This window comes from Chinchilla lanigera, unplaced genomic scaffold (assembly GCF_000276665.1).
Source record: "Chinchilla lanigera isolate Chin_1 unplaced genomic scaffold, ChiLan1.0 scaffold00135, whole genome shotgun sequence".
Classification (NCBI taxonomy): Eukaryota; Metazoa; Chordata; class Mammalia; order Rodentia; family Chinchillidae; genus Chinchilla; species Chinchilla lanigera.
In genome coordinates, this window is record NW_004955536.1 from 1,643,039 (window position 1) to 1,713,909 (window position 70,871).

Sequence of the window (70,871 nt, forward strand, 5' to 3'; positions counted from 1 at the left end):
CATTCTCACTTTCCTGAAAGCTACTTACACAGTCTCAAACTTATGACCTACAGTATGAATTGGTTTCCAAGAAACTGATGAGAGAAGACACAGGAGGTGGGTAGTGCTCACCAGATTCCTGGGGAGGAGGTCAGGCACCCTAGTCACAGTTGAGTGTTGTGGTCAGCCCTTCTTGAGGCTTCACTGGGGACCACTGCAAAAAGAATGGAGCCACAGGTCCCAGCTAGCTCAAGGTCCCCAGGTGCCCTCAACCCTGGGTCATGTGTCTTAAAGGGCCAGAGGCATCTAAGCCACTGCAGATTCTCAGGGGCAATGTTTCTGTTCACCCATGCAGGAGCCTTCACTGGGAATGGGCAGGGTCTCCCTTTCCAGGGAGCAAAAGGCGAAGCTGAGGTTGAGTTCTGTTTGCGGGGTCCTGAGGGCTGGGTTGGGGTCTGTTTATTGGTTGCTTTGCGATTCAGTGGTCCTACACTAGTGAAAAACCGATAAGGGGGGGGCGGTGTGGGAAGACTGCACTACTCTCTCTCTTGTGGAGACGGTAGGAAGGAGAATGAGTGGCACTGACCAGAATAGAGAGCATGGGCAGGAAGTCACTTGAGAACAGCTATGGGGACAGATGATGACAATAACTCTTATTTATCAAGTGTCAGTGGAGTAGCAGTCACTGTATGGTAAATGCTGTGTAGACTCACACTAGCTTTTTCCCTTTCTCTTATTCATTCTCTGCCCCCTTCTCCCCACCCCACACTGGGGATTAAACCCAGAGCCTTTTCACTGGGCTACATCCACAACTCTTTCTAAATTTTTTGTATTGAGACAGGTCTAAGCTGCTAAGTTGTCCAGCATGAGCTTGGACCTGCCATCCTCCTGCCTTAGCTTCTCAGGATGCTGGGGTTACAGGCATGTGCACTGTGCCTGGCTAGAGCTTATGTCCTTGATGAATAGGGACTGAAGGGTACGGGGCACCCTTCAATGGGACAGGCAGCAGCAGTGCTACAGCAGGTGTGGAATTAGTGTTAACTGCCCGGTTAGTGGAAGGAATGGCTGAGGGCACTTGAGAGCTGGCTTTGTGCAGGAAATCTGGTTCCTCTCCCTGCCTCCTCCCCTCCCCTCTCCAGGCCTCCTCCACACCACTCACCCTGACAGCCCCTTGCATGTCCAGCCCTCCCACCCCAAATCAGTGTCCCTGTCCTCTGTCATAATCCTCCAGGTTCTGCTCTTCACCAACAGACAGCTCAGCCCAGATGAATGCTGGCCTGCTAATCTGCCTTTTGGCTCCTGCGTTCTATCCCGTGAGTGATTTGCAGCTCTCAGGGGAGCAGCAGCCCTGGGGACCCTGGGGGAGTACCTGGGCAGCTGGGTCTCAGCACTACTCGGAAACCATTGGGAGCAGCAGTTTGGTCTTCTTATGTCTCTACTGCTGACCCGGCCATGGAAAAACTATAAGCTGTGAATCATGAGAATCTAAATTTGCTGCTTATATGTGCCATGACTTGGCAGTTGTCCTTTATGTTATGTTTATGAATCTCCTTTCTCAGCGTATCATTGCCTAGGTTCACTGTGGGCATTAGAGAGTGTGGCCCCAGGAGATCCCAACTCAGAGCTAGTGTTGGCTGTGCCTCTGCCTGCAGCCTCCTGCCTGGAGCCCCCGGGCAGGGAGCAAGACTCAGCTCTGGAGCTGGGCCCTGGGCACAAATGCTGGACCTGCCCCCTATTAGATGTATGACCTTGAGAAGGTTGCTTTTCTGGGTCCCGAGTTTCTTATCTGTACGGGACAGTATTAATTCCTGCCTCACTGAGTTGCTATGAGGGTTGAGTGAGATATCTCAAGCATGTGCTTGGGCTGGCACCCTGCCCGGGTGAAAGGATGGTCAGAGCCTGCAAGGCTCGGCTGAGCGAGGACTTGCTCAGAGTCAGCTCCATTCTTCCTGAATGCTGGCCGAGTCACTGTTTCAGTCAGAGCACTAAGGGAGGGGTCTGGGAGCAAGCTGTTCAACCAGGCAGATTCCCTACAGCTCCAGAGGGCAATGTCTGAGTTGTCCCTGGCTTTAAAGATCCCACAGAGATCATCTTAGGAGCCAAACAGCCATCTGAGGCCTGGAGAGCTTCAAAGAGAAACCTCCAGAGCAGATGCCAAGCACCTGGGGTGGGTGAGTGCAGTTTGGAAAACAGAAGAAAACAAAGAAGGAAGCTCATGTCTCTCTAGCCTCTGCTGTGCCCTAGAACATGCATGGCACACTTTTGTACCAGTCGTCTCTGCTAATTCCTATAACCACCTGGCTGAGTTATCATGGAGGTGGCCACTGGTGACTCACTGAGACCACCTGGACTAGAAGTGGGGGGACAGACACCTGTCATATAGGAGCAATGACCAGCAAGGCCTCCAGTCCCAGTGCTACCCCATGCATTTCTCAGTTACCAGGGAAAAGATATAGGGCTGCCAGCCACCTCCTCTGTATTTCCCTGGAACTCTTCTGAACCGCATTTCTAATGTCAGCTTGAAAGGATTTTCAACTTTCCTCGAGTGGTTTCTCTTTTTCTTTCAATGAGGGTGCTGTGATCTAAAACCCCAAACAGGCAGAACCTTCAGTGAGAGGGGGCTCGCAGGAGGCGGAGCTCTTCTTAGCAGGAGCTGCCTTGCTCAATGTGGCTTTTTTGTGCCTGGGCTTTGGCTCCAGGCTGGGCTTCTGTGTGCCTGTGTACCGTGGAAGTTCTGTTACTACCAGGGACAGACAATCAGTTGCTGCCTGGCTGAGGGGACTGTGTGTGGTCACAGTTAGCTTCTGGGGTGTCAGGGCCATGGGATAAAGGGGCTCAGCAGGCTGGTCTGTCCCTCACTGATTTCCTGTGGGGGCAGTGGCCCTTGAACAAGAGGATTTCACGGGGCAGGGCCACCCTGATCTGTTTGTACATATTTTGCCCTGAATAAGCCCAGGCCTGTGTGACAAATGCAGCATAAGAGAGGCCTGAGGAGGAAGGAGGGGCAGGAAGAAGCCTTCCAGAGTTGAGTGTGCCTTTTACCGTCCCATCTCCACTTGGCCAGGCCTCTTGGTTACCAACTAGGAAGCTGGCCAAGCCTAGGGCAAAAGGCCTTTCCTTTGCTTATCCACTCCTTGATTCTTCCTTTCTTCCTATTCTCCTTCCTCTCCTCTCCTATCCCCCTTGACATTGTGCAGGAGTTATGAGCAAACACATGAACCATTTCCTTGCTCTTGAGGAATTTCCAGTCTAAGAAAAAGGATAAGACAAACACACACACAAAACACTGCAAGACCACCAGTCTGCACGGCAGACAGCAAACTGTCATGTGCATTCAGAGAAGGAACCCTAGGAAGGAGGGGCAGGAAAAACTGAGCAGACCCTGGAGAGACAGGTGAGGATGTTTCTGATGACGGAGGTAACATAATCAGTCTTTCAGGAGAGAGAGACAGCTGTAGAGAGGAGAGCAGGGTGGGAGGAATTCTGCAGTTAATAGAGGGGCTGGGACAGATCCCCTATGGGGTGGGCAGCAGGGTCAGCCATGGAGAGCTTCACCTTCTGCACTGCAGTGTCTCTGCCACACGGTGCTCGGGATCTGCGTGAGTGAGGTGGGGGAGCCCTCAGTAAATGCTCACTGAAGTTGTCCTTGTTTTCTCATCAATAAATTCAGAGAAATGTGTAAAGAAGCAGCTGTGGAGAGCTCTAAGTGTATAGTATTATTGGATCAGCCTGAACCCAGACCTCCTCCCGGTGGGCCTTGCCAGGGCTCAGATACAACAGAGGTCCAACCAAATTCTTTGACTTGGATGCCATGATAAATATGGCTGTAGCTGGAAGACTAGGTTGAGGATAGCACTCCCCTTACTGGATCCTGGGAGGGTTTGTGCCCCACTGGGTCATGCTGTCTGGCTCCCATGGAATGACAGCTTTCCTTGGAAGGTTGTGGTGGCCCAGCCTCCCATTCACAGGTCGGAGAAAGGGCATTAATCTTCTTGACATGGCAGTGGTGGGGGAGGGGAGTTTGGGGCTGGAGTGCCCCAGACCAGGACATCCTGGTGAGCAGAGAGGTCCTCCTCGAATGTACCCCTGTGAATAAGCTTTCATTCAAAAACTCAGGGCAGAAAAAGTCAGTTTAAAGAAAACCAAATAGCATTTTTAAAAGGAAATATCTCTCGCTTCATTTTATCATTTAGGGGTATTGGGCAGAGATCAATGGGACTCTGTGCCCATAGATGAACTCGGGAGCATTTTCTGAGAAAGGACATCCATCTTCCAGGCACCGGGATGCAGAGAGGGCAGGCCTGGGGAAGTCTGAGCTTGTGAGCACAACATCACAGATGCAGCCAGAGGCCTCTGCAAGCTGCTGGCAAGCTGGTAGGGCTCCACTTCACCCTTCCTGTGTCCTGATGGGTCTGGATGGTCCCATCCATGTCATTCCTGTCTGGGCCGCAGGGTTCTGAAGGTCTAGGGTGGGCTAGTCCAGGAGAGCCAGGGCCAGAGAGGCCTACTAGGGTCTGAACTCAGGGCTGTCTTCCTGGACTCCTCTCCTGCCCTGGCTTAGATCCCTGTCTGCTGAAATGGGAGCAGCAAGGTTAGCAGTGAGGAGAGGTATCCAGGAACCTGCAGCACAGATTCAAGAGAAAGGGCAAATGCTATCACACGTGGTGTGTGAGCCCTTGCTGTTTCATGTGCTGCCACATTTTTCCTGCCCCTTACCAGCTACAGCATTTACCTTGCTGGAGCTACCCTGTGTCCTCTGTTCTGGCCGCCCCAATGCAGCCACTTCACTTCCTAAGCCACTGGCCGTATCTGGCTGTCAGTCCCATGACACTGGTGCCTGTTTGTCCCTTGTGCAGTACGTCTTGGCTCCCTGGGAGCAGAACTTCCCTGTGCATATCACTTCATCAGAGAGACTACTCCTGGCCTAAGCCCCGCCCGGATAATCATCCTGTTTGACTTCTTTCCACGTGGCTCCTCATTTTCTTACATCTTGTTCATGTGCGTCTGTTTTTCCAGCCCACCCCTCCTAGGAAGTGAATGCCAAGAGATAAGTAAGCCACTCTTGCCTGCCTGGCTTGAGGGAGGTGGCAAGTGATGAAGGAATGGGTCCTCTTTGCCTCTAGCACCATAGCTGGTATGTGTCTGCGTATGGGCAGAAAGAGCATGGGTGGCACAGAGGTAGGCAGGGGAGTCAGGGCAGGTTCTGAACTAGGGGTTAAGTTTCTTAATACCTCTGCCCAGTGACCTTGGACCCGTGTATGAGCACCCTTTTGTTGGATGACAATCTCTTGGTCACCTCTAGCTCTCCATCCTGGGTGCTGGGGGTGTGAGGTAAAACCTGGGACTCTCCCAGGGCAGGCTGCCGTGGTTGGGCCTGGAGACCTGCTTTGGCAGCCAGTGCTCAGCAGCAGAGGCGGTGCCCCGCTTAGCCTGCGGCTGCAGGGCTCTTCAGGGAGGCACTGAAGCGGGCATCGTTAGTGAGGAGAGGGAAAGGAAACAAAGAGGACCTTTCCCAATTATTAATAAGGCACTAGCCCCATCCATCTTAATGAGACAGGGGGAAAAAAACCAGGGCCAGGCAGCTAGCACACAATAGGGTACAATAGAGACCTTGCTTTCTTTTTTAAAAGGAGGAAAGAAAGAGACAGACCGAAAGAAGAAAAAGCCTCGCAGATTGGAACACAGTCCCAGTGTCCACCTCTGTGCCCCTTGTGTTGGGAGTCATCCACTGAGCAGCCACAGCTGTCTACAGAGTGCACAGGGTGCCCTGTCCTCTGCCCTGGCCAGTGGGAGTGAAAAGCAGTGAGAGCTTTTGTTTCCTGGGTGCAGTGTGGCCCAGCTCGCATGTGAAGGTCCCTTGCCAAGTGACACAGCGCCCCACGGGTTAAATGGCGGCTCAAAAGGATCTGTCAGCCTTTTGACTCAGCAGGCCTCCCACTCCCCTCAGAGGCTGCCTTGTAAATCAGAGGTTTTCTGAGCCCAGCACCTCAGTTCCTGTACTCATTAGCTGGGGGTGGTGACGGGCCAGGGGTTTCCCTCCTGGACTTGCTGAGAAGATTGTACTGGGCTTGCATGTGCAGAAAACTCATCAAAGTGTCTAACCAAAGTGGGCTTCAGCAGCTCCTGCCGGAGCCAGGGTCTTGGGCTGCTTCAGTTGGAGGGCAGGTGAATGGGGTCTCCTCCCAGAGCTGGGCATCTCTGTGTGCCTGATTCCCTAGGCCCTGCACAGAATAGCTGAATGGATGACTGTTTTGATCCCCAGGGCCTGAATTCAGTCACTTTATGAAGACAACACACTGACCCAGGTGTGGCCACCTGCTGAAAGGTGTGGTTGCTCTTCCTTTTGGGGAATGTGCTCCAGTCATCCCCATGTAGCAGGTTCCTCCTGCCACAGTGTCCAAGCAGGCCCACCGTGCTACTCTGCTTCTGGCTGGTGGCCCCACCTACACAGATCTGGGAAGGGGAAGGGAGGTGGTGCATGTGTTCTGAGATTCTCTAACCAGAGTTCCAAGAGATGGGCAAGCATATTCGGCTGGAAGGGCTGCAGAAAGGAAGCTGGTCTTCTTGGCCATCTCTGCTTAGCTTGGGACTTCCAAGTGAAGTAGGGGAAGTGGAAGAAAGAGGTGCTATTGGTGAGGTTGGTGACAACCACACAAGATGTCACAGGTACTGTCTGCAGTGGTACCTGGACCAGGCACAGAGGCTCTATGGAGAAAGAGGATTGGTAATTTCATGTCAAGGCCCCTGGAAAAGTGCAGGCTGCATCGTAATCAGAACACAGGCTCCTGCCAGGGATTGCTTATTTCTGCCCTGGCCCTGTTAGCGTTTCAGGATCCTTGCAAGCGTGCTGGATCCTGCCTCTGGTCCAGGCACGCTTCTGGATGTCTGTACCACCAAGCTCCTGCCTCCCCTCTGACTGGATGACACCTGGCTCGCTGGTTTTTCCTGGGCAAGTGCTTCTCGCCTCTGCAGGGACTCAGATACTCTCCATGGCATCCAAGGCAGACTTCCCAATCGCTGATCTCTTCTGTCCTGGGTAGGGTCCAGCTCAAATGAGCATGTTTAGTGTGGCAAGTTCTCACAGGATGAATACCTACAGCCCGGAACAAGTGTCTGCCAAGTGTGCTCTTGGTATGACAGTTATATGACCTTCCAAGTCTCCTGTCTTGGCATGGCCACTGATAGGTGGATTCCCTTAGGCAATCTTTGTTCCCTTCTGAGGAGGGCCAGGAGGGTGGAGGGCCTGAGTAGATGGTGTTGGGGGGAGCCTGGGCGTTGGTGACCATTGCAACCTACTGGAAGCCCTCGAGCAAGCTATGTAAGTCTTTGAGCCTGTTTTGACCCCCAGTACCCCTGGCCCAGAAATGGAGCAGGTAGAAGAGGCACTGAGTCTCTCCTAAGGACCGTGGTTCACCGCACAGATGCTGGGGAGGCAGACAGAAGAGTAGATGGGGTGGTAAGAGGTGTAAGGAGCAGAAGGCAAGGGGTATGTGAATGGGCAAGGGAGCAAGTGAGACAAAGCAAGCTAGAGAGCGCAGATCAAGTATGAACCTTGCACATAGTAGGGGCTCATTAAATATTTGTTGATTGATCGTTGGCCTGAGAGTCCTTGCTCTTGTTTACTCCTGTGTGGTCTGGAAGAAAGATGGAGAATATGACTCCACACGCATCCCAGACTGGACAATAGGGGCAATTATCCAGAAAATGTGAGCCATCACTCACTCCCCCCACCAAGTCTTTTGCAATAATCACCTGACATTTCAAATGAAGTAGGATTTTTAAGAACCCATGTAATTGAGACTAATATCAGAGACTCACATTGTTCTTTCTGGCAGAGGGGATGCTGATGTGGTTCTATTAATCCATCTTTTCTTTAAAATTAATATTTGTACTTTTGCCTTTTGCAGAAGTGATATACAATTATTATAGAAATTTCAGAAAATGAAGAAAAGCAAAATGTAAATACCCAGAGATGATAAACTAAGTATACATAGTTCCACAATTTTTCTTTCATTCCTTCCCTTCTTCTTTTTTGCCTTTTGTCCTTCTTTTTCCAAAATTGAAATTATACATATCTATATATATACATGTATATATATATAGATATGTATATATATACATATATGTATATATATACAGAGGAGAGAGAGAGAGAGAGAGAGTTTGCTAAAAAAGTATATATCAGGAAAAGAAAAACTTGCATAAATATTTTAATAGTAAATTTATTGAGACGTCATGAGAGTAATACAAGTTACCTTTGGTAAAAAAGGTGCTCAAAGTGGTTGCCATTAGCTTCCAGACCTTTGTTAGTATGATGAATGACTGAAATGTGCATACAGTTTTTGGTGAACTCTATTTATGTATTTATATATTTGCAACCTAGAGTCTCCATATTACATTTATCCACTCATTCATTTGTGCCTCATCACTCAACAAGCTATTACTTGAGGGCTTATCTAGTGCCAGAGCAATATTTATGGGATGTGACAATGAAACTGATGAAAACAAAACACACAAAACATAGCACACATGCTTCCCAGGCTGGGCTTGAACTTACAGTCCTCCTGCTCAGCCTCCCAGGGTGTAGGGATTTTAGGCATGTGCCACCATGCTTGACTCGATACCACTTTTAACTCTTGAGTCTGAACTGGAAGGGCAGTGGTCTTTATAAAGATGCTCTGTTTTCAATGTCACATCTTCGGGTGCTTGAAATGACTTTCTCAGGATGCACAAACATCTAGTGAAATTATCATACCAGCAAGACTGGTGATGCAATGTCTGACAAGAAAAATGCAGGACTAGGATCATAGCTCAGGGTTAGAGTACTGTCTTAGCAGGTGCAAGGCATTGGATTTGATCTCCAGAACCATCACCAAGGAGGAGTGGTGGTAAAAGCTCACAGTCAAGTCTTGGGTCTTCCCTGGGGTGACCTGACCATGCTATGGCAGAGAAGAGAATGAGCCAGGGTAGACCAGCTCTCCGGAGGGAGCTGCCCAGCGTCGTCCACTCCTCATGGCCCACACCAGGCTCTCTTGTCTCTTGGGTTGACATCTGGGCTTGGACGACGAGCAGTTCCCATTGGAATGGCTCTAGCTTTGGTATCTGCTTTGCTGTGCTCACATTGATCTCTGGCAAAGGTCACATTGGTCACTGGCCTTTGCCCTGGGCTCATCAGGGGTCGAAGTTCTGTCTTTGTGGGGTGGTAGAGGAAGCTTGGTCAGAGATTAAAGGGACAGAGAGCCATGTGGCCTTGGCCTTTCCCATGCTAAGAACACAGATGCAGGGAAGTGAAGAGGGTACAAAGTGGTGCTCAGTCCCTCCAGCTGGAAAGTACTCTTGATTCGGTACTTCCTCGTGGCAGCAGGTGCTCAGAGCTGCCATCTTCATTGCACTTTCCCTCCCTGCAGCTGTGCTGGTTTCCCTGAGTAAAGTCTAAACAGCCATGCTTGTTGCGGGCCCATGCTGGCAGCAGGCCTCCGCTTACACTGGAAGTCTGCCCTCCTTACCTGGGCACTGCCGTGGCTCTGCCTGTGGATGTCTTGGGCGGCTGGTGCCACCCCCAAGGCTCTGTCCTGGCTTAGCCTGATGCCTTGGTGGCCACCAGCAAAATCCTCAGGAAGCCCAGAATAAGGATTTTGTCAGGCTGCTTTGCTCCACTGCAAAGGGACTAAAATCAGTTATTTGGCAAAAATAAGCTCACTTGCCACTATTGTTCATAAGGGGCAGAGCTGAATGGCTGGGGGACTAATGCATTCTATTATGCCCATAGTGGCCTCCGAGTGCTACCATGGGGAGGGGGGCATTCCTTAGCTTCCCTCCCCCAGTGATCTGCACTCCACATCTGGGTTTCTTCCCCCTCAGAATAGCCCCAGCACCCTGAGTGGGGAGAGGAGCATGGAGCAAGACTGAGAGCCTAGTGAGGGAGGCAGCTGCGGAGGCCTGGGCAGAGCAGGAGGAGGCCTGGGGCGGCTCGGGCCTTACCTGTACTCTGGCTCTTTAGGGCATAGTCACCAGTCATGGAATGTGGGTTTGCATCCCCTCTCCTCCCTTAGTGACTTGTTTCCTACGAGGAACATTCGTCCTCCACAAGACACAGGATTGGGGGACTTGTTTTGTGCAGTCTGCAGATGTGTGGTTCTGGGGTCACGTCCCTCCAGACTGGGAACAATAGGATGATGGACACGTGAACGGTCAGAGGGAGCAGACATGGAGACAAGTCTGCGCCTGCACATCTGTCGTGGGGCCTCCAGACACAAAGCCGGGCTGCGAGGATCTCTGTTCAGTTCCCCTGTGTCTGGGCCTTGTGCAGCTGGGGCTCCTTCAGGACCTCCCTCACCTGGGAGAGCTTGGCCAAGGGAGAAAGCAGGGTGTGGTCCATGGAAGCTTGGAAGCTTGGAAGCATGAGTTCCCTGGCCCTGGGGGCGCTGAGCTCACTCTTTAGCAAGCTTGCTCCAGAGCTCCTTTTCTGGACAGCAGCCCTGTCCCCACCCCCCACTTTGATCTACTGCAAAAGTATTTATCCTTTTCTTTTATCTTCCTCTTTCTCTTTTTTCTTTTCCTCTTTCTCCTTCTTCCTCTTCCTTTTTGTTCTTCAGTACTGGGGATTGAGCCCAAGGTCATTGCATGAAGACACATCCTTAGACCTTTTTTGTGGGGAGCAGGGGACAACCTCTCACTAAGTTACTAATCTGCTTAGACTGGGCTCAAACTTTTTGACCCTTCTGCCTCAGCCTCCTAGTTGCTGGGATTTCAGACATACACCACTATGTCTAGCCAACAAGGTATTAACTCTTTCTGATAATAGTTAGCCAGCTTTGGGGAAGACATGTCAGACATGCTTGTTTGAGAAATTTTGGATGAGGTAGGAAGATCGACGAAATGATTCAGGCTTGTGTGTGTGTGTGTGTGTATGTGTGTGTGTGTGTGTGTGTGTGTGTGAGAGAGAGAGAGAGAGAGAGAGAGAGAGAGAGAGAGAGAGAGTCTCCCATTCTCCATTTTGACAGAATTAACATCTCTACCTGTAAAGCCACGATGGGGTGGTAAGGTTCCTGGTGGGCTTGCTCTAGGGTCATGTCCCTCAGTGTCTGCTGGTTTCTCTGGGTGGTTGGAAGGTAGATGAATCTGCCAGGATGAAGCCCACTGACCTGACCAATTGCCACAGCTTTCCCTCGGAGAGACAAAATACCTGAACAGTCAGCGAAGAAAGACAAAAGGCCACTTTGGCTCATGGTTACAGAGGTTTCACTCCATAGCTGCCTGGCACTGTTGCCCTGAGTCTGTGCTCAGGCAGATCACATGGAGGGAGTGTGTGGGGTGCAAAGCTGCTCACCTCATGGCAGCCCAGAAGTGAAGACAGGGAGAAAGAAGAGGCAGGGGCTGGGATCCCATATCCCTTTCGAGGGCACACCCTCAAAGACCCAACTTCCTTCTCCTGGGCCTCATCTCCTCAAGGTTCGTACACTGTCCAGCAGTGGCAAGACCAAGCCTGAGCACATGGCTTTCAGGGGACACATCAAATCCCAACTGCCGGTGACATCTGCTTAGTCCTGCCCTCCCACTTCCACTGTCCTAAACCTCTGCTTGCCACATTGCTTCCCGCGTTAGCTTTGGTGTGTATCCTTCCTCCACACCTGCAGGCTTGAGGGGCTAGGGAAGACATCTTGTACATCTTCTCCTCCCCACACAGCTCTGCACAGGACCAGGAGCACAGTGTGCAGATCAGTACACACCTATGGACTCGCTGCTGGAGCCCAAGAGAACACCTCAGAGTGCCAGCCACAGACAAAGCTTATGACAGAGGGAAAGAGAGGATGGAATTAAGCTCCAAGCTGAAACCCCTGTTAATTGGAAATTTCTTTGGAGTGGAAATGGAAATAAAACCCCAAAGCTGGGAATCTGGATGAATTAAAACCTTGCAGGATGTAGGGCATTTCATCCTCTGAGAGAACATTTATTCTCCTGTCAAGATGACAATGATAATGGCAATAAAAGAAAGCATAAGTGATGGTGTGAGGATTATACAGCAATTTAGAGTGTAGCCAGTTATATATTTATAGGCCCAAATAGCTGGAAAATGCTTCACACCGGAGGAGTTAATGCAGAACTTGGAAACCACTCCAAGACTGAATGGCTCTATTTGGGAAATTGTTATTTATGGAGCTTTATGTTGTGTATTAAGCAATTCGGTGGTCTAGACTACAGTTAAAGATGAAGAACAAAAGGTTTTGATGGACAAATTATATTTTTCAGGGTGGGGGAATCTTCTTGCAACACTGTAAGCGTTAGGTAGACTTGGTAAAAGTTTGTGTAGTGACAGATACTAAATACAGTAGAATGTGAGACTGCTGGGAGATTGCAGCAGCCCCAGATACATAGCTGCATGTGCTCCTGCATGGAGAAGAGAGTGAGGCTCCAGGACCCCCAGGGGACTCTGTAAAGAGGAAGAGAGATGGTGTGGGATTGCATATTGCTGTGCCCGGTAACATTTAGAACCACAGTGTTACCCAGTGACCCGAGTGAAACAGAGGAAGATTTACAAACTTCCAAGCACATGGAAGAATTCCCCAAGATGATGTTTCTTAGTCTTAAATATGTTTAGGATTCACTTCAGAACCTCATTCAGATGGGAATTCTGATTGAGGTAGTCTGGGTATAGAGTGGTGAGAGTCTTTATCTGGAGCAAGGTCTCAGAGATACTGATGCTGCTGGTCTGAGAATCACACTTTGAGTAGCAAAGTCCTAATAGTGAATAAAAACTTTGGGTTTCCTGACCCAAAGAATGGGTTCTGACTATTGTGAGAGTCCCCAAATTAAAGACCTGTACCATTTAGGTTGGTTTTTCAGCAGCCTGAAAGAGAAATCTAAAATGATATTGGGATTAAATATTAGCCCACATGAGATTGTAAGTCTCACCTAGCAAGAATTTGGGGGTAGGCAGCTCAAGGATGGTTCAGTAATTCCTTATGACTTAGGCTGTTTCTATTTTTTTATTCCATTACCCTCGTGGGCTGGCATTTAAACTCATGCTTATGGCTCATGGTCGTAAGAGAGTTGTTATAACTCTTGGTATCACATCTGATTTCCAGGCAGGAAAAAGACAATAGATTCACATGCATGGCCTCTAAGGCTGTCTGTTTTAAAAGGCTTTTCCACTGACCAACTGTGATCACTTCTCACTGATCAGAGTTGGGTCATAAAACCAACCTCAAGAAAGTAGCCCTTTCTATGAGTGCAATATCTATGGTATATCTGCTACACAGCAGGCACTGGAAATACAAAGATAAAAAGGAATTTTTGCAAGGCCTTCACACACATGAGAAAGAAAAAGAGTGAAGAACAGGGCTCTGGCAATAGTGGAGGGTGAGAGTACACAGTCTGACTTCTCAGGCTTGAGAGGCAGTACTGCCTCGGGGTGGGGGGGACAGTGTAGGAGTTCAGGAGCCTGGAGTGACACCTCCGTCCTAGCTGTCCTGTGCTGGGTTCAGTGGGCATTCACCATCAGCCTGCAAAGGTAGCATTATCTGTATACAAAAGCTTTTATGGTTTAGATCTAAAATGTCTCCCCTCAAAAATCTCCTTTTAAGAGGTGGAGCCTGGTGGGAGAAGGCAGGTCCTTGGAATGTGACCCAGAGGGGGACAGTCTCATCTCCAGCTCCTCCCTTCCTTCTGTGCTTCCTGGTTGCCATGATATAAGCAGTTTTTCCCTGCCAGGCCCTTTCATGCTGTCTCCACCTTGGAGCACCTAACCGTGGACCGAACCCATAGAAACTGTGAACCAAAACTAACCTCCTGTAGCTTGCTAGTGTTAGTTGTGTCCCAGGGATAGGAAAGGGACTAATACACAGTCTGGTGCACTGGTACCCAAGGCTGTATTGGCTTCTAAATATGTTCATGATTATTCTTAGACTGTACAACTCTGAAAACTTCCAGATCATAGAGGACCATAGACCACTTGCCTCACATCCTAAACAGCCTCTCTGTCTGTCATGACTACACTGAGACCTCTCTCTACTGCTTCACTCCAAGAATGTCTCTCCTGGGCTGCCACATGTGAGCAGGTTGGCTACATAGGTTCACTGGCAGCTGCCCATACTAATCACTGTGCTTCCCTCGGCAGCCTGGGATGGACATGGGCATCATCCCTTGCCATCAGCCCCAGTCATCCACTCTAAGTCTTGCAGACCTGTACCACTCTTTCCGACCTCTCTCTTCCTTCCCAAGACCCACAGGGAGATGTGATGCACTTGCCTAAACTCATACCTCTCTTTCCTCCCCTCTTCAAACCATCTTTACCTTCTACCTGGCCTTCTGGAAGCACCTAGTAAATGAATTCATGATAAGATGTTACCAACTACCCCAAAATTTCAGGAATTGGAAATCTGATCCATTGCAAATTCGGTAGGATTTAGATTCCAAAAAGCTATGTTCTAGACCTGTTTGTCCCAGACCAGAGTACTCTAGTGGCTGAGCTGCTGGCAAAGGTCATACCATTCTGAACTCTCCTGTCTTCTTCTGCTCGATGGAAGCAGTAAGACTCTGTGCCAGTGCAGAGGCTTTCTGTGAGGCCCACATGTGATAGTGCACATAGTGGAATGTGGGCAAGACTATAGAAGGAACAGGCTACAGGGTAGAGTGCTCTGCCATAACCGGGTGAGTGATGAGGTGGGAACTGCAGGAGGAGGCTTCCCAGCACCACTGGCCCTTGGAGACCAGCCAGGAGGTCTCCTGGAGTGTGAAGGGTACTCTGCATTGCCTCCACCTCTTTACCAGCACCTCATTTATATCCAAGTTGCCCCCAGCTCCAATCTTTGAGGAAGGTAGTGGACTGTCTGGTGCGCCTGCCACCAACGGTTAGGTAAATAAGCACACGGCTCCTCAGAGAATCTGTCCAGCACTGGCTGCTGCTTACCCAACAGTACAGGCAGATTTATGGGTGTCTGTCACTGAGGCATATACCATCCAGCTTTCACTTCCTCAGGGTCACTGGGGGGAAGAAACTGTCTAAAGACCCAGGTCTCCTGCTTTGTGGCATCTAAGCAAAGCCTGGGGGCCTGAAATAGGAACCTTGCACCTGGGGTTGAGCCACAGAGCCCCCTCTATCTACTCCCACTCCCCACTCCTGCTGCAGTCAGCAGCTTCCAGAAACCACAGCTTTGTAGGTCTGAGCCCTTGTCTTTACATAGTCTTGTGCTGCGGGCTGTGGGAAGACTGTCCCAGGCAGGGTTTAGAGGGGCTGTCTCTCCTCCCTGAACTGATGCTGCACTAATGAACCCACCCACCCCCAATCTTCCTCTGAGCAACCTCCTGCATGCACGCCCCAGGGAGAGAGAGCAGGTCTTCGATGAAGCCTTGGACACAGGATTGGCTATGAGCTGGGAAAAGAGCCAATACGAGACCCTGTACTCTGCAGGCTTTGTATCAGCACTGATGACCATTCCCTAAGGATTCAGTTTTCTTTCCTGAAGCCAAAGAGAACTGTGAGAGTTATTCATCCTTAATTATTGCAGTAGTTCTGGGGAGACTCAGTGCAGACTCAGTGTGCAAGTGTAGTACCCAAAGAGCCTGGGTATTCCACACATTTACCTCTCTCTGCTTCATGTTTATTTACTCATCACCAGCTTGGAGGGCCTTCTGAGGCTTCAGTATAGGTCCAGCACTACAGAGGATACTGGGGCAGCAGGGATGGGCCAGACAAAATAAGGCAAGGTCCTGGCCCTCCAGAAGGCAACAGCCAAATAACACATACCTGGAAATCAGTAATTATGCATTTCCTGTCTGTAAGAGTGTGTGCTCAGGTGCTCTGGGCATAGGGAGAAGAGGGCTGTCAATGGACTAGGAGATGGGGAGGAAAATGATGAGCAGACAGGAAGTCAGCCGGGACTAAGCAGAGGCAACGCTACAAGAGGGAAGAGGTGGGTTTGCCAGTGAAACAAAAGATGCCTAGGAAAATTTGAATTCCAGATAAACAAGAGATATTTTGTAGTATAAAAAGGTCCCAAATATTGCATGAGATATACCTAGACTATAAATTATTCATTGCTTATCTGAAATGCAAATTATACTGGGCATTCTCTACTTCCATTTGCAAAGTCTGGGAACCCAGCCTGTAGGAGTAGGTGTGAAGGTCATGGAAGGCACTGCAAACTGAGACAAGAGCACTTGCGCATAGTGCCTGCAAACACAGGAGCAGGCAGAAGCAGGTGGGTTGGTGAGAAGAGAGGGATGGTTAGGGGGGCTGGAAGGGATGTAGGGGGACTTGGTAGATGTTTCCCCTACAGTTTGGGATTCATGAGTGTGAGGCTTTGGATTAGAGAAATAGACAATTTAATATTTCTTTATCTATTTAAAAAGTCATGTTAAAATTTGCCTTTCAGTTTTAGTTGCTCTCTTTCCGGAAGTACATAAACGTACAATTTGTGTATTTATACATAAATCATTATATCCATAGATGAATAAAAATTGCCAAGCCCAGTTTGACCAAGTGTCCCCTGCAGAGTGATATCATGTATTCTGAGAAAAAGACACAGGACTGGGACCACAGTGCTGTCACTGGCCACTGCTCATGGCCAAGGGAAGAAACTGCAGTTTCCCTCCACAGGACAGAGTGTCCTAGTGCATTGTCTCCCCTTGGTGGCTGGGTCCTAAAGAAGGGGAAGGGTCCAGCAGTTGAAGCTGGGACTCCTGGTGAGTGCCCATCAAGAATGATGCAGAGGGGATGCAGATGCCTGCAAGTGGCAGGGCTGGGAGTACTTTCTGATTCTTTAAGATTCTTCCCAGACATTTCAAAGCTCAATGGCATGTCCAGTGAGTCCTTAAAAGAGTTAGTATGTTGAGACTGCTTGCCTGAGAGATGGAAGGGAAAAAAGCTTGTCCAAGTAAGAATATTGCTAGACTTCACTATGTCTTGCATGAAATACATCTTAAACTTTTGGAACATAGCTGAAGGTCTAATTGTGAACCTCCTGTGACCTTAGACACTGACAATTCTCATCCTTCGTTTCAGCAGGGCTGCAGAACAGGCATTAGGAGTTTGGTTTTACAGGTGAGAATGCTAAGGTGAGTGGGGGGTGGGAGTGGGGGCACACTTCCTGGGGTCCCCCAGCCGGTGGGAGCAGAACCAAGGCCACATCTCATTGTTTCAACTCAACCAGAGCACTGTCTTTGGCCTTGTGCCAGACCTGCTGCCACCCGGCCCCAGGCAGGCATCCCTCTGTCCTGCTGTTGTCCTGACAGCTGATGGAACAGACGCTGAGGGTGTCTTGGGACAGAGTCCTAAAAATCACACATCACAGATTGAACAGAAGGCTCCTCCCAGCCTAGCCTTGAGCTTTCTGTGTGGAAAGAGGCTACTGGGCCCCTCAATGACACAGCCTGGCTTGACAGTGAGCTTTGTGCTGAAAAACACTGCCCTAACCCAGTGTTGTAAAGCAACAGGGTATTCACTTCTAGTTTTCAGGTATGGGTACCTGGTCATGTGGGAAAATCAGAACTGTTTTGAAATGAGAAACAAATTTAAAGCAGTATTTGCCCTGGCTCATTTCAACCATTCGATAAAGAGGGAGGAAAGAGCTGCAGGACCAGTTCTGATACAGGGAACCCTGGTTTCTGGGACCTGGGGTGAGTCAATGGCATGTTTAAAGAGCTTCAGTCCTCAAACTTTCCCCTGTGTATCCATGCATGCATGCGCATGTGTGCGCATACACACACGCACATACACATACACACATTAGAGAAAGGGTAAATGGATTTTTAAGTATAAAGGTTTGACAATGTAAAAAAGGACAAAAATACAGCACGTGCTGTCTTGGTTACTTTTCTCTGGTTGCTGAGACAAAATACTCCACACCCAAAGTTAAAGAGAGAAAGATTTACTTAGCCTACAGTTTGTTGAAGTTTCAGTCCATAATCAGCTGGCTCTAATGCAGGATGGCATGACACGGTGGTAACAGTTCACGATGGTGGAAAACAGCAAAAACAAGAGCATAAAAGGGAGAAGCAAGCCTCTTTTCCTCCCTTATAGTGTATGCAGGCTACCTTCTCTAGGGCCAGTGTAGCACTTATACCATCTCCTGTGCCCTCCTCTTGCACAAGCTGAAGATGCTTGCAAAGTGAGGATCTTGGCCCCTGCTGAGTCACTTAAATTTCTAATCTTCTCAAGTTGACACAATGAACAATATCTTAGAGGTGTGAGGGCATGTCCTTTACATGCTAGGAGGCTGAACTGCAGAGTTACTTAGTTAAGCTTCTAGACTTCTCAAGTTACACAGTGTATCTACCATTACAAGTGCCTCCTGTGTATGAGGTTCTTTCTGCTTAGTGCTGTGTCCATATGTGTACTGACCAGAAGCAACTCTGGAGTACCAGGTGTGATTCAAGGCTGTCAGTGGGACAGAGACCTAGAGTCCTTCTTTTCCTGCAGGGTGTTGCAAGGAGCCAGCCATTAACAGATTTAGAATTCAGGGTCTACTGATACTGACACAGGAGCAGAATGCCCTGGATCTGTGTCCCTGCCATAATCCTAGAGGCTCAGCAATGGAGTAGGAAGATCACTGGCAGTGAAGTACGGCCCCTGGGGGTTGGGGGTGATCAATGTCAATGTGAGGTGACCAGACACAGGCTAGGTCTTCCTCTGAATGGATTTGTGAGACTGACTCCCAACAGGGGACTTCAAGTGTTGGTGGAGATATAGTCATATGGACTAATTTCCAGAATTTTACTAAATCCTCCTACCATTTGGGAAAGTTGTGCAAATACAAGTCAGGGGTCAGCTAAGTTTGGATCCAGAAGCTAGAGAATGGTATCTACAAACACCAGTCCTTCCAAAGAGTGAGTTAGCACACACACTGGGCTTGGGACTGAGGGCCTGACCTGGGGAGGGAAAACAACCCCCTACCAAACAGCATTTCTCTCTAAATACCCCTTCAATGGAGACACACAGTTGCCTGGTCTCCTGTGGTCTATTCTCTGGGAGGAATGTCCTCGAGGCTCCTCCAGCTGAGCAGTATCAATTGTTTCCAGATTAACCCTTGGTGAACCAAAATGTTGCTCTATTCTCTGTCTCACTGCCACCACCCTGCCCCTCTGGCTTTGGGGTGGCTTTCGTGGGTCTAGAAAAGACAGAACTGTATCATCGGCCAAGTGAGTCTCTGGAGAGCTGCTCCTTGCCTGTGCAGTGGACTCACACCCTCCATGTGGGCATGACTGCTTTAAGGAAATAGCCTTGCTTCTTCAGAAACTAGTAGTTTTACTTGGAATCTCTCCATCTAGAAATTAGGCCTGCAGAGCCCGAAGCCAGCTTCCCCAGAGCTCTACAAACAAGGCACCTCGAGAGCTGAGATCCCAGGGGTGGTTCCATAGTGCTCACACATGTTTTTTTTTTTTTTTTTTTAAAGCATCTGTGCCTTCCCCCAACTCAAGCTTAGGGGCACAAACATGTGGAGCCCCAGTGCAGTATGAGCTCCTTGCAACATGTTGTCTGCAGGCTTGGGGTCATTTGTGGCCGTGTTCCCAGCTTGCAGAAGCTGGAAGCTCCTTCCCCAGGGAATGCTTGAAACACACAGTACAAAGAAAGCCCAGGAGGGAGGTGAAGAGAGGCAGTGGGTCTTCTGCTCCCAGGGCACAGATGAGACAGCTGAGCTGGTTCTGCCAATCCTGTCCCCTTGACTTCTGCCTTAGCGGGACCTTTGGTTTTGACTTGAGGTTCATTAACTGGGTCTGAAGATAGCATGTGTGCCTGAGCAATGGATTTAATATTTACATAAGCCATGCTGATAAGTGCACATGTGTTTTTAATGTTTTGGCTTTCTACATCACAAACATGTCAATGCATATAAATATGCATACACACACACACACACACACACACACACACACACACACACATGCTGTCCGCCAGACTGGGACTTGAGTTGGGACTTAAAAAACTATTTAGTAAAAATTTTTAAAGCCGTCCTCCCAAGCCTAACACCTTTCTGAGCAGTGTTTCCCATAGACCTGAACAACTTTCACCTCCTGCCTCCAGTGAGGGTGAAAGGCACCAGGTGGCTGTCACCCCGAAGAGATGTTGCATTTGAACACAGCACAGTCCCAAAGCCACCTCCCCTGTCTTTGCGGGGGCAGCAAGGGACTCGATAGCAGACAGCCCTCACTGCAGTCTTCCGTGAGCGGCAGTCTGTCTGTGTGTGGCCTCAGAGAAGAAAATTTTTGGAGCTTCACTGCTCATTTGAGCGTCGCTGCCTAAAATCAGAGAAGTGTAAAGCAGTCTTCATACTCTCAAGACTTCCTGCCGAGGACGCTCGCTCCTTCTCACATCGACCCACGCGGAACACAAGCATCCTCCTGTTCACCACCCCACTTCTACCAGCTCCCCTCTCTTTGCCCTTCCTTCCTTTCTCCTTCTCCTCTTACTCGCTTCTTTCTCGCCTTTGCTTGGAAGGGGTGTTGACCTGTGTCTACCTCTACGAGCCGAACCCCTTGCCAGGGAGGCGATTGGCTCCCTGCGCCGGTGACGGCGCGCAGCCGGGAGCTGATTGGCTGCGCGGGGAGACTCGCCCGGCCCCGCGAGGCGCCCTCGCCCGCCGAGTCCCGTTCGCTGCGCAGAGGTGTCGCACCCGCCGCACGCTGCGCCTCGGGGACACGGGACACCCTCTGGAACTCGGCGCTGTGCCCGCGGCCGACCAGGGCAGGCCCGGCCGGAGATCCGAGGAGCGCGAGGCCGCAGCCGGGCCGGGCTGGGCACGTCGTCTTTGTCCCGGAGCCTCCTGCAAGTCCGCGGCGGGACGCGCGCGCCCCGACGTCGCCGGCATGAGCAGCGGGCGTGGCGCGGGGGGCGCGCTGCTGGCCCTGGCCGCGGGGCTGCTGGCCGCGAGCTTGGCCAGCGAGTACGACTACGTGAGCTTCCAGTCGGACATCGGCGCGTACCAGAGCGGGCGCTTCTACACCAAGCCGCCGCAGTGCGTGGACATCCCGGCGGACCTGCGGCTGTGCCACAACGTGGGCTACAAGAGGATGGTGCTGCCCAACCTGCTGGAGCACGAGACCATGGCCGAAGTGAAGCAGCAGGCCAGCAGCTGGGTGCCCCTGCTCAACAAGAACTGCCACATGGGCACGCAGGTCTTCCTGTGCGCGCTCTTCGCGCCCGTGTGCCTCGACCGGCCCATCTACCCATGCCGCTGGCTCTGCGAGGCCGTGCGCGACTCCTGCGAGCCCGTCATGCAGTTCTTCGGCTTCTACTGGCCCGAGATGCTCAAGTGCGACAAGTTCCCCGAGGGAGACGTCTGCATCGCCATGAGCCCGCCCAATGCCACCGAAGCCTCGAAACCCCAAGGTAGGCGAGCCCCCGGCCCTACGCGGGCTCCCACGCGTGGCCGGACTCGCTCCCAGGCGCGCAGACCGACGCAGGCCGAGCGCAACTCCGGGTCGCGCGGCGCCTCTGCAGACCCGACCCTGCGGGGCTTGTTGGTCGGGAGCCACTGTTCTCTATCCTGTATCCCCTTTCTGTAGGAAAGCCGCGCCTTATATTACATGTCAGAGAACTCGCCTCCGTTTGGGTAGGGGACCTGCGCGTCCCGCGCCCAAGTTTTTAATTTTCCCAGACGCGGATGCTCCCGCAGGTAAAAAAACAAAAAACATAAAAACAAAAAACAAAAACCGCCAGTGTGCAAAGCTCAGCATGGCCGAGGCCAAGCCGACGCTAGGCGCGGCTTTATTTTCGTAAGGCCGGAGAGCAGCTTTTAGAAACTTTCTTTAGCTGCTCGAAACTGACCGAGAGAGGGGAAAGTTTAGACACGGTGGGGATTTCATCACCCTTTCCAGTAACAGCTCTGTGTAGGGAGCTTTGGAACTTCCTCGAATACCCGCTGCTTCTCTCATTCACACAAATCCTCAGGTAATTAGAAAGATAAAAATGTAATTAGCTCATTGTTGGTCCCCGCTGTGGGGAGTGGGCGCTGCAAATTGGGCTCTGCAAATTCCTAACCGCCCCCCGCCACCCGAGGGACCAGAGGTCCCTCTGGAATCTCCTACTCAAAGGGCAATTCTAGAGTGGCAGAAAAACACAGATCCCTGGAGACAAAAAACCAAGAGCACCCCAGCCTGGTGGCCCTATGTTCATGGGGAGGAATTCAGCCTGGAATCCCTTCAGAACAGACCTGGCCCTCCGAGATGGGCACAGGACAGAGACAGGGAGCTGTGCCCATGTGTGCTTAGCCAGGCGACCCGCAACCTGGGGGCTCGGCCAGCGGGGAGAACTGAGCTCATCTGCAAGTGCTCAGTGTCTTAACCTCTGCTACTGCTGTTAAAAGCGGAGCAACCTGTCACCACTTCCTGGAGTGAGGGTGGGACTAGCTGTGGAGAAAAGATGGCCTGAAGTTGGCACTGCTTCTCCTAGGAAGGGAGAAGGGCCCAGAGGCACAGGCACGGTGGGGCACGGGGATAGACACAGCCCCGGGTGGGTAGCGCGCACCCCTGTCTGTAGAGACCAGGCCTGGACACCTGTGCACTCAGGGTTAGCCTTCTGAGGGGCAGCACGTTGAAAGCACTCTGAGAAGGGACCCAAAGCAAAGCACTTTGTGTCCTGCTGGTATGGAATTGCAGTCTTCAGATTTCCGTCTCCCCTTCCTTAGCAGCTGGGGGTGAGTGGCTGTGCTTGGGAGGCTATGGCCAGCTCTTCTTGGGTTGAGTTCATTCCCAGTGACCTGTGATAGCCTCTTTCTGGGGCTTTTGGCTTTTGGTGGACAGAAGTAGAGACCTCTGGGGAGCAGCTTGTGGTGGGGTGGCTGAGGTCCCAGGGGAGATTGGAGGGACTGGACAGGGTGGTGCTGCTGTCCCTTGACTGCTCTCCTCTGGACCTGAGTTCAGGCCGTCCCCTGCCAAGACCAGTTCTGGTCCGAGAGAGGAAAGACGAGAGGGTCAGTCAGGAGTGGTCTTGGGAAGTGCACTCCTCTGTGATTTTGGATCCAGATTGTGTCCTGAAAGGGCACAGGTCCCTGCCCGGAACTGCAGCTCCTTCTGCGAGGGAGGCTCACGTGACATCCTTAACTACCTGGCTACTGGCAGCTGAGCCTGGAGGTGAGAGGTGGGGTGGGGGAGAAAGAGAGAGAGAGGGAGAGAGAGAGAGGGAGAGAGGGAGGAGGGGCCACTTGAGAGACTCAACACTTGCCCTCAAAGCCTCATGGCTGGGGACTCTGGAACAAGAACTAGTAGTACGCTTGAGTAACAGTGAATACAGCACCTGTGGACTGATCTTATATTCATTTACCTTTTATTCTTTTTATCTTTCAAATTAAAACTGAATTTTCAATGCAGTGTCACACCTTCCCATACTTTAGTTTCTGTTTACATACTTGGGCATGTAGAGTTTTGGGGGTACTGGCCAGCAACTTGTTATTAAGGATAAACTTGATAACGAGACAAGATCTGAAAGACGTTTTTCTCCCTATAGGCAGATGCCCAAGCCACATCAGCTTCTGTTATAGGACAGGCAATTGTTCTTTTTCCAGGAAAGTGATTTCTAAGTCTTGCACTCACATTAAACTTGTTAATTCCCAGACCAATAAATTGTTCCTCTTTCCTAACAGGTTTACTGATGTAGCACATTAGTTTAATGTTGTTGTTTAGGCATGATGTGCATTAAATCCACCCAGGTGTTTTAAAACAGTCAGAGTGTGGTGCTACAGCCTCAGCTTCCCCACTGTGCCTTCCTTAGACTCTTTCCTCGCCCATCTCTCAATCTGCTGTCCAGGGAAGACCTGCTGTGTGTGCATGTGTGCGTGTGTGTGTCTGTGTACATACATTAATTTTAGAAGCTCACTTAATTGTGATTCCAGTGTTAGGCTTTTTCTTCTAAAATATTAATAAACTACAAAACTTTGTCATTTTTGTTCATCTGCTTTCAACATTATTTTAAATACACCTTGAGACAGTGACTCAGCTCTGTTCTTCAGACTGGGTGGGCTGCTCCTGCTCAAGCAGCCCTAGGGGAGTGCTCCAAAGACACTTGAGGAGATGTAGATTAATATTGCATTACACATTCCTCTCCTTGCTCTGGTAATGCTGCTCCAGAGTCTGGCTGTAAGAAAAGTTGAGACAGGGAAAGCCATGTTGAGAAGATACACTGAGCTCCCCAAAGGGAGGTCTTTCTACTGAGAGTCCTTTAAGTCCAAATGTATAATCCAGGGGACTGGGGCAAGTGCCCTTGTGGGGTACAAAGCCTATGTATCGGGCTATGGTGAGCACGTGGAGGGGAGAGGGCCTTGGCCTTTCTGTTCTGTTGCCCTGACCTTGCTCCTTCTTGGGTTAATGTTATATATATAGAATTTTCCAATTGAGTAACTTCTACCTAAAAACATAAGTACGCATTAGAAACAACTATACAAGGAACGCCAAACAAAGCACAGTTCACTTTTGATCACACAGGGCTTCTTTTTCCTTTTTCTATCCCCATGGAATCAAGAACCATGATGGAAAATTCTGGGCAAGATTTTTCTTTGTAAGAAACATCACCTCCAGGATCCAGTCTCAAGTTCTGGGGGCAAAGCATATTTCCAACATTTGCCTCAAAGACAGTCAAGCCACCCTCTGCGTGGAGTGTGGTCTTTCTTGGGGGGATACAGTGGGCTTTGTTGATGGTGTGCAATGAGTCAGGGCTCCCTAGACCCCTCCCCTTCTCCATGGAGCGTGTTCTTGCTGCACTGAGAAACATCTGCCAGGCTGAGGACAGGTGGGAGGAGAGACTGTGTGCAGACTCAGGGGTGTGGCACCTGTGGGGCGAGCCACTGTGGCTGCAGGAATCATGCCCAGGTCAGGATTGCAGCTCTCTGCTGCTTCACCTTGAGGGGTTTTGCACATTTCAGGGTCAGAGCCATGAGGGCCCCATGGCATGCGAGGTGCTGCTGCAGAAGCCACTGGAGAGGGGCAGGCAAAGAGAAGGACAAGGAGCAGCCCTTTCCACTCCCCTTGCTTCAGCCTCAGGGGTCACTGTCCTATGCTTCTTAGCTTCAGCACAGCTCAGCTTGACCGTGTGGCAGCGGTGTGCAAGGTCCTTACAGTGTGCTGTGCCTTCCTAGATCCTCTGTGAACTGGGAGTTGTTTGCTAGGTGATGACAAAGAGGAGGAGAACAACAATCATAAGCCACTTCAGCCTTGCAGGCTTCACTGGGCGCTTCCCCCTGCCCTTCCAGCTCAGACACTGCTGGTCCTGGCCTCAGAGGTCTCCTGTCCTGGGGCCCAGCCCTCCCAGGGGCCTGCCTGCCCCATAGCCCTCCTCTTCAAAGGCTTCACAGTCCCTCATGAAAGACCCTCAGAGGGTGCTTCCCCAGCCAGCTTCCTCCTCCTTTTGGCGACTCCTGCCCTGCCTCCCCACCCCCACCCAGCTGCTTTACTTCTGGAGCTCCTCCTGCAGCAGCCAGGCCTATGGAGAGGAGAGGATGTCCAGAGCTCTGCAGCCAAGCTCCTAAGAGCTGGTCACCTGGCTGGGCTGTCTTCTTGGGAGTTTGCACATTGGAAGGGGGCAGGAATCAGAGGGGGGTATTTAAAGGATGGGGGAAAGGATCAGAAGCAAATGACTGAAATAGTCTTGTTTTGATTTATTAGCCAGATTTTTACAGGGTTTCCCAGCACCCCTTAAACCATGTTTCCCAGGACCCACCTGAACCTACCTTGGACAGCATTAGTCTAAATGTGTCACTTTCAGCATCTTTAGACCAAAATATTTAAAGAAATGATATGCCTATTTATGTCTTAGATCCTGGGTTCTACGGCCCTTCTTTTCAGATCTCAGGTCACCCTTCAGAAATTTCAGAAGACCTTATCTGCTGTCAGCCAGCTATCCACACTGATCTCCTCCTCAGGGGAACCCCTAATTTACAGCTTGTATTTTTTTCCCCCTTTCCCTTCCTAGGAACAACTGTGTGTCCTCCGTGTGACAACGAATTGAAATCTGAGGCCATTATTGAACATCTCTGTGCAAGCGAGTTTGGTAAGAAAGTGTTCCTGGCCACCTTTGGAGGGTTTGAAATCCCTGTCTCCTGCTGGCCGGTGTCCCCAGGGACAGAAAGTCTGTGGGTACATCTCCTTGGAACTTTACATTTTCCACCTCCATCTTCTCCTGAGGGCTGCCTGTCCCAGGCAGGTAGAAGACAGCTCAAACTGCTTCTGCCTTCTGCCTGAGGGGGTGTCACTGTACAGATTTGGGGTGTTTTCTCTGAGGCTGGAATGGGAACAGCCAGGGAGGAGCCAGAGGAGCTGCAGTGTTGAGGGGGAAGTCAGCCTCCCTCATCTGCTCCCTCTCTGCAGCCTGCAGCTCCAGCCGCTCTCCAGATACATGGATGACTCTTTCTAGATCCACCCCTAGGTGTCAGCACTACTCTACCCAGCATTTCAGTGGGTGACTATGGGGTGCTTTGCTAAGAGGGAGGAAATTTCAGAGCTTAGAGGATATAGTGGAGGCCCCTAGGCAGGTTCTCCAGACAATGCAAATTGACTTTCCTAGGAAGGTGTGCTTTCTCTCCCTACCCAAATCACTCTGGGTTGAGGTAGATTTCTGAACCAGCACTCTAGGGTCAAGGCTGAGCATGGCCTTGCTGAGATCATGTGACACTGTGCACCCACAGACACTGTACAGCAAGAGACCTTTCAGCCTGGGGCACCGCCATGGACTAAGAAGCCAATATGGGTAACACTCAGTCGATGGAAGGGCAGGCAGACTCGGCATGGATCCTGGCAGGTGTCCTCTATAATTCTACCGGAGTACATTTAGAAGGGCCACAAGAAGAGTGTGACTCAAACACAATCAGCAAAATGTACAGGAAAACGGTCTTTTCTTGGAGGTGCCACTGTCCTTCCCCGAGAATGAGGGAGGCAGGTAGGGACACCGGTTGTCGAAATAAAAACCACAAGAAAAAACAAACCCCAGGAACCCCCAGGGAAAGAACTGCACAAATTCGCCACGGGTAACTCGTACACAACAGAAGACACACGGAGCAACAACCCCCCACCACCCACACGGGCTCCGCCCCCAACTAGCACAGAGCTCGAGACACAGCAACACAACGCACAAGCAACCAAAAGAAAGGCTCAGCAACAGACAGAAAAACGCCCGGCACCTAACTCCAGCATTATCCCCCTAAAAATGCAGTAAGAAAACAAACCTCACCAACAAAAGCAAAAAAGTAGGAAAAACAAATCGTGCAGCATCAGCACAACCCCGCCCCCGCACACACAAGCACCGGCCAGAAAACCCACACAAAACCCTGAGAGAAGAAGGAACAGAAAAGGGAAGAGCAAGAAAAAGCCGCACCACACCAACCGCACCCAGAGAAAAGACACAAAAGGACAAGCCAGACACGACAGCACCGAAAACGCCACAAGAGTGGACGGTTCTCGTGGTTTTTATTTCGACAACCGGTGTCCCTACCTGCCTCCCTCATTCTCGGGGAAGGACAGTGGCACCTCCAAGAAAAGACCGTTTTCCTGTACATTTTGCTGATTGTGTTTGAGTCACACTCTTCTTGTGGCCCTTCTAAATGTACTCCGGTAGAATTATAGAGGACACCTGCCAGGATCCATGCCGAGTCTGCCTGCCCTTCCATCGACTGAGTGTTACCCATATTGGCTTCTTAGTCCATGGCGGTGCCCCAGGCTGAAAGGTCTCTTGCTGTACAGTGTCTGTGGGTGCACAGTGTCACATGATCTCAGCAGCAAGCTTTTCAACCACAAAGATGCACTTGGTTCCTTCCTAAAGGTACATTTAGGTGTAGGAAAAATAATGACATGCATAAACTCTCTGAGGCATCCTGATAGGACTTTTACTGTGTGGCAGGACAGGAAAAATTGGCTTAGTGGCAGCCAACATCCCAAAGGATTCTCAGAAAGGCTAGTGAAGGTGCTGCCACCCTCTTCAGATGTGGTAAATCATAATAATCACTTTTAGAAGTTGCTCCCCAACATTTCGTAAATCCATGGAATATAAGAGTATACTCTGAAATGTACGATGTTAGTAGATAGCTCTGTTTGTATGATTTCATCAGTGAAGAGTGATAGAAGCTCCGAGATTGAGCACAGAGGGGTAACTGGTGGGAGCTGTCCTCCCAAAGATCTCAAAATTCAGTATATTTGGTAATTTGTATGTATATGTCCTTACAGTCAGTATTTATGGCGTACAAGCCACTGTGCTAGACATCATAATCCAAAAATACCTACTTAGCCTAAATGACAATTTAAATTTTAGATTTTAAATATCTGGACCAATCACTGATCAATGATTTGCTAGAGAATCATGAAGCCTGATTGTAATGGGGCTGTGGGAACTCAAGGCCAAAGTTAAAAGTTGAAAAAGAGTGGATCCCCGTTTTTGTGCTCAGAATCTGTCTGAAATGCTGCAGCCCCAAATCATCACAGGTGTTTTTGCTGCTCTCTCAGGTGCTCACCAGAATTCTGGTACCCCAGACACAGGCTCTGGTTAAGCTGAGCACATGCCCTAGGCATGGTCTGAAGAGGCAAGTCTTGGGAGAGAATTGGATTGTGGCGAGGCTGACATTGTATAAAGCAGGCAAAGGTCCTTAGGATCCTGTGACCTCTCAGCTGTAGTGGATGCCCTTTCCCTGCTGCAGTAGGTGCCTGCTATACCGTCAGTAAGTCCCCAGTGTGCTGCTTATGGAGAGGAGGCTGGAAATAACTGATCAGGTTAATGAATCGGAGTGATTACCTGTTTGGAGTTGTGGTCCTTTAGCCTGAGGTGATATTCTTCTTGGGTTCGTAGAACTTCTGAGTTCATCTAGAACCTTCAAGGTCACCTTAGCAAGCCCTGTCTTCTGGTAAATAAGGAATCTGACTTTCCCAACTGGAGTTCTTCTACTCACAAGGTGGTGCACAGTTGGTGCTTTGTTATTGAGATGTTGATGTGTGCATTGCAAGTAGGGCAGATGCCAGACTTCTTTGATCAGGGTGAAGGAGAGACTCTGTTTTTGGTTTTTGTTTGTAATGTTCTTGTGAAACAATAAATAGGATCCCCACCTGCCCTTCGCAGGGGCTGAGCTTAGCTTTGCCCTTCTTAGCACCCTGGAGAATGCAGCCTTGTTGAGAAACTTGTTTCCTAGCTCATTTCATTTCACGTAAGTGAGGCAGTCAGCCACACTGATGGGATTCCGTTAGGAAACAAAGACATTTGACAATGTGAGCTGACGCACAGCAGAGAAAAGAAGGAATGTCTGACTCTGCACCCCAGGGATCAAACTTTGCGTTAAGTGGTCCTGACGTCCTGGTGGGAAGACATCAGGTTGCTGGAAGGCTTCTCTGAGCTCTGCAAACAAGCTCTGCATTTTCTGGGTCAGCACGCACACTCACCCTGCTGCCAAAGCATCCTTGGACTTCTGCAGCCTCTGTGGAGCTGGGCATGCTCAGCCCATTACCTTCTCCTCCAGCAATGCATTTATAACTCTCTCTGTCAGCTCTGCCTGGCCATTCGTCTCTCCACCCCTGCACTGTACCTCCTCAGTTCAGCACACATTTTTTTTCCCCAACAGGGAAAAACATCAGCAGAAAAGCCTGTGTGCTAATGCTCAGGAATGCAGCTGGATCAGCCTGGATCAAGCACCAGATGTGGGAAGCCAAAAGTTAGATGGCGCAGTCTCCAAATACAACATGGCAGCCAGTTTGCTTGCTGTGCTTCAGTCAGGATGCACTGCTCTGCTTTCTGTTTCCTGTGCTGTCTTTGCTAGATGACAACAGGGTACTCCTCTTGCCCTTTCAGCCACCCAGCTAGCATTTGCCAGCCTCCACGCTAATAATCTTACTGTTAACAACTCAGTGCCCCAGCCATCTTTCGTCAGGTCGGTTTGTTTCAGGGATCTGAGGATCTGACTTGTTATTGCTATGAGGTCGGTATCCCCAACTCTGGTCATTTTCTTGAGCTTTTTGTCCCCCATATCTGTGAACCCCTTTAAGTTTTTCTGCCAGAAGCTTGCATAGTGATATCTAGTACTTTTGTTAAAATAGTTCCAAGCTTCCTCTGTTCTCAGTCCTTGAGATTTTTTAGCTTGAGAATTCAGATGGCAACTTCCTTGGCCTCCCCTGTTCCCCATCCTTTTTATTTTCTGGCTGTGGAAAAAGACTTCTTTGCCCAGAAATTTTCCTTGCTTTCTGGAAGGATTTTTGTTTGTTTGTTTGTTTATGCATTTGCTTGTAAAGACAAAAAATTGTGCTTTGCAATGTTAAAATTAGCGAAATAAGAAAGAAGAAGAAAATCAGCTCTCATAGTTCGTGTTAAGAGTATTTTGTAAAAGAGATGTTTTCTGGGGTTCTTGGACTGCACCATCTGCTGTCTGACTCATGCACGCATCTTCTAAGGTGTCTTAGTTGAGAAGGACATGCATAAACTGCAAGGCAGTTTGCCGTCTTGCAGAAAGTAGACTTAACCTTCCAAACCAAACCTTGGGTTTCCTCCTGAAGATGAGGAAGACCAGCTGCCAGGACAGTAACTGCAGCATCTGTAAGCTGCTTGAGAGTAGAGCCTGTGCCTGGTGCTGTATTTTATCTACTGTAAGATGCCTGTTAATTGTGAGGTGCTCTGTTCATTTTGCACCACCAACAGAGAACACACCTTGTGCTAAGAGGTGAAGAAAATCCCAGTCCTCGAGTGGATAAAGTAAGGCCTGTTTGTACTCAGACAGTCCCTGGCATAGCATCTCATATATGGTTGGCAGAAAATAAAGGTTTGTTGCTGAATGTGTGAACGACAGAGGATGGTGAGGATCTGGACACTGGACTTCCTTGTTTATAAAGTAGAGTGCTTCTTTCCAAGCCAATGTGTGCAACATGTTTATTGAATTCAAGTAAAACTACATACCCTGTTTGGGGCAACTGTCTGTGTGCATATTTTAAAAAGAGCCCTAATATCCAGAAATCTAGTTTGGTCAAAGTAAAATTAAATAGACCTAATGCATTAATATTATCCCTTAGTTACTGCAGACTCATAAGGCCCTCAATCTCCCAAATAAGTGGGCAGTGAAGGCTTAAATAAATGAGTCAAGTGGTATGATTTTAGGGTTCTAGGAGGATCAAAACCCTGTAACAGAATTTGAGATTCTGTAGGGGCTGAGACAAAGATCTCTGGTCAGCCCATATTTATTTAGTTATCAAAACAAGGGAGGGGAATACTGAAGAAAGGCAGGAATCTGAGGACAGTTCAAGGACCTTGGAAGTCTGCTGAAGGGCTTCTGCAGGTAATACATTATGTTAATTTAGGAGAACTACATTATCTCTTGGAAGGTCTTTACCACTGCAGGAGTGAGATGCCTGCAGCTACAGTCTTTATCTAGTTAACTGAGGTTGGAGCCAGGTGTCCTTAGCTGTGGCTTTAGACAAGGGGCCTAGGCCTTGGACAGACTCACAAGTAAACATGAAAAGCCAATTGGTAAATTTAAATCCTGCTCAGAGCTGCTTCATAATGGTCTCCATCACTGACCCTGGAAAAGGAGCTGCTATCCTGAGGTAGGGTTGACAGGTTGAAAACTATTGGATTCTGTTGTCACTGAAGACCTTTAAAACACATGTGCATTCCTTGGCTTGGTAAATGTTTGGAGCAGGTTGTGATGGTGTTTGCTATGCCCGAAGACCTGAGAGAAGACCTTTCTCCAGTGCACTGCAGATGTAACTGGCTGATGGGACCGTTTCATTCTAAATCTTCTCCCTATGTTTAGGGGTAGGCAGTACAGTACAGAGGCCATGGTTGAACCAAAGGCTTTTGAAGCCTTCCGGTTTGTGGGATGTTTGTAAGGTCAGTTACTTGCTCATCCATGCTTCACACTGGAGCATTCCTATGCCAGTCCAAACCTGGGGCCCTGGTCCAAGGAATCAGGCCCCTGGGCAGTTGGAAGCGAGGCTGCACATGGAGAAACCATGAAGGAAACCTGTAAAGAACCATGTTTTCTCTCTGTGGAGCATATGGTACACCCTTCCTCCATGACTAATTTTCTCTTGGCTGCAACTGTGGCCAGAAGGTTCTTAGGTAGGCCCATTTCACTGAACATAGCTTACTTGCATAATTTTAAACCAGTGAAGTGTGAGGTATTAGAAGGGAAATGGACATCCATGACCCTCGGATGAGGCACTGCATCCACTGGAACTGAGTTCAGGCCTCTCTCTGCCTCCTCTGTCACTGCAGAGAGACAGTAGCTAATACCCAGGGGCAGATGAGATGAGATTGTGTCTGTGGGCTGAGCTCAGTAAACCTCATTTTGATGCTCTTTCAGGGATGGACATGAGGCAGGCAGTCCTCATTTATGGGTTCACCAGTATGGTGAAGGGATTTCGGAAGCATTTCTGTCTTCTATTTCCGAATGTTATTCAACCTGATTCTCTTTCCAGCCCTTCCTCCTCTTTGCATCATGCTAGAACGATCACTTTTCGTTCTTCCAAGACAGATTTAGGTCCAGGTGTGACTGGTTCTTCCTGACCAAGTCAGACAGACCGGCTGGCTGGCACACAGCTTCCTATTTGTGGTGAAGTCCAGTTTTGATGAGATTATTCCTTTGGACAGGCAGTTGCCAAACAGTGTGGTCTCGTCATCCTTTCAAGGGCCTTTCAAACTGCAATTTTGTGAATCTGGTTGTGAGTGGCCGTGACCCATTGCTTCTCCTCCTTTCCTCTCCCCTTCCCTTCCATCTTCTCTTCCCTTTCTTCCTAATTTCTTTTTTATTTTTTCTAATGTTTCTTTCTTTGGTTGTAGCAACATACCTAACATAAAATTGACCATCTTAGCCATGTGTATGTGTTCAGTTCAGCGCCATTCAGTACATATATGTTGTGGAGCAGTGATCATCACCCCTCTCTGGACTTCCATCATCCACAGGGAAAGTCTATACCCATTAAACAAGAACTCCCCACCCGTCTCCCCAGCTTCTGGCAGTCACCATGAGTTTAATTATCTAGGGAGCTCACAGGGATAAGATCATGTAGCATTTGTTCCTTTTCATTATGGAGAAGGGGAGCGAGGAGAAGGATTTGCTCCCAAGTTCATCATTATTTTCTGAAGCTTTTCTGATGGGGGGGCAGAGAAGGAGGGGTAAGAGACAAGCTGGAATAAGGGGCTGTCCACGCTCTGTGCACACTACCCCTTTCTTCAGGCGCTGTATTGCTCATCTGAACTTACTTGTCATTGTAGAGATATGCTCAGTGGGGTAGGGCCTCTGATATCAGCCTGCCCGTGCCCTCCTTCCACCAGCTGGGCAAAGTGAGATCAGGGAGTGAGTCATTTGGTTGCCCATGGCTGCTACACCTGGAGCCCACGCAGCTTTCCTGCCCAGCAGCAGTTGCCTGGCAACCAGTCCAGACTTCATCCCTCTCGTGCCCATCATATTCCCATCCTTCCAAGCCTGAGGGGACATCCCTAGGCAGTGGCACCAGATGCCCCTTCACTGTCACACTTCGTAGAACTTAAGTGGCCAATGCCTATGCCTTACACAGGGAAGGAACTTGGCCACTGTTGGGTTCCTTCTAGGTAGGAAGGCAGGCAGAACAGCAGAATGGAAGGAACCCGGGCTGTGCACCAGACAGACCTCATTAAATCCCAGCCCTCCATGCTGACCAACCAGGAGAAAGTCTCTAAATCTCCCTGAGCTTGGCTTCCCATTTGCAAAATATGGGTGGTAATTTCAGTGTGCTGTACGGGGAATTGCATTAATCAAGCAGATGAGTTAATTAATTAATTCAAGTTCCTGGAATATGGTAGCTGTTCAACTTATAATAATCTCCTCTTATTGGAAAGAATTATTGCAAGATGAAATTTAGCCTAGGAAGCAGGATTTTAGCACTAGTGGAATCAGCTGTTTAGCAAAAAATAATTTAAGAAGTCAAATAGAATGTCCTGGTTAATTCTCTGGTTAACAGAGGATTACATTGAAGATGACTTTTAAAATAACCAATTTGGGAAGGCTTTATGCAGCTTCAAGTTACTATAGTTAATAAGAACAAATACAAACAAACAAACAAACAACCCCCTTCCTCCCAGCCTCAGATCCTGTCTGTATTAGATGGGAAGCAGGGCTGAAGTTTAGTTAGATGACACTGTTAAGTAGCCATCAGACGATTAGGGCGGAATTTACACAGGTTTGGGGGCACACCCACTGAGGCTTTCTTTTGTGTGCTTTTGAGAAATCTCATACCTAATATATTCTACTTATAACTTATTGGTGTCTGTTTCAAGAGCTTTTCGAGCCCTTTTGTGTTGCTTCCCCTCCCCCTTTTCTTAAGCAGTTCCTCAGGGCAGATTTCCTTTAATTTCCAACAGCTGCCTTGTGATAGTCACTCCCTTTAACTAAAAAAAAAAAAAAAAAAAAAAAAAAAGGCTATATTCAGAGGCAAAGGACCATTTAAATATTGATAGGTTTCACCCAGTTTTGCAGAAATGAGCCAGAAGCTCCAATCTGCATTTTTTTTTTTTTAAAGGAGAACAAATGGCCAAAGAAATGTCAGACCCTTGCCCTGCCCTAGCCTGCTTAGAGCAGCCAATTAAACATGCATTAACTTTGGAAGGCTTCTCAAAGGCCTATAGATTGTGCTTGAAATCTTTGTTTAGTCTTTCAGGAACACTGTCACACGGATGATTTATCAAAGAAAGTTGTTTATCTGGCAGTAAAATAAACTCTGGGCCTGTTCAGACTAAGATTTCCCGTGCATTTCTACCAAGGTAAACACTGGTAACTGGCAGGTTGCAGATTCCCTGTGAAACCCAGACACATACAATAAATATTTGAGCTACGGCTTTGCCATGTAAGAGGCCCTGCCTGTCACTAGTGCTGTCACTCCTGATGTGCCCGGCAGGACCTGGCACTGCAGCCTGGCCAGCTGGGTGGACTGACATCTTTGGTTGCAGGAGCCTGAGCCTTCCTGGGTCTGAGAGCCACGAGTGCTGGCACCTGGGAACTTCCTGGTTCAGAGAGGCAAGCCTCAGACAGTGTCCCTCAGCATCACACCAACTGCCTGTGACAGTTGCAAGGGAAGCAGATCTAAGCAGCCAGCTTAGGTTTCTTTGAAAATAGACCTTCGTTGAACCCAATTAGTGGGGGGCTGGGTGTGCTGAGTGACTCGGTGGCTGGGGCAGGGCACCGTGATAGGGGAAGAGATCCCCTTCTGGGTTCTACTGAGTTTGAACTGTTGTGGCAGAAAAAGCCCTAGAGATGCTTCCGCAGTGTCTCAGCTGTGCCTGTTGGTAGTTTCAAGAGGTCTGTGCAGGACAGGAGAGGGCAGAGGAAGCTCTGTGCTGCAGATGTGGGTCCCTCGGCTGTGTTTACCTGACTTTCTGGGAGAACAGATGCATGGTGAGGCAAGACAGAGGTGAACAGAGCTCTTCAGCTCTTCCACAGGAAGGCTTTGTGCTGAGTGTGGTAGTGTTTCAGGGAGAGACTTTCAGGGTTATGAGCTGCTTGCTCTCTGGCAGTTGGTACTGGAGCTTCATGCGCATACTGGCTTTGGGATCCTTACTGCAGGCCTGAGGTGAAAGGTGTCCATGAGTGCACTTTTAACTGGGATCCCATCTTCGTCTTTCTTATCCTGACTTTCTTGGTGGGGCAAAGGTGACGTTTGTGGCTGTCGGGGAGGTTCTGGGGATGTGCTCACCAGCAGTCAGCCACACTCACATCAGGGTTATGGGAGTACAAGGTGCCCGTCCTGAGGGCTACAGAGTGGCCTCGGGCATCGGCAGCAGGGCTGTTCCTGGCTCTTAGGGCTGGTGTGCAGGTAACACTGTGCATGCTTCCTGGCTTGCAGCTATCTGGGGCGACTAAAGGAGTATTTTCTTTAGGGCAAGAATTAAGGGAAATCATTTACAAATTCTGGAAGGATGTCTTCAAGTTGTGAAGAGACACCAATACATTAGTTTGGCAGTGGTGAAAATGAGGAGTCGACTTCCTTCCAAGATGCTCATTCAGGCAGGTTTAAGGGGGAGATTTTCTCTCCCTTGTCTTCTCTGGTCCTCCGCTCAGCCTTTTCTGTGGGACACTTCCTGTGGCGCTTCTCAGAGGTGTTCTCTTCTCAGCGAGCGCTTTGAAAATTAATTCACAGCAGTGTCTTCAACCACATATCCATTCAGCTTTGGGAAATGGTTCCTGGCCGAAGGAAATCCCTACCTCAGTGTTGGGGGAGAGGTCCAGAGAGCTCTGGCAGCCTGCAGGGTGCCAATGGCGGCCAGTACTGAGCTGCTCTGGTTGCAGTCTTTACTCTTCATGTTGCATTTTCATTTGAAAATGTGTGTGTGTGTGTGTGTGTGTGTGTGTGTGTGTCTAGGGTGCATGTGTTCTGTTTTGAAAATCTAAGCATCCACAGAGGACCTGAACTCTTGTAGACTGAGTTCAGGGGACAGTTGCTGGGTTGCTGAGTACAGAGCCTTGCTTAAGCTTTTGGCCATATTTGCTGACTTCTGGATTGTCACCCATGGAGACTTTCAGCTGTGCAGATAGGAGTGTTTACAGCACTTTTTTCTAGGGCCTGAGAAGGGGGTCTCTGTCATCAGAGACAAGCAGGGCAGCTGCAGTGAAGAGTTTGGAGCCCCTCCCTCCTCCAGGGACTGTAACCCTGAGTTAAGCCCTTTGCAAGGAAGGTAAAACCTTTGTTGGTCAGAAGACAGCCGGTGCCTAGGCCCCTACTACAGAAGGAGCACTTCTTTCTGATTATGTGCTGTACCAGGAGTGAGAAGCCCTGTGGAGCCGCCATGAGAAGGAAGAGCAGCACCCACCGCCTCGGGCCTTAGGCTGAGCAGATAGATGCTCAGAGGACCTCGCTGTTCCCTTTCCCAGGCCAGCTTGAGGAAAAGCTTCAAGTTAGTTGTGGACTGTTCCTGTTCTGCCTTGCACACCTGGGTACCCTGCCTCTAGATCCTTAGGGCTTTGAGCAGAAGGAACACGCTTGAGCGACTTTCATCATGTGTTAGGATCAGGGTCTTGATCATGCAGTGCCCTAGAACTGGGTGTGTTGCAGGTTGGGCTCAGCAGTAGTCAGTGCACATGAGACAGTTGTGCAGGGTGATTGATTGGGATGTGGTTCCTGCCCTCATGATTCAGTGGAATTTCTATAATAGAGAAAGATCTGGGATCATGGTAGTGTAGAAGGGATAGTTCCCCTAGGAAGGTATCACAGAAAGCCACAGAGAAGAGATCAAATGCTGTCCTCTGAGGAATCTGGGGGAGCCACAAGTCATGTGCCTGAGATGGCCCACTCAGGGCCACCTACCTAAAGGAGGCAGCCTGATGAGGTTAGCAGGGCTGACCAGCAGCCAGAGAAGGGCCATTTGCTGTGGTCAGCACCCCCGGAAACCCTCTGACTTGGGCATTCAGAGCCTGTAATCACTTATACTCGGGTGGCCACAGAGCTGATCATTACCACAGGCAGCTCTCATTAGCAGCTGTCATAAACTGTCTTGACTTTTCTCTCTGAGCTTGTTAGTGGCCCAGGCAGGCAGCAAGCACAGAGCTTCAGTAGCCAGTCCCAGAAGGGCTGGGCTGGGAATGTTAGGGCGGAGGGCCTGCGTCAACTTGGGTATCAGAGCTGGGCTTTTTGGAGGAGGAAAGCAAGAGAGGTTGTAGCTACTGTAAGGGACGATATAGTGGCATGTACATGGGGTGCGTATGTGGTTTGTGTGTGTGTGTTTGTGTCTCTCTACTTGGTTATGGCTGTCTGAGGATGAGTAGATGTGTGTGAGCAGTTGTGTGATGCAGCGGGCCTTGGGCACATATTCATGCTGGTGTTTGTGTGTGAGTATAGACATATGTGCATTGTTTGTTGTGTGAGGCCATCGCATGCGGCCTGTGCATGTGTAGGTACAGCATGTCTGTCGGGAGAGCATGACTGGGCCAGCCAGCTAAACCATTTGCCTATTCCAGCTGGCCTGGCCCTGTGGGTGGCAAGCTTTCCTGGTGAGGTCTGAGCTTTCCTCTTCCCCTGGGGCTTCACTGAGGGCTCTGAGAACATGCCCATCTTTCCCTGCTCCAGGAGGGCTGTGGAGAAGCCCAGTAGAGATTTCTGTGCAGCGAAGTCATAGTGCAAACCGGTCTGTCTTTATAAGTTTGGGGTCTCTCCTGAATGCTTAGTGTGCTGTTGATTGCTCCAAATGCCAGATTTTGTTTCAGTTTTAGCATTTGCAGCAAATTCATTTAACACTGCTGACTCTCTGGGCAGGAGTCACTTCCTCAGCAGCTTTCACCAGCTAAAGGAATTGTCATTGAGGGCAGGGTGTTATCTCTAGGATTCAGAAAGCATGTTGGAAAGAATACACATTGTGTTAGTGGGCAGCCTGAGCTCAGGGCTGGTTGTACCACCTACAGTTTCTATATTCTTTCTCTGGCTCAGCTTACCTACTGGTCAAAATCCCCAAATAAAAATTTCTGCATGAGGAGGGTAAAATATGATGTGGTAGAAATAACAAATTCTGATATCCTGTGGGTCTGATTCCAGTGCCTCTGTGGAATTGTGACTTGGGTCAGTCAGGCAGTCTCTGGACTTGTTTCCCTAATGAAACCCCATAGGTGGTCTCCCCAGCTCTCCCCAGCTCTGAAGTTGTATGGTTTTGTTCTGTGATTTGGTTTCCTGATACAGAAGCTTCCTTGGCGCTGCCTCCCTGCTCCTCAGGTATCTGTTGGGAGCCCATGGGCTTCCTCTGAGGTATGTGGGAGAGAAGCCCCGGCTAAGGAGGTTGCAGCAGAGGGAAGCCAGGGGCTGTCCTCATAGGAGAGTTGGGTTAGGGTGGAGCTAGGGGCTGTAGGGCTTCTGCAAAGGGAAGTGCACTGCACACCCTGGAGAGCCATGCTGTTAAGGGCCTGGGGGGCTGCTGGGTGTTCTGACCTCAACTGCTCCACATGGGAGGGTCCCCATGTATGTGGTCCCTCTCTAGAACATGTCGTGGGCTTCATGCTCCTCTCTGTGCTGACTCTTCCCAGGGGACGGTGGCATCTTTGCACCTCTTCACCTGCATGGGACCGATGGAGCCTTTTAGGAGAATGGTTTGGAAGTGAGGAACAAGTACTTTCTAAGCAGTTGCTTCTAAAACTTAGAACTGAGTCGCGAAGTAGTCAGCTGCAATTCTCTGAGCCGCAGATTTCTCATTTCCAAATAGAAACATTGGCAGAACCTCTTAGATTGCCAGTTCAATATATGTTCACCAAGCTGGTGTGGAGACCCTGTGGGGTTGTGTCAGTGTCCTGGGAACTCTGAAGTATAGTTTGCAGGTGACATGTGACTCACTGTATGGCAGCTGGTCACAAAGCGCTGTCTTGGCATCAAGATGTGGCTCAGCGTGGCATCCCACAGCACCTTTCCTCTTCTGGTAGGGGCAGTCAGTACACTCCACATGGCTGTTTTTCCCCAAGGAATTTATCACATAGCCATGGTTTCCTCAAAAAAGGAAACAAAAAAGACAAACGTATGTTACAGATGTACCAGCACTGAATGGGATGGTCATGGTAATGTTTCTTTCAGGAGCCTAAAGAGAATTTTCCAGGTTATTAAAGTGTAAGCTGAGCTGACCCTAAACATCCCGGGGCAGACAAGGGCTGCTGATATTAGTAGAAGAGCCAGCCTGCCCCCAAAGAGGGGACAGTGACTACAGCAACCCCAGGGCAGATGTGGCATGTCACCTTAGTAGTAACTGCCCAGTGCTTTTGTTGCTCCTCTTGGTGCCCAACCTCTGAACTGATGCCAGCCTGAAGAATGAGTGTTCAGCATCGCTTTAGTGAACAGTGGCGGGAGCTAGGAGGAGGAGGAGGAGGAAGTAAGCTGCCTGCGCCAAGTTACCGGACCTGATGGTGTCCTGTTGGCTGTGTCCCACTTTCCAAAGGTCCTGAAAACTCTTGTCCCCACAGCTTGTCTTCCTGCGGACAAGCCTGCATGCCCAAGAACACCTGCCTCCTAGGACTGCAAACACCAGGAGGGGAAATTGAGAGAACTGAGGCTGTCTCCTCTAGCAAAGGGAGACTTGTTCTGCATAGCTCCAGAACTTGGTTCAGTGAAGACAGGAAACTGCTTGGGGCACCTTGTCAGGGAATGGGACCTCACACACAAATTATGCAGAGGTGGATGGGTTCTTGTCTGTGCTACCTGGGAGACCTGCGTGCGTTTGGCAAGAATTCAGAAAGTAAGGCTATGTGGTTCTTCACAGCTATTCAGATTCTGTGATGCGCAATTCTTAAAGGACCTGCCTTGTGTCTTTGCAAGTGGCTTCTTCTGGAGGTGGCCATGTTAGTGGGTGAAAGTGAGGGTCCCCAGCTCAGCAAATCAGCAGCAGTGAGGGATCCCAACCTCGAAGGTTTCCTTCTAGTCCCTGACCTCATCTGCAGATCTCTCCGGTGACCTGGGTAAGCACAGTGAAGGCTGCTGTCAAGGCGGGTTTTGCAGGGGAAGAGCAGTAACCCTCCTCTATGGGTCGTGACCTCAAAGCAGTCAGGTGCCAGCGGGGAGGCCCAGCACACAGGAACCACAGTCCAGGCTTGGATGGGGCCTCCCTCACCTTCTGCCCCATCGCTCACACAGGCAGGAGTGTCTAGTGCCATTGGGGGATCAGTTTTCATGGGGATTTTGTCTAACTGTGTGTATGAAGGGGGAGGTGGTGTGAAAGCTGAGCACGACACTGCTTTTACTGAGAGGGGGGGGAACGATCCCTGATCCCTGTGCTGATTTCCCTTGTGATTGACAGCTCTTTGCCTGGAGCCTTCTTTTCTTACAGACTTAATGTATCTCCTGGCAGATCTCCCTGTTCGGAATGCTGCGCCCAGCACCAGCTGAGAACAGGCAGGCCTGGCGAAGTGTGGGGTACTTTCCCTTTCTTTCACTCCTTATTCTCATCCTGTCTCCCCTTTCTCCATGCTCTTTGGGAGCAGGGTGGTACCAGGACTATGGCTGGAGCAGCTGAAAGTGCTGTGGTTTGTTTCCTCCTTGCCCTCCAGCTGCCCTGGAGTGGGAAGCTTGGGTTGCAGGCTAGAAGGTGTCTGTTCCTTCCCAGGAGCCCCCAGCCTGCAAGTTCCCAGGGGGACCCACATTCCAAATTCCAGTGAAGGATACTGCCTTGCAAGCTGGCCTGGAGGTCAGGGCATCCCCCCAGTAGCTGAAGCCTACCCTGTGTCCCTATTCCCTGGCTTCCCGGCCAGCACCTCAAAGGCAGACAGGGGTGTGACCATCCCAGGACCTGGTGCTGCTGTCCTGGTCATGGCACTGCGGTTTGGGCTCATCAGAGGTCCTGAGAAAATTCAGGGGATAAAGAGGACTGGTGGGAGTGGGGGAACTGAACCTTGCTTTCCTCCTCTGCTATAGCTGCATTTCTTCCAGGAAGTGATTTATCTGATAATGAGCTGGGATTGTGCTTCTTAGCCTGGAGTGGGGTTTAGTTTTGTTGAATTTTGGCACTGAGTTCTGGCATTCAGAAGGCAGGAGGATTGCCTTCATTTGGAGAGAGAAGGAGGAGGAGACAGATCCAACAGGCTGGAAACTAAGAGGCTTCTGAGACAGTGGACGTGGAGGGAGAAATGAGAGGAAAATGTGAATGGGGAAGGAGGCACAGGGTGCCCACGGGACGCAGGGCCCTGGTGCCTGTTTAACTGCTGGTGACTGAGTGATGGGAGTCCTCCAATTCTCTCTGGGCCTCAGTTTACTGATATGTAGAATGAGAATTTGGTTCTATGGCCCCTCCAATGGTCTCTGGCTTGGCAGACAGAGTAGGATTGATGATTTTCTATGCAAACCATGTTAGCATTCTAGCCTGCACTTACTTGCTGGAGTTCCTCAAGTGTGCACCATGGGCTCTATGCAGTCTCCTGGGTGGTGGGACGTGGATCCCTGCCTACATCTGCTGCCATGGAGCCATAGGCTGTCTGTACTGGGACCTGAGCACTGTTCTCCACAGGAGGGGCGTCAGCGAGGCTGCTTTACCCTGATGCTTTACAGCAGGCAGGGAAAGAACTCTGCCTCATCGTGCCGTGTGGCTAGAAGCAGAGTTACTGTGCCAAGCCGGGATTGCAGTTTTCTCCTCCCCTCCAGTCCTGCTTCTGTGTTTGGGTTCATGAACCAGAATCTTCTTGGATTTCTCCAGTGGCCTCATGTCTCTCAGTGATATAGTCTCAGTGTCTTAAGAGTTTTATTTTCCGCAGCACTCAGGTTGTTTGGAGCTGTCAGTTTGAGCAGAGGAATAGGCTCTAATCACCTCTATGGGTTGGATGAACTAATCGATAAATTCAAGAAAAGTGGAGGAATTAAATTTTTTTTTCCCACAAAAATTAGTGCTGATGTGGGAGGTTTCCATATGTTTGACAGGTGGCTTCGGTCTGCCCTTTGGGTCCCTCCAGTGGCTGTCTTTTGGGATTTTGAGAATGGCTGGAGAAGTAATCTGCCACTTACTGTTGTCTGAGTGGTTTCTCCGGGCCTGCTGCCTGGCTGCCAGATTGGTCTATGTGGAAGACTGGATGTGTCCTGGGGAAAGGCCTGCAGGTCACTCAGCTCCGTTCTGAAAGGGCATCCACTGGGGGAAGGGAGTTTAGAAGAGGAGGAGGGATGAGCGATCCCTGCCCTGTAATTGCTGTCCTTGTCAGGGAAAAGTGCTTCTTGTTGCCAGATGAAGAACAGAGATGTGACTGAAGGTCAGTAGATAAAGATACTGAAATCTTCATGCCAGCAAGAGAGGTGGAAACAGAATGTGGGTGTGTGTTGCTGAAGGTCTTGGAATAAAGAGCAAGAATCTGCATGGCACTGCCTTCTTACCTGTAGGGCGGTCTGAAACCTTCACGCTTCAGGGAGCAAGATGAGAATGAGGTTGTAGATAGTCACAGAATGTCGTCTAGAAAGGCTACAGGGAAATGAATCAAAAATTCTAACATGTGAGTCGGCCTAATAAGAGTAAAACACTTGATGTAGATGCTTTTGTTTCTCTGAAGGCAGAGTAGTACTTAAAAATGGGACAGAAGATAAGGGATGATTATAGGGATTACAGGTTATAGAGATAACCTGTAGGTTATGGGGATGATTATAGGTTGTAATATAGGGATATTTATTTTTAAATAAACATATATATATGTATATAATTTATTTTTAAATCTGCAGTTAGTTTTGCAAAGACATGTTCACATTATTATATATTATATATATATTATTGTATACAGTATTGTATATATTATTATAAATATATTCTCATTGTACAGAATAAAAAATATCCAAGCAGCCCACATTTCAAAGTAACAGAAATAGGTTGGCATTTTCAAAATGCTTTTCCCTACATGAGTTTATCTTTATACTGACCCTGTGAAGTATGGCAACTATTATTAGCTCTGGTTTTCAGTTAAGCGATTAAGTGACACCCAAGGTCACACAGCACGGCTGGACCCCAGCCCAGCAGCAGGTGTGAGGAGCAAGGGTCTCCGGCGAGCCCTCCGTCATGCTTGTGGCTGACAGTCCGTCTGTGTCTGCTGAGAGGTGGTGGGGAGTAGTGTTGAGTGTGGACCCATCTGCTTCCTAGTGTTGCTGTTACAGGTGACCAGAAACTGAGGGACTTGAGCAGTGGGAGTTTGTGTTCTCACAGTTCCAGAACTGAAGTACAAAGTCAGGTGTCAGTAGTGGCCTTGGAGGGAGCATCTATTCCTTGCCTCTCTCCTGGCTGCTGGTGGCTCCCACAGTTGGTGTTCCTCATCTTGGAATTCCAGCCTCGGTTTCCATTTTCAGACTCTTCTTCCCCATGTCTCTGTACTTCTGTGTCTCTTTTTCCCTTATGAGGACACTGGGTTAAGGTCTTTCTGCATCTAGTATGACTCTGTCTTAATTTAACTAACTACACTGGCAACAGATCATCTTCCAAGCAAGGTCCCTTTGTAAGGTTCTTATTGATCTGATCTTTTCTAGGAACATCCTTCAGCATTCTATAGGGCTCCAAGTTACCTTAGCTTGAATCTTGGCCTGGTCACTTAATGGCTGGCTTCTTTTGAAAAGTTATATGCTCACAGCCCCTGTGTCAAAAGGTAAGTGCTGGTGATACTCATATAATCAGGTTGTCGGGAAGGTTAGTGGGTGCCTGCCCGGCTATTGGAAGTGCTCGGCTCACTGCAAAGGGTACCACCAGTCTGGAGTACCTCATGTGGCCGAGGAAACCCAGGGGCAGGGTGGTAGTCTAAGGGCTGGGTCACACCCTGGTGGTATCTGGCTTTGGTAATGGCTGGATGGCAGGCAGGGAGCTACTTGGAATGCAGCCAGTAGCTGTGCTGTTGGGATGTTGAGGACAGAAGAGTGTTATCAGATCTAATTTCTGCCCTTAGAGACATGCATTGTAAGTGGAACCACACCCAAAGCCAAGAAGAAAGATGTGCTCGGCAGCTGAGCAGGGAGCTTGGGAGGCAGGCAGGAAGGGCAGTCAGCTGGGATTCCAGAGGGCTTAGAATGCAGGTTCTGAAGGGCCAGGAGAGCGCAGGTGTTTTGAGGTGGTCTGATGGCAGGCCCCCAGGGCTCGTTTTAAACTTTCAAACCTTTTAAAAACTGTTTGACTGTGGGGTACCCAGGGAATTGGGGAGCAGGGTAAGGTTGCCCTTGGAGAGCAGTCAGCAGAATAGGAAAGGATCCAAGATCTCGCTGCTGAGTCTTTCTCAATTGGACGAGGATGAGGGTGGCTTTGTAATTAGCCCCTGTACCCAAAAACCTCCCCTTGTGACAAAATGGCATTGTGGTGGGTTATTAATTACGTGGTATTTCCATGTCTACATCTGACCATAAAAGCTACAGACCTGATCTGGTGTCTGTATAGCATGTGACAGTTGACAAGATGCCCTTGCATTCACCTTCTTGGCTGAACTCTTTGGGTAGTAACCAGGAGCTTGAATGCTGTGTGTTCTGCATGACTTCTCTGGGCTGTAGCTGCCATTGTGTGCAAAGAGACATCTGTCTTCCAGGAGCCCTCCCTTGCCGAGAGAGAAGCATGCTGCACCCACCCCTCAAGCCCCAGAACTAGAAGCCTCCAACTTTGTCCAGGGGCAACTTGCTTTAGAGCTTGTGCATGGGGTGTGGGAGGGAAGCTTGGAGAGCCGCTGGAGGAGGAGTACTCCCCATGCATCCGTGGGGCCCTTGGCAGGTGGCAGAACGGAACTTAGGGAAGCACATGGGCTGGTCCTGTCCGTAGCCAATGCTCCTGTTGGGGCGGTCGAGCTTGTGCACTGTTCTCTGAGACAGCCAGGACCCTGCGGGATTTTGCCTTTTCTATAGGAAGAGAAGCACTTCTTATAGAGGGTACTGTGAGCCTTTCAAAGACAGGGAGTGGGGGTGTAGAGGCAGGTAATAAATATGATCAAAATAGATGATACACATAGAACTCCCCAAAACCATGTGAAACTAGCAGGGAGGATAGGGTAATAAAGGGAATGACTAAAGTATGTTGTGCACCTGTATATATCTGCTGAAATGAAGTACATTAATCAGTATATGAACTAATGAAAAATGTTGGAAAAAAGACAACCTGTCAATTCTGAAGCCAGGAAATTGGTCAGTATTCTAGAATACATTTGCCTGTAAGCAGTAGAGGTTGGAGAAGGAGCCCCAAGAGGTGGGGCTGGCACCTGTACCTCTGCTGGAGTCCTCGGAGTCCTAAGGTCCCCATAGCCACAGGGAAGTGTTCTGCTTCATGTCCATCAGTCAGTGGCTTTCCTGAGGAACAGGGCAGGAGAGCTGGCGCCTCTGCATTTCCACAGCCTGGCCCTTGTGTCTCCTACACTGCTTGCTTGTCAGGCCTGTGGAGCCTTTGCCCAACTCTTCAGGAGGGAGGGTCCAGGCAGGCTGAGAGGGAGAAGGGAGACTCCGTGAGGCTCAGAGGCCCAGGGAAAGAGCCAAGATACTTAGTGTGAAGCTGACACCCATGGCCACCCTGAATGCAGACCAACTGAGTTGGGCAGAGAGCAGGAACCCTAGAAAATCGAGACCAGGCCAGCCTGGGCATGGGATTGCTGCTGACTCCCATTCATTTTCTCACTTCTTGGCTTGCACCAAATGCATCTCTGGCCAAGACCAATCTCACTTTGGAGAATCCATCATTCCTACTTCGTGTTTCTTGTGACTGGAGGCTGTGCTCTCTCCCCTCTCTCGACTCCCCCGACTTGGCAGTGAAGCCTGGCACTGTGTGGCTGGTGGATGGGGAAGGTGTGCTTATGGGCCAGGCTCAGACTGGACCTCGGCTCTCACCAAAGGCCCGAGTCCAGGCAGGCTTCCAGGGTGACTTTGAGCCTCCCTGCTGCTAGTACAAACTCTGGAAGGGCTGAAAAGAAAAAGCAAGGAAAATTCAAGAGTAGGAAGTTGGCTGGATAGGCAGGGTGAGCTATGTGATAAAGCTAGGAGAACCTTAATCCCTGACCATGACACTACGTATGGCCGGGTGGACTTGGGTCTAGCGAGAAAGTGATGATGGTTGGGATGAGGGGGTTCTCTTTAGCTTTCATAGCAGAGGCCTTGGCTAAACAGAGGTTGCTGCTCTCCCTGAATCCTTTTATACCCACAATTCTTGTGGAAGGGAAAAGGGGCTAGTGAGAGGTGACTTAAACACTTCCTTGGTCCCAGGCATGAAAAGGCAGCTGGTCATAGGGCATTCAGGACACCCCAGGACATGGGGCTCCCTTTCTACATATGCAGTTCATTTAACCTGTGATATTATTTTATTTTGGGAGCTTCGCTTCCTAAGATGAAAGTTGACTTCTGCTGTTGATTAGTTGGAACTTGGGCAAATGACTTGAACCTTCCTGCTTGTCTCCTTCTCTAGAAACTGGTTATAATCAAAGCACCTTTCTTGTGGAGTTATTAGAGGATTTGGGGGGTTTGAATATGTAAAAGTGCATAGGCCAGTGCCATGTAGGGACTGAGGAATTGTTGGCTGCTGTTATTATTAGCTCTAAAGCAGATATTTCTACAACGAATTCAAGTCCCATGAATGGGGCTGTGAACTTTGGCGCACTGACTGTGCTGTTTATATCTGTTCCTTCATTTCCATGACAGACTGATGGGTAACTGAGCTCTTTGATGAGTTCGGCATTGTGCTGGCTACTGAACAGAGATGTAAAGGCTTGGCTAGCTAATATTAGGGAGGAGGGCGGATGAGGCACACCCACAGGTAGTTAGCGTGCTGAGCCAAGGTTCAGACAGGGAGGACCTGAAAGGTCAAGGCTGGAAGTGGCTGAAGGTTTTCTGGAGAAGGTGCACTGTGGCTCGGCTTAAAGAATAGGTAAATAAAGCATAAATTTTGCCTGGAGGGAAGTTTTGAGTTTAAGTGGGCCACACTAGGAGGATAATAAAAAGAGGAGAGCTAAGATGTGCCTGTGGTCTGGGCACATCAGAGGTCTGGACTCAGCCACTTCAGGGGGATCTCACTCAGGGGTCAGCACCTGCCTTATTTTTTTTTTTTTTTTTTACTGTGATCAAGTGAGACAGTGTGACAGCCTGCTGGCCACCATGCTTGGAGTATGTCAGGTCCTTCCCTGGGTTGTCTTGAAGTTTAAACAACTTCATGACCAAGATAGTGCTCTTGGGTGTTGTCTGGGCTGTAGAGCTGGGGTGGTGGGGTGGAAGTAGGTGAGGTGTCTGGGGTATATGAGCAGGCAAGGGCAATCTTCACCATCAGCTGGCCCAGGTTCCCATATCAGATTTCAAAGGCAGACGAAGGAAAAGTGAAAATTTTGATTTAGATTGTCAGTGCTGGAATGGAAATGGAGTTTGCTAGCCAACATGACATGTCAAAGTACCAACCTATCTCCATCCTTAAACCCTATAACCAGTGGTGCTGATGTAGCTTTCCTAACCCAGAAGCATCAGCATCTTTGAGACCTTGTTTAAAATACAACTCTTAGGCTGCATTCTGTTGCTAGTGATCAGAAACTTGGGTGGGTGGAGCGCAACAATCTGCATTTTTAACATGTCTTCCAGGGGATTAGGATGTTGCTCAGACCTGCTCACTTATGTATTTCTCAGACCTGGGGATGCTCATGGCTTCTCCCATTCATTGGCTTTGAAGCCTGTTCACCTACTCTCCATCTTCTTCCTTCCAAGACAGCATCCCACATTCCAGCTTGCCATTTGGGGCAATACCAGGAGGTAGAGTGGAGAGGGATAGAAATCCAGTGACCCTGTGGTGGGAAAAGCTGTTTGCCTTGGCAGCTTTTCCGGAACTTGGATACACTTCAGGCAGTCCTAATGAGGGACCACATTTATACAGCTCATTCGCATCTCCTCTGCCTCCTATTGAGGGAGGAGGAAGGCTGGCAGGTAGGGCTGTAAATTACACACCAGGGAGGGGAAGAGCCAGAGCTCTTGTTTGTCCTACTCTGCAACCTAGGCTTTTGCTGCTAGAGCCACCAAAATGCATGCCTTCCCAAAGAAAACCACAGTGGGCAGCACTTTCCTCACAAAGTGGGGTTTTCACTTTGCACCATTAGTTTAAATCAGTGGGATTTAACACAATCCATAAAATCAAGCAATTAGGCAGTGGAATTCCAGATGGCTGACATTGATGCTGCTTGTGTGTGTGTGTGTGTGTGTGTGTGTGTGTGTGTGTGTGTGTGAGACAGAGACAGAGACAGAGACAGAGACAGAGAGTGAGAGAAATGGGGAAGAGCATGTGAAGCTGCAAATTCTAGTCTCTGTCTAACCATCTCCCTAAGGTTTCTGAGATCCAGAAAACAGGACAACTTCAATTAAACAATTTGCCCCAAAAGAGTTCCTCTAGAGCATTTTCTACATATACTGTTTTGTGTAGGTAAGAGGGAGAAAGCTGCCTTTGTTTTTTTTTATTTTTCGTTTTTGTAGGGGGTATGTTCTGTAGTGGGTAAATGCTTGTAAATACACAGTGTGTGGTTTGTGGTCAGGGAGAGAGTCTGAGTTATTGTGACAAAGTGCCAGCTCCTTTCTTTGCTAAACGAATTAATGATGCCAAATACTGGCTTCTACTGAGAACAGAGGGTTCTGGTAAACTGCTATCCAGAGATGCTTTGTCAGGAGGACTCATCTGCCCCAGTGCCTTAAAGCACGCTCTCCACAGTGCCTAGGCCCTTGGCTGAGTGTGGGGAGGGGCCTGCAGCTTCTCAGAGTTCAGGGCCTTACTTGGCACTATTATCAAATCTCGTTTGCAAAATTGGATTTGGGGATGGTGCTTTCTGCCTCCGACTTCCAGATTCCCCACCCAAGAGGGAAGGGAACTAGGCTGAGGAGCCAAGTCAGGCTCCTCTGTCTTCATGGCACAGAGAAGCTTTCTTATTTGAACAGACCTTTTCACCTGGAGGGTCTGTACAGCAGGTGGTTGTAGGCCGGGCTGCAGGGCTGGGGCACAGGATCGGGGGACCTTCCTGGTCTGAGGGGTGACTCTGGGTGGTACAGTACCATCACTGTGACCGTCTCACTCCTGCTCCTCCAGTCATCTGTTTGGCAACATGGGAGCTCTTTAAAGAAGAAATTAGTTTAAGAGAGAAGTAGATTTCTTGGGAATCAGCATACATAGCCTAGTGTCTGTCCTTGTTTGGCTTTTCATTGGTGCCTGTTGGAGAGAATGTGTCCAAGTGCTGGTCCAGGGATCCCAAGATTTGCTGGGACCTCATCCATCTGTTCTTGCTCTCCTACTGGGGGAATTATGGGATAAAGCAAAAAGTCCTGGGTGGACGAGCAAGGGGAACAGGTGGCAGCTGCAGCTGGGAGAACCTCCAGCTGGAAGACCTTGGGCAGCTACTTCCCAGCAGCTAGGACTAGGTTTAATGTCCCTTCCAATTCAACATAAATAATCCACATTGTAACCCAATGGATTTTTTTTATCTGAAAAATGATGAGGATTGACTAGATCCTCCTTTCATTTAAATGTGTCATCTTTTAGATTTATATTCTATTTTTGGTTGTCCCCTCTTTGCCATATGGTTCAACTCCTCCGGAAATTTCCTTAACCTTCTCTTAAATCATTTGTTTTGGACCCTTTGGTTCTTTTTTATTTTAAATATCCAAGTACTCTTTTACTTTTTTTTCTGTGCTCTGAATGCTCCCTGTAATATTTTGTGTTCTTGTTTTATAAATACAATATCATCTCTAATTTTATTGCCACTTTAAAAGTTTTTTTAATGCTCACTGCATCATCTCTTTTACTTCATAATTTTTTAAAGTTTGTTTTCTATATTTTGGTCTGTATCACTGACATTTAAAGTCTTTCCTCAGATGCCTGCGAGGCCTTGACTGTGTATTTGAATGTAAGAGTGAGATGTGGAATTGGAAACTAACTATATTCGGAGCCTTTGATTTTTGATTCTCATTTTAGAAGTTTTTGGGGGGAGGGGGAGAGGACATAGATCCTTTGCTTTTGAGCTATTGTTAGAGTAACCACTCAGTCTTTTCACTGGGGGGCATGCATGTGTTGTAAGGTCGGAAGGTACCTCTTTTACTAAGTGGGCTTTCCTTTTTTATAGTGGTGCCTGTTAAGTACTCTGCTACTTGTCTTACTGGTCAAACCTCTGTATAGAATACACCTGTTGGCTACTACTGAAGTTAGTGAGGGGCAGCTGCTTGGGTTTATGGCACTGGGGAAAGGATCTGAGTGACTCTCTATGGACCTCATACCGATCTCTGCACTTAGCAAAACACAGTAGTGGTGTGCAGATCCCATCCATGAGGATTTCTGGGTCCTGCAATGAGGACCAGCCTGCTTTTTACTGGCATCTCTCCTTGTAGGCAGCTGGGTTTCAGTGTTTCTTCTCTATCAAGCCAAGTTCTACCATGCATTTGCTTTCTATTATGCAGAATGTTGTTGATATGTTCTTGTTTCTCTTACCATTTTCTTGTATGTGTTTATAAGATGTTTAACTATAATTTTAGATTGACCTCACTAAGAGTGGGAATGTGTCTGGCTAGAAGTAGCCAGCAGTAACTTTGCACGAGCAGTACAGGAGTTTGGTGTTTGTGGTTCAGGGCCTGCTTTTGTTTTCTCTTCCTGTGGGGTTTTGAATCTCTGGAATTCACCCTTGCCCCATCAGATCCCAGCCTTTCACAGATCTCTGGTGATCTCCCAATCACTGAATCAAGTGATCTAGTTTCAGACTTATTCTTAAATCCTTAGCATTAAGGGCTCAAGGTTGTCTCCTCCACTTGAAATATCTTTCTTCTGTGGTTTTCATGACCCTGGGTTGCCTTGTTTCTTATCTTTGACGTTTACAATGACTCTTCTCTTTCCTCTGACTCCAGCAAGATAATTCTTTGGGTCTCCCCATTCCTGCTTTTCTCTACATTTTACTCTTCCTTCTGACTACAGTCTGTAGTCAAATGGGTTCCTGACTCAGCCCTATTCTCACTTTTCCTGTCAGATCCCAATTTCAGCAATTTCATAGGTGTATAGGTGGTTGGTCCAATGCACCTATGAATAGGTTGATTGCACAGGTGGTTGGTCCTTGGCCTGTGGTTGTCTTTCACCCAAGCACTATGTCTAAGGCACTGGAGGAACAGTGGCATCATTAGTACCACCAGGAAGGTCAGGAGGAAAAGATGGTTTTGACAAAAGTGTAGGCTTGGGGTGGGCATAATGATTTTCTGATTCTCATTTCAGCCTCAGGAATATGGCCAATCTTCATGGGGAAGCTATCAAGGAAGCATAATTTGTGAGCAGAAATGTGGTTTGAGTGACCAAAAATGGAATGAAACTTTAATGGTCTACTCAAACATAGGGGATTATTTGTTTTAAGATTGCTGAGAAAGACCCAGAGACCCTAATTGCAGCCTCAGGTTTTGGGTTTTCAAAGTTTATGGGTCTCTGAATTCTTGCTGGCAGTAATGCATAGGTGGGAGTAATGTACTATCCTTGTGGGACATTAAATTGTTACTCAGAAAAACAAATTGTTTTGTTTGTGTTTTGTCTTGCCATGTTTCAGTAGAGGGTCTAGTTGCTACAGATAGCTGAGATACAGTCTAGACGTGTAGTGCTCTCTGTCGGGGTGAAGAAGAGTCCAAGGTAGAGAACTTGGCTGGAGACAACTGGAGACAAACTGCTCCCAGTTTGCCAGCATAGGCCCTCTGAATGGCAAGTCTGCCAGACAGCAGCCAGGCCATGCTGTATCCTTTATAGATGGGAGACTGGGGCTGGAGGTCATACAGCACCCAGGGCCGGTACTCTGTTGCCCCTGCAGCTGCCTTCTGGGTCTTTTCCTCTTTGAGTTCTACCAGCATTGTGTTGTGTACCCAGCCATGGATGAAACCCCTGGGGTGGCACATTAGTGTGGTGGAAGAGGGAGAGTCCCTGGCTGTTCTGGGGCCAGCAGCCCCTACACAGCATGGTGGGGCTGCATACCCATCCACAAGGCAGGGAGAAATCAATCTTAGACAGGTAACCACTTATCTAACCATTGTAATCTGCATCCCTAAAATAAACCTTGAAAGATGGAAAGATGTTAGCAATTTCTGGCCATATGTACCTTCTTCCCTACTCTCCCCACCTCAGAAAAGAAAGTACGCCAAATGGAAAGAAGTAGAGTCTAATGCATAACACATTTCCATCAATTTTCCCCTCTCCCCTTGCACCCCTCCTCATGTAAACTAAATTCCTTTACGTGGTCATGGCAAAGGAGCACTAATTCTTGATTTGAGTGGTGATTAAAAGCAACACAATCAAAAGAGTGAAATAGTTTCCACCGAAGCAATATCATTTTACACTGAGTGATGGTATGGGAAGAGAGAACATGGGCTATGGGTTAAGATGTGGCTTCTAATCCTGATCATGTCTCTTATAAATTGTTGCCTTGTGCTGTCATTATTTAGATTGGCTCCTTTTCCTTGATTTTAATAAAATAACAGTTATGTCTACTTAACATGATTGTTGTGGGTAGCAAACAGAGAACGATATGTAGCACCTGTCATCTATAGATAGCAGTTTTAGAGGCCAGCACGGGTGGACACTCAGGAAATGTTGACTCACTTCTCTGCAGAAAGGAGTGTCCCTGAGTCTCCCTGGTGATGCGCTTGATCACTCCTGTAGCAATGTTGTGCTCAAAGCTGTTGGCTTTGGGTAGTAACTGGGGACTTTTCTAATAGCCTGGGCCCCTTTTTGTAGAGTCTTATAAGATGAGAGAAGTTGTTTTCATGCCCTTGCTCCCGTGCAGAACTCCTTGCAGCCTTCCTTTGCAGAGTGTTAAGTCAGATTTTTGTCACTGCCACAAATACCTGAGATAATCAAGTTATAAAGAGAAAAAGTTTATTTTGGCTCACAGTTTTGGAGACTCCAGTGCCTGATCACTTGGCCCATACCTTTGAGCAAATCAGCATATTGTGGTCAGAGAATGTGGTAGAGTAAACTGTTCACTTCCTGGTCAAGGAGCTGAAAGGAGGAAGGGGCCAGAGTCCCATAGTCCCCTTCTGGAGCACACTCTATGGCTGAGAGACCTCCTATGAGGCTGTACCTCATGAAGGTTCCATCACTTCCCAGTGGTGTCACTCAGGGATCAGGTCTTTGACACATGGGCCTTAGGGGACACTTAGGATCCAAACTACAGTAAGTGGTTTCCCCCACTCCGATTTGCTCTGCATTGCAGAGAGGAGGCAGAAGGAAGACTTGACTTTGCCTTGGCCTAGCAATGTGTCTCTTTTCTGGTTCCTCTTTGAACCCACTGAGAACTTCTCTTATTCATCAAGCCATGCACTAGAAAAGGGAAAGACTTTTCTCAGTGAACCTCTAGGTTCAAGGTTTGTCAGGCAACTGTGGAAGCTGAAGCAGGTGTGGGCTGCTTAGAGCACATCTTGGTGAGACACACAAGGGAGGTCCCTACAGCTTTCTCCTCCCTGCCCTCCAGGCTGTGGTTCCCTCTGCTCTCACGCTCATGGGTGTAGCCATCAAACATAATCAGAGCATGGCCATGGCCACCTCAAGGTGGGGAGAGAGCTTGACAAATGGAGCTACTTGAGAAACTGTGCTTGTCCACTCCCACACATGCTGGAGCCCCCTACGTCAGTGCTGATCCCCCAGGAGCACATTGGTGCTCAGTTTTGACCTTTCTGCAACTCTTGGGGTGAGCCACTTGTCCGGCCTGGGATATTGTATAGAGCTTGAGTTAAGTAGGCTTTAGGATCTGGGCCTCCTTTCATCAGAAAACAAAAATAATAGGAGAATATTTAATTTAGTGACTTAGAAGAGTGTTTAATTTAGTAACTTTGACACATTCATTAAAGGTTGCTCCTAGGATTTTGCCTTCTTCTTTACTTGTGGGTTAGCCAAAACCACGGTTTTCTAAACAACTGAATATCAGATACAAAGGCTTTGCACTGCAGTTTTGCCTTTGCTAGAGTAGTCTCTTTTGGTGCCAGGAAGCCTTTCCCACTTCATGAGAAAAGTCATCTTTAAATGTGGGTGAAACTGGGAAGAGGGTCTGAGTTTCTCCCCCTTATTTCCTTGGTCCATTCATTGAATGCTTTAAGTTTGGGGTACATTGTAAACAATTCTGGAACTACATAGTCAGCAAGAACAACATAATGATTAGAAAGGCACAGTCAGATGTGGTGTTAGGGTTTGGAGAAGTGTCCCCTGAAGAGCCCACTGTTAAAGCATGATTCCCAGTGAGTGGGAGGTGATGGAGTCTTTTGGAGGTGGGGCCTGGTAAGAGGAATTTAGGTCACTGGGAATGTGACCTCAAAGAGGATAATGGTTCCCTGGCCCCTCTTCTTTTCATCTCTCTGCTTTCCAGCTGCTTTGAGCTGAGCAGCTTGTTCTAGCATGTGCTCCAACCATGATGTCTTGCCTCTCCACAGGCCCAAAGTGACAGGGCAGTCAATCATGGAATGAAACTGTGAGCCAAAATAAACCTTTCTTCCTTATAAGTTTACTTACCTTGGTATTTGTTATAGTAATGGACAGCTGACTCACACATGTGGGTTTAGGATTAATAACCTGGGAAAAATCTGCTTAACTCTGTAAAGCTCAGTTTTCTCATCTGTTAGATGGAGAAATTAATCATATCTTTCTCATGGAGTTACTAAAATGAATTGAGAAGATGCGTGGAAAAGTATTTTGCAGACTTATTGGCATGCCATAAGCTTTCATAATTGTTAGCTATTATTATGTGGTTCAAATTCAAGAGTTTCCTCATGTAGCGTGGATGGAAGCCCTGAGTTATTAAAAAGAGGGGTTGGTAATTTTTAATTCAGAGGAATTCAGAGATAGTGTACAACTTTTTTGGTAATGGGCATCTAGAAAATGACTTGCAATTCCCAAATATCTGGAATTGACCCATCCTAGAGGAAGATCAGTGATAGTTGCAACACTATCTATTTGCTTGTGTTCCTCCACACTAATTTGTCTTTATCAGTAGACCCTGTGAGGCCATCACCGGAGGATCTGGTCTACAACTTAAAAGTAATGTTGACGGCTGAGGTATGGCTCAAGGGTAGGGCATTTACTTAGTATATGTAAGGCTTGGGTTCGATCCCCAGCACTGGGAAAAAAAGGTTAATGCAGAGTCTGTAGAGAAAAGTAGAAGCAGAGGTAATGGATGCATTGGTTTGCTCTATCCAGTGGGGTAGTGCTAACAGAAGCAGCCTTTGCACCATATTAGACCTGAAGAATGGTCATCACCTGGACATAGCTATTATGACTTGCTCTGACAGGTCAGAAAGTTGGATTCTGCGTAGGTCTCCATAGCTAATAGCCCTGTTGGTGGCCAGTAGCTAAGTGCTGATAGCATTCGCACTCCCTGCTGTCCAGTGTCCTGGGGACACAGTGCTTGGAGCTCCCCAGGCTGAGGCTGCACAGTGCTGTTCTGAGCACCCAGGTGAGGCAGTTGCAAGTCCTCCAGGATGTTCCCTCACCGAGTTTGCCTTGTCCGTGGGGCCCAACTCTCAAAGAAGTTTGAATGTTTAAAAACTAAACCACTAACTTTCTCTTTAAAAAAATACCAGGGTTGTGTTTTTTTTTTTTTTCTTTGAATTCTAGGATCTCTAGCCTGAGATGATGGACTAAATTGGTCAGACCTGCTCCTTCTAAGGCAGTCTAAGTGATATTCTGCATCACTGAGTCTTATGAAAGAGAAATATGATTTGGTTTTGAGAATCCGTGGTGATTCCTGAGGTGCTGTTAGACACTGCAGAAACAGCAGGGCTATGAGTTCCCCAGACCTCAGCATCTTGTGCAGGCAGCTCCCTCCCTCTGGCACTTGCCACCTCCATGCCTGTGATTGTCTACTTCAGCCAGAGGAGCAGATCGTGTTTCAGATGGAAAGCTGTATCCTAAAATGCTGTTTCTCACCTCCCCTTCTCTCCTTCTCTTCCCTCACCTCTCCAGCCCTGAGGATGAAAATAAAAGAAGTGAAAAAAGAAAATGGTGACAAGAAGATTGTCCCTAAGAAGAAGAAGCCCCTGAAGTTGGGACCCATCAAAAAGAAGGACCTGAAGAGGTTGGTGCTATTCCTGAAGAACGGGGCCGACTGCCCATGCCACCAGCTGGATAACCTGAGTCCCCACTTCCTCATCATGGGCCGGAAGGTGAAGGGCCAGTATCTGCTCACAGCTATTCACAAGTGGGACAAGAAGAACAAAGAGTTCAAAAACTTCATGAAGAAGATGAAGAACCATGAGTGCCCCACTTTTCAGTCAGTTTTTAAGTGATTCCCAGGAGTGGGCGGGTAGGGAGCAGTGTGGGTGGGGCGAGGGGGGTAGCCCGTGGTCACACACACTGCTCCTGCTGGTGCAGTGGGTGTGGGCACTGTAATCAGCTGGTTTTGTTCTCACAGCTTTCCCACCCCAGCCCCTTCCTCCCATCTCACCCCCACCCCCACCCCAGTATAGTCAGGTCAGGTAAGGAAGGCCACTTGATTTAGGAAGGTTTTGGACAGCGGCAGCAGGGCATGGCGGGCACAGTGCAAAGAGGGGCAGAGCCATTGCCCCCAGAGATGCAGTCACTAAAAGACAAAGTTTCTGGAGAAGTCCCATTCTCAGAAAAGAGGGCTTGGGCATCACAAACTAAGTTCCACATCATCTCAGTGTTGCTGCAAATTGCTTGTGGATCTGTTGGCTCACTTGTGCCTTTGGAACTAGCACGTTCTAACTATTGGTGAATCCTGTCACTTTCAGTTTCAGAGTAATTTCTCTTTCTGTCTGTGTTAGATAGGAACAGACGCACCCATGCTTATTTAGATCAGTTCAGAAAGTAACAGGTGCAGGGATTTGGAGCGCACACGCAGCAGGAGGTCACTGCCTGCTGAGCCCTCAGGCCCCATGCGTGGGTCATGGTGGCTCCTGTCAGCCCTGTGTGTGACCTCCCTGCAGATACTTAAAGGGCTGCAAAGAAGGAGGAACACAGAGGGCAGGAGGGACAGGAGCACTTTCAGGATGAGGAAGCAATGGTTAGTAGTTTTCCAAAGACAGTTAGAAAACAAAAAAGAATCTTAAAAAATTAGAACAGTGGAGCAAATTATTAGCTGGGATGAATTGTGAAATTGGGTGAAGAGCTTTGTATTCTAATTGCATTTGTTTATTCATTTCACATTTTTAAAAGAACAACAGCAAGATGAAAACCCACTTACTTCCCACGGTTTAAAAAAAGTCTGCTTTGAATATTTGAAGGGCAAACCAAAACCAAGGTCTCTTGATCCACTTCTGGCTGCTCCTGTGGGGGACAGCCCTCCTGCCACCCTGGGCATTTTTAGAGGAGGTGGATTCATCCAGCAGCACAGCACAGCTTGGACCTTCCTTTCTGAGGAGTGCTCAGGCGCCCTGGAGCTGGTAGCACTAGGACAATTTCGCAGCGCTTCCCGTCTGTGGTTCCCTCTGAAGAAGCCAATTCCTTTTAGCTTGGTTGCCCACAGATTAGAGACTCAGAGTATCCTGCCTGCCTGACCCCCTCCACTTTTTAGTTTTCCATGTCTGCAGTGGGAAAATGGACACAGGGGTCCTATCCAAGAAGAGAGTTTGAAGGTAACTGTATCTGTGGCTTTCCCAACTGCCTGCAGATATTCTGCAAAGCCATTATGCTTAAGAAGTAATGTAAATAAACAAGTTCTCTTAGACAACTTTGCTCCTTTTGTCCAATATAGAGGAAGTGTTCTAAAGAATTAATGTTAATGTCTTCCATCAAAGCCTGATTTTTTATTTTCTACCACATCTCAAGGGCCTTAGCAATTGTTCTCCTGGGGGAGTGTTGAGACCTCATTCGGGTGTGGCAGTGAGGCTGTTAGGTATCCCCCTGTGGCCCTGGACTTACACAGAAGTAAGGGAAGATTCTGTTAACTTGAGATATTTGTCTGGAAATCACACCGATTTAGTTACCTATCTGAGAGCTATCCTGATGTAATTGACTGCTCACAGTTAGCAATTCCATCATTTTAACACCTTTTTAGTCCTCTCAGACATTTAATTATAAAGTATTGGGGATCCTCTATGGCTTACCTGTTATTTTAGATGATTTTAAATGTGTATATGTATTTAGTAATTAGATGTATTCTACTTCCCTGCTGTCCAGCTGAGATGCAGTCTCATGACTTCATAGGGTTGGGCCTTAGCTTTGGTCAGTTAAGTCAAGAGTTCAGTGCTGATGCATATCGGCTAATCTTAAGAAAATGCATTCTGCAGCAGGGCCCTCGTCTATACAGCAGGGACCAGAAGAGAGGGTGTAGAGTAGCAGTTGTCACAGAAGGAGCGTGGGAACGGCTGGCCGTGCTGTGCAGCTCTTTGAGTGGGAATCCTCAGCAGGAAGCAGCAGTTTCAGCAAGGGCCCCACGACTTTGGAAATGAGAGTTACAGCTGCAGGTTTCATCCCAGCCTCAGGGTCATTGGCTATTAAGTTTCACTGTGTCCTTCAGTGATAACTTTAGACACCAGCTCTGTCCCTACCACATCAGAAATTTCAGGATGAAAAGAGCCCAAAGCCACATTATCACCAACTTTTGTTGTTCTTAACAAAGGATATAACAAAACCAATGTGCAGACTCATTGGCTTAGTCTTTAGTTTCCAAGAGGAGATCCATACGTGATGTGATAATTTTTGATAGTGCAAATGTTGGATTTGCAAAGCTTTAAAATAATCATTCTGGAAAGAGTTCTATATGAGGCCACTGGCAGAACTCCACCAAATCTTTGAAGAATATTAGTAGTTATCTTAGAAGATAGAGTAGGAGGTGAAAATTCCAAGAACACTTTATTTTTAAACTATCCCGTGTAACACTTGGCTCTTGGTATTGGTGGATTAGCACCAAGTTCTCCCCAGGGCAGAAGCCAGTCAGAGCCCCAGTTTCCATTTGGATCTATAAATTACACAGATTCCATTCCCCAAGCCTAGGATCTGTTTATCCCATCAGACTCTACGACTGGCTGCCGTGCTATGGCTCGGTAGATGTGTTGAGCGCAGATGGTCTGCTTGGGAAGCATACCTTAGGAAACGTCCCTGGAATGACAGCCCGGCTGCCCTGACCTGTCACCAGCAGATACACAGGACATGGGTGAAATTCCCATTTCCTCTCGTTCCTTCATATAGTAACTCACTCTTGTTTTAGAGTTTCAGTCTTGTACAAAAGCTTTGAATACTGTGAAAATGTTTTACATTCCATTTCATTTGTGTTGTTTTTTTAACTGCATTTTACCAGATGTTTTGATGTTATCACTTATGTTAATAGTAATTCCCATATGTGTTCATTTTATTTCCATGCTTTTCCTGCCATGTATTCACTTGACTAAAATCACTCAATTGATCAATGATAGTGTGAGTTGTGACTCGCTGCCCCCATCCACCATCCACCATCACCCTCGTCCACCCAGCACCCCACCTGAGTTGTTTTGGTGGTGTCTTCTGGCTCCCACTGAATAGTGTACACATGGTGACTGGGTGACAGGGGTGGGAGGACCCAAGAGGACCCCAGATTCCCCAACCTCCCTCTCTGTTTACCATCTGCTCTATGAAGAGCTGCCTGAAGTGTTTCTCCTGGTGTGTTTCAGATCAGAGAGAAGGCTAAATACTTGATCTACAAGAATGTTGTTTTCAGCCCTGTCCAAGTTCCTTTTCCATGTTTCTGGTTTCAGATGCTCTTTCCCCTCTGGCCCAACTCAAGGTTCAAATTAGCATCTTGAACACAGCAACTCTTTAGTTTCTGGAGCTTGGACCTGTCTGAGACCTTGAAGAAGTCTGCATCTTCATGCTTTATAGACAAGGAGTCTAAGATGTGACACAGCAAGGACTTCCCAAGAGACCCCCAGCTGCAGCCCTGGAGGCAGATGTTACCTACCAGCCTTCCCTTTGACACTGAGAGGTGTGCTCTGCAGTGCCAGGGTTGCTTCCTGTTAGGCTACTGGTGTCTTGCCCGAGGAATTCTCCTATCGATATTTAGTTTTGATAACTTCATCAACTCAGTTCCCTGATTAATAAAGCACCTCTGAACCTGAGAAACTAGCAGTGTTCCTCTAAAGTGAGTAAATATCCCCAAAGCACCCAAAATATGATAACCCGGAAGGGTCTATTGAAGTCATGCTCTGGCACGGACTTCCACATACTGCTCTACCTGCCTGAGCAATAGTGAGATGCCACACCAGCCAAGTGAAATATTGGCATTTCCTTTTAGTTCCCCTGTGGTTAGTATGGCAAAAAAATTTTTAGGCTGGCTATGGATTGATTGTCACCCCCACTGAAGCCCCACCACCACGATTCATCATTTCCCACTGTTTCTTTGAATTTTTTTCTTTTTAAAAATCTACATAAGGATAATGAAGTATGTGCAAAGGCATCTCAGTCAGCTCCAGCTCATGAATTTGTACTGGAGTTTAGGGTGCCCAAGAGCCAGGGCTGCTTGGCCTTGTGCTTACGGATGCCAGCAGCCTTAAGTTGCCCTGTGCATCCCCTTTGGTGAACCTCACAGGCACTTCCCTACCAAGGAGCAGTAAGAGATGTCCACAGTGCCTTCCAAGGTAGGTTGGTCTTAACTTCCAAGGCTGGCTCCCCACAATGGGTCCAGCAATACACATTTGCTCCAGAGGAAGAGAAAGCTTCAGCAGCCATTAACAGAAACCATAGGAAAACAGGATGTGTATATGCATGTGTAGATCACTACACATATTCAGTTCTCAGCTTCCACACTGAGGATCCTGATCAGGAAAGTTTGCAAAGGGCCCTAGACCTTGAGCTTTTAACAACTGCGCTTAGGTTTTTCAGGTTCCCTGTTCACACACCTTACTTTGCAAAATATTCTAACAGGACAAATGTAGTTTGAGGATGAGATGCAGACTATTTTGGTATGTTCCTTTGCCTCCTATCCACCATCATATTACCTCAACCCTGTGCAAAATTCTGTGAGTTATTCTTACTGGGTATTTGTCAAATGAAGTTATGAAGGGGAGGGGATAATGCTTTACTCTTTCCTGTATAGTTGGATACATTTGACTCTCCAAAGAGTGCTTCTCAGACATCAATACATACACAAGTCATTTAGGGACTAGTATTAAAATGCAGATTCCAATTCACTGGGCCCAGGAGAGGTATTTCTGAATTTCTGATGAGCCCCGGGTGAGGTTGAGAGCTGCTGATCTGCTCAGTACTCATGGGTGGGAACGCTCTAACGGGCTCTGTGGTGTCCTTGCCCTGTTGTAATAATGCCGTCCTTGGCAGCTGGATACAGAGCCCATCTACCAGAGACTCAAAATATGAACCATGCTTTGATTTGAAGAGAAAATCAAGCCAGTGAGTTGGAGCCAGTATAAACCCAAAGTTAGGGGGTAATCTTTGAAGCCAGGTCCTTGAGCTTGCTGAGCGGGGACCACTGAGCTATACCTCTAGCCTTGGATTTCATTTAGTGCTGGACAAGCATCCAGCTCTAATTTACACTCCCAGCCCTAGATTCCAACGCCTTAGGCTTGCCTCTTCTCCTTGAGACTCTACATATTTTGGAAACTCACAGATCTTTTTTTTTTTTTTTGGCTTCCCTGTACATCTAATTAACATTCCAAACTCTGTCCTTTTCCAGACTTCCCTAGCCCCAGCTAGGTAGAATAAACCAGCTGGTGGCATTTACCTGCACAGGTAAAGGAATATAGGAATCTGACAACAGAATTGGGACTTCTCACATTCCATTTATTCGCATCTGGGCAGTTTCAAACTCAGGTTATGGAAGGGGCCAAGCAAAATGGGGTGACTAAAGTCTTTGGAGGGGAAATCCCACCTCTTTGATAAGTTGAGTACAGCCTGGCAAGCGGTGCTGATTTACTGGGGGAGTAGGCAGTAGGAATTTCTGTCAGCAAAGGTCCAGTAAAGCTTTTTGTAGGTTTGGAGAAGATGGGTACCAGAACAAGTTCCAAATAGGGGCAGAAAGCTCCCACATCTTTGTACATCTGTGGACTATTTAGATAAGAAGGGGCTGCACTTAATCATAGAGAGAGCTGCTTGCTTAAATGGAGAGAAAGTTGTATGTGTGTGTTTAAGGAGAGAAACAGGAGGAGGGAAGAAAGAGGATCTAGCAGTTTTTCACAGCTGAAACCCTGCCACCTGGTTTTAATTAGGATGACCTTCCTATCACCTGAGCACCAGGATTGGTGGATGGGGGCTGGCAGTGAGAAATTCAGAATTCTCATGGACCTGGTCTGGGGATTTCAGCTGAGCTCCGCTGTGGGCAGCTGTAAGTTCCAGGAAAGTTCTTACTACCCTCTCCCCAAGTCCAGGACCTAATGCCCTGTGCCTTCAGGGAGCCTATCCTTTGGGGGGCCAGATGCGGTCCAGAGCCTTTAGAAAGCCTTCCATCAGATAACCAGTGGGGTGTAGAGCCACAGCTTTTCTGAAAACCCTGGGTCTAGGACTTTAAGGTTAAGAAACAGTCACAACCCAGAAGCACCATTAGAGTTCTTCCAAGAGAGATAATTAGAAGGAAAACAGGAGATCCTTCTGAAGTGCTTTACCCATTATCTCATCCCTGTCGGATTCTTTAATGACTTACATGAGCATCCACAGTCACTATTTATACCATTGAATGGACAGGAAGCCGAAGAGGGTGGCTTAAGGGCCTCAGTTTTCATTCTGCTGCCTAGTTCTGTGGAGACTTCATGCAGGTCTGGGTGACCGCCTTTTTGCCTAAATGATTGAACCCATCATCTGAAAGGATAGGAGGACTGCATGCCAAGACCCAAGTAGTTATTTCACAATGTGGCCCAGGGACAGAAAGAGTGGGTGCCACAGAATTAACTGGATTCATCAGGGGTCAGTGCTCCCTCTCAAGGCCAGCATGAACCTATTGGGAATCTAAACCTGGCTGCTAGTTGTGGCGGCTCACTCAGTGACTTTTAGCAGCAATGCCTCCCTCTGGCACAGCAAATCAGGCTTTGACTTGGGCGAGGACTGGGGAAAGCCCAAGGGTTTCTGTAGAAGAGGAATAAAAAGAGGAGGTGGCAGCAAGTAGTTGGCGAGAGAAAAAATAGTCTCCAGCCTATAACAGCACGGCTCCTCACCCGCCAGCCACCGCCACGTGCAACCCCCCTGCATCCTGTCATAGTCTCTCGGGTGATCTCTGGGGTTTGGATGCCTCCTTCCAGTGGTGCTGGGCCTGACTGACAGCTATGAATGGTATGGAGGCTGGGGATCCATGATGATGACATACCTCAGCGGAGACAGCTTAGATGTCCATCAGGGTCCATAGACTCACATTTATTTCCATTCAACTCGTCCTCCAAACCCTAGGACCTTGTTTCCCTATGCCATGGATCTTGGGGAGAAGAAAGGCAGCTGGTGTGTTCTGCTCAGTTTGGGTCCCGGCAGAATCTTTCCTTCCTAGACGCTTCACTGTGGCCCTAACTTCTGCCATGAGCTGGATAGCAGGCTCCGTGCTGAGGCACGGCCTTCCCTCCCGGGCTACACGTTTTCCAGCAGTCTTCAGACTGCAGCTCAGCAGGTCCTGAGAGAAACCTCTCTTCTTGTCTGGTTCACTATTTCCTCACTGCCTGGGGGATGGAAATGTGTTTGTGCAGAAGTAGATCCAACTGCAGGGGAAAGAGATCCAGCTTCTAAATCAAAACTCATGTGTTTAAAAAGGTGCATGCAGCATGTGGGTGTGTGCACACACACACACCCACACACACACAGTCACACACATCATAGGGACAGGGCTGTGGCTTCACCCCAGGAAGTCTATTTTTTCTCAAGATACAAGACACTCCAGCTTTTAGTTTGTGACTATTGTTTTAACAACCCCTGTCATGTGTTCAGATGATTGTGCACGGCATCAGGAGTGTTTCTTCTCATGTAATTGCCTATTTCCTACTGAAATTTCCTTGTCAGACTCTTTCCTTGTTTGCCATTCTCATCTGCCTCCCACTCTGCCTGACCGCCAGTGTCCTTGATATCCATGATCCCAGCCAGGTGTGGCCCATACAGGTCTCTGCTGGCCACAGGAATTCAGGGCTGCCACCCCCACCAGCTGCTCCGGCCCCGTCCTGGCTGAGGGCCACAGAGAGCCATTCCTGGCTGCTGGTCCAAGCATCAGGACAAGGGAGACTTGACAAGGGCCTGGCTCGCCTCCTGATTTTAGATTAGGCCAAGTTTGGAGTACATTTTGCACCCCACCCCCAAGTATTTCAGAGGAAATGTGACCCTTGTGTTTCTGATTCATGTGCACTTAACTCATTAAAATGTTGATTTACACAGGGTGGGAGATGTCCAAACAAACCTCTAGAGTCTGTACTTCGAGCCAGATTTTTTTCTTGGGGACTTTTTGTGGGAAGGGTAGGTGGGAAGAAGAAATCAACAGTTTCATCTCTAAGCTGAGAAGTTACATTCCATGAGGAAAGGGACTTGGATCTTGCCAACAGGGATAGGAACTTAGACCTTTGGAGTTGATGACATTCTCCGTTCAGTGAATACTGTGCTTCTAGATCTAATCAGAACCACCTGGACTTCCTCCAGGCCCAGTCACTGTCCAGGCTGCGTGACGCATTTGAACTTGACCTGTGCGCGTATGAGCCAGCACACATCAAAGCAAAGACCATCATCCATTCACAGGGATGCACAGTTCCTCACCTCACATTCCACCAATGACCTCCCAGGAACACTAATTTCCACTTTTCAAAGTACCAACACTTCCTAGAACTTAAGATACATTTTCTTATAGGGTACATACGAAACATGTTTGGAATAGGGCAAAAGGATGATGACATCTAAATTTAGCTGTGGCTCATTTTCTTGAGGTGGGGGAGATGTTAAAAGAATGATCCCTGAACTGATGTGGGAAGAACATATCTGTTTTGGGGTGTGTTGTGTATGTGTGCATGGGTGTATATCCCTGTTAGGTGTGTGTGTGTGTGTGTGTGTGTGTATTGATATTGGCATCTAAGTGTCTGTGCTTGTGTTATGTCCCTGTGTGTCCACTACCAGGCCACTGGGAGCTCCCCTTGCACATGCCTTACCTTGGTATGAGTGGACATTAATCTTGTGGTTCCAAGACTGCTTTGCAATCATCACCCTTGCGTCTCAAGTGTCTTTTAATCACTTTGACCTCTTTGTAGGAACTATGAGGCTCCTACAGCACTACAACACTAGTTGGTGTCACCTCCTCCATGCTATTGCCCTCTGTGTGGTGTCCCATGCATGGCCTTTACTTAGATAGCTTGCTCTGCTTTGTTCAGAAGGAAAGATGGGGGCTGGGGATTTAGCTCAGTGGCAAAAGCGCCTGCCTGGCAAGCACAAGGTCGTGAGTTCGGTTCCCGGTACTGGAGAAAAAACAAAAAAAAAAAAAAGAAGGAAAGATGCTGGAATGGCAGGGCCTTGGGGTGTTGCAGAGCACGATCTCTGTGGGTCCTCTCAGGGGAAGGGATGGTTCCCCTGTGGGGCAGAGAGGTTGGCGGCTGCCGTGGGTTTTCTGTCCCTGCCTGGGATCACCTTCCTCCTTCCTGTCTGTACTGCTAAGCTGGTATCATTTTCCATCAAGATAGCTTTATTTTGTCATCACAAAAGGAAGATGGTGAATTTGTTTCATTAAACTTGTATCTGTGAAGACTGGTCTGGCTTCACGGATGTTGGTCAGCTGCTGCCGTACCAGTGAGACTAGAAAAAAGCTGGTCCCCAGTCTTTCTTTGGCAGAGGGCCCAGTGGCTGACACTGGACTGGGGTTAGGGCTCATAAAGAGTGATCCAGTGGCCTAGACGCTGAACACGCTCTCATAAGATCTTTCCAATTGCTTATTTCTTCAGAACAGCAGAATGTCGGCATTCAGCTCCTTTGGGACTTTTAACTGACTTTTTAGGATGGCCCCTTTTGGTTTAAGTAGCCAAGATCTGAGCTTGCTAGGAAATCTGGGATGTTGTCTTCAACTCAATGGTTCAGTTTCGATATTTTACATGGAGGTAGTTCTTCAAGTTTCCTTGATATAGGATTTTGAAATCCATGTTATATTCAGAAGGCAGGAGAAAGCAACAATAACAAAAGCCAAACACCACCACCATCACCAAATCAAACTCAATGAGACAAGAAGAAGACAGCAAATCCATAATATAAACCCCTCTGTGTGGCTCATGGCTGCAAAGAAAGGATTTCTGATAACCTCACTTACAACTCTGACAAGGAAAGTCACTGAGAAGGGAACAGTAGCTCCTGCTGGGCTGCAGCCTGAAACTACAGGTACACATACACTGCAACCATCAGGGCAGGCCTCTGCTTCATTCTTCCTTCCAATGGCTTCTCGAGAAAAGCCATAGTATTGGAGCTGACTTAAAGCTCTGCTCCTTACAAGCAACATGATTTTTTAAAAGATATATTGCATGATATCAAAGATTTTTAAATTTCTGTGCATCTAAGAACAAAATCAATGGTGTAAAAGGACAGCCCTCCCAGTAGGAAGGAATATTTTCTAATCATATATGGTATCCCTTATATGGGTTACTATTTAAACTATGTAAAGAGCTTCTAAGGCTCAATAATATAAGATTCAATAGCTTGGTTAGGAAACGTACAAAGGATTTAAAGACATATTTCTCCAAAAAGACACAGACCAATAAGTACATGGTAGATGCCCAACATCACTGATCATTGTTATGGAGACCCAGACCAGAGCTACAATGAGATGCCACTTCATACCACCAGCATCATCGCTATCAAAACACAGGAAGTAACAAGAATGAGCGAGGATGTGGCACTCTCTGCCCTGGGAGTGGTAGGAATTGGCACAGTTGCTGTGGAAGACAGTTTGGAGCCCCTCCTCCAAACAGAGTTACCCTGTGATCTAGCAATTCTACTTCTGGACATAAGCCTGAAACAGTTGAAAGTAGAATCTCAAGAGATATTCATACATCCATATCCATGCAGTTTTATTCACAAGAGCCAAAAAGGTGGAAAAACATGTGGTGTGTCCATATGGTGTGTCTCACTCTTGAGAAAGAAAGAAATTCCAGGCCCTACTACAACATGGATAAAACTTAAGGATGTTGTGTTAGGAGAAATAAGCCAGGTACCAAGAAAGGCAAATGCGTTTTGATTCCTTTTGTATGAAATATCTGTATGTCTATGAGGAAAGTACTCTCATTTATGGAGACGGTAAGCAGCGAGGCACCTGAGAGCGGAGTGGTGGTGGGGCAAGCGGGTGCTTTCTGAATGCAGTTTCCATTTTGCCTGATGAAATGAGATCTGGAGATGAATGCTGATTGTGTGATGGTGTGAATGTGCTTTATTTTTGTGGAAAAAAAAAAAACACTTTAAAAGGGTCCTAATGATAAATTTTATGCTATGTGAGTTTTACCACAATTAAAAATAAAAAAATAAATTAAAAAATATTGTTTCTTTTTTGATTTCTGAGACAAAAGAGATTTTCCAAAGTCTGGGAATTTGTGGCTTGAGAGTTAAGTGTGCAGCAGACCCTGATTTCTGAATTACTAAGTGTAGTGGCCTCTTAGTAGAAAAACACTTCATGGAGTGTTTCCACCTCGTCTGCGTACCACACTGAGGATGACAAGAGGGAAACAGAGACATTAAAATTAAAAGTGATCATACTGCTTGTAGTGGCAAGATTTTCCAACTTGGGCAGACAAGCTACATCCATCCCCCCACCCCCACGCACAGGCACTTTTCCAGCCAGCTCAACATCCCCCAAGAGAAAATGACATTCCACAGCCTCCAGTGGAGGAGTAGACACCAAACTCCTCTCCTGGGGTCTCCTAGAAAGAAGAGGAAGGAGTGGTGGGACTTCACAGAAACTCTTCACTGGGCGGCCAGTTTTTGGTGGGGCCAGAGGAAGTTGGCCCTGGGCTGGGCTGCTCACACCAAGGAATGTATTTAGAAACATTCTCTGTGAGTTAATAAGGCTTTTGCTGCTAGGCTCATGGTGTAGCTCAGTGGTGCAGTTCGTGCTCGACACATGGAAGGCCCCAGTTCTATACCCACCACCCCAATGACAACAAGGTCCTGTTACACTAACATCATGTCTCATTTGCCATTTCTTTTCCTCCACCCCTTCAAAAAGTCCTTATTTTCCCAACCCTCTATCTTTCTGTTATTTCTTTCAATTTATTAAAAATATCTTCTTTCATACCCCTCCTTCTGGTCCCTTCCATTCTTCCAAACTGGTCTGTTTTTCTCACCTCCACCTTCCCTTTCTGTCTTGGCTTACCTCTGTACTTAATGGTACAGTCTCTGATGGAAGGACTAAGCTAGGGAGAATCTTGTTCTGAGGTATGATATCGGAATAGGGATGCCCTTGTTGGCTGAGCTACCCATGAGGAGTCTGTCCCTGCTGAGACCTGGCAGCCTCTGGGACAAAGGCGGACCCAGGTGGAGACTATCCCTCCTCTTCACAGCTCTCAGTTGCCTGTTTCAACTGCCTCTGACTAGCACGTAGCTATGTCTGATTTACAGCAGGGACAGCATGGCTGAATAGCCAGAAAGCTGCCTCTCTCTCTCTGGGAGGCATGAGGTAAGAGGGGTTGGTTCCTGAAGGTATGAAATGTGTCACTGCCTTTACACACTGCCATCATCCTGGTGCGTTCTCAGATGTGAGAACAAAAACAAGTCAACGATTGTTTTCCAGCCTGGCAGCACATTCCTTCCAGAGCTCATCACCCTGTAATCAAGCCTCGTGCCTGCCACACACACACCAGAGGCCTAAACAGAAGTGGTTTCCCTTCACACAACAGCACATCTTCCATCTGTCAGGTCTTCTTCCTCATCTTGGGACAACTGGCACTGGGCTCTGACACCCTGCTAGGCAGTAAGAGGCCTGAGAGAGATGAAAGGAAATGTCCTAGTTCTGCTCAACTGAGACAGGGGACAGCTGGTGTCTTCGTTTTCTGAAGAGCTTAGAGAGGCACAGAACACTTCCAAAGTGTCCGCTTAGCAACCAGCCCTTTCCCCAGGTGCTGGTGGGATTTCCTGGCTGGGGTCCATCCGGGCCTGGACCTTTCTGGCAGTGGCAGACAAACAGCTATTGTCTCTGCCAAGCCTGCTCCTTCCAGATGGAGGGAGATGGTAATGTTGTTTCAATCACTGGTGGAAGTCAGCTTTATTGAGTAGCTGTGTGCCAGCTATGACAAAGGAGAGAGAAATAAGGCAGATATAAATCCTGCTGCCAATCTCACAATCTTACAGTCTTGCAATCTCAGAGGGAAGGTAAAAGGAGGATGTGAGAAGCCACCATTCAAGGGAGGAAGGGACATGGGTCCCAAGGAGCCTCAGAGGGATGGCGTCAAGGAAGACAGCAAAAGTGGCTCAAGTGGCATTGATGTGGACTCTTAGAGAGGAGGAGCAAGAATGTGGAAGAAGAAACTTATGGCATGGGACTGGTGCCAGGGGACCCATCAAACGTTGGTCCTCTGGGGATACTTCCTCATCAGAAGCTCCTTTAAAGGAGGCGCAACAGCAGCAGGGAGAAAGGAAAGGCAGGACTAGGATTGGTCAAATGGCCTGCAAGTTTTGTTTTGCTTGTTTTTTTGTTTTATGCATGTATGTATTTATTCAGTTTTGATTGATATATAATGCTTGGACATATTTATGAAATATGATGTGATAGTTTGATTCATGTACACATTGGATGATGATCAACTACATGAATCTAAAAAAGTTCATCTCATAGAAGTTGAGAAGAGAAGTGGTCCCCAGGGGCTGGGGACAGTAGAGAGAGGAAGGCCATGGAAGGGCTAATGATGGGCACCATGTTACTGTGTGGCCCTGGGGTCTGATGAGGCATAAGTCTTAGGAGCTGGGTCCTGGAAAGAACTGTGACTGGGCTGTTGGTGCCTGGAGCATGGCCCAGGGACCAGCTGTCAATGGTCTATGGAGAAAGAATCACAGAAATTGCAATTTTTTTTGTTTTGTTTTTTTCCAGTACCAGGAATCAAACTTACAACCTTGTGTTTGCCAGGCAGGCACTGTGCCGCTGAGCTAAATCCCCAGCCTCAGAAATTGCAATTTGATGGAGCAAAATTTTGTTTTCTCTGTAATAATGCAAACATCAAACATACATCTTATAGCTTTGTTTATATTCAGTTTTTAGAAGACTTCACACTTATTGTAGTTTGCAAAATATATATTCATGATAGACTGGAAAGAAAAAAAATGAATGGGTCTTTCAAAGCCAGTTGTTTGTGAAGCTGTTCTTCCTGAGAAAGTTTCCACGTTCCTTCAGTGAGGTGTGATTGTGCCTCACACCATGGCTGAGCTCAGCCTGACCTGTCTTCTCTCTCCAGAAAGCACAGGCCATGCCTTACATCTGTGTTGGGGTCCCACGTGGTGAGGCAGGGACACAGGGCCTGGGGTATTTGTATGAGGAGGGGCCATTGTTTCGGGCCCTGCCTGTGAGCACCTCAGAGTACTGAGGCAGATATGGAGCTGGGTCCTCACAGCCCTCCAGTAAAGTCACAGGTGGATGTACGAGAGGCCAGGCAACCACCTACTCTGTGACCGTGGCCCTCCTGACTCTTGTCTCTTTCCCTATGAACTACTTTCTGGAGTCTAATGTTGTCATCACTGCACGGAGTGC

General features: G+C 48.2%; 1 protein-coding gene across 1 annotated transcript; it reads left to right on the forward strand.

Moving 5' to 3' along the window:
* The first annotated feature begins 20,682 nt into the window (after positions 1-20,682).
* Positions 20,683-59,640, forward strand: Sfrp1 (secreted frizzled-related protein 1). The gene is made up of 3 exons (XM_005410533.2): positions 20,683-21,304; positions 25,877-25,954; positions 56,237-59,640. The coding sequence occupies exons 1-3, from the start codon at positions 20,782-20,784 to the stop codon at positions 56,557-56,559; spliced, it is 924 nt and encodes a 307-aa protein (XP_005410590.1). The 5' UTR covers positions 20,683-20,781; the 3' UTR covers positions 56,560-59,640.
* Positions 59,641-70,871: the final 11,231 nt, after the last annotated feature.

What these genes read in the sequence shown, in the direction of transcription:
- Sfrp1 (XM_005410533.2), top strand. Translation starts at nt 20,782, where the DNA reads ATGAGCAGCGGGCGTGGCGCGGGGGGCGCGCTGCTGGCCCTGGCCGCG. An exon ending in CGAAGCCTCGAAACCCCAAG is followed by an intron (nt 21,305 to 25,876) that starts GTAGGCGAGCCC and finishes TTCCCTTCCTAG; the next exon opens with GAACAACTGTGTGTCCTCCG. An exon ending in TCTCTGTGCAAGCGAGTTTG is followed by an intron (nt 25,955 to 56,236) that starts GTAAGAAAGTGT and finishes TCACCTCTCCAG; the next exon opens with CCCTGAGGATGAAAATAAAA.